Source organism: Diabrotica virgifera, chromosome 2, assembly GCF_917563875.1.
Source record: "Diabrotica virgifera virgifera chromosome 2, PGI_DIABVI_V3a".
Lineage (NCBI taxonomy): Eukaryota > Metazoa > Arthropoda > Insecta > Coleoptera > Chrysomelidae > Diabrotica > Diabrotica virgifera.
In genome coordinates this window covers 102,810,540-102,882,628 of record NC_065444.1, presented here as the reverse complement: position 1 = coordinate 102,882,628, position 72,089 = coordinate 102,810,540, and positions in this window count along the sequence as shown.

The following is a 72,089-nucleotide window of genomic DNA, read 5'->3' as shown; positions in this document are numbered from 1 at the left end:
GTCTTCGTTAAAAGTTTCTTGTTCGGTTTGTTTTTTGGAACTTGACTGAAAGCACTTGGGCACTGAACGTTGAAATTTTTCACCGGATGTGGTTTTTACTTTTTTAGCTAAATGTTTCGCGGTTCTGACATGCTGATCTATTTGAAATTTTGTTTTAAGATGAAATCTAAAAAAGAATATAAATATTCTATAGTTGCACCCATTTTTAAAATCTAAGATTGTAGAAATAAACTAAAAATGAACCGTTTTTGCATAACAATTAAAATATTTAAATTAAATCAAATAAAAATCGGTGTAGTAATCTTGAAAATGTCAAGAAATTACTGTGCAAGAAGGAAAAACCACCAAATATTTACAAGAGGCTCTTGGTCTTTTCTGTTTACATTTAAAAAAAATACTGTGGGCATAAATTAAAAGCATTTAATTAATTAAGTCCAATATATGATATTTATGTTTTTGTTTTTAGCAAAATTATAGCAAACTATGCTATTGTTAGAAAAAAAAATGTTAGCGACCTTTCAGTAGACTATTGAATGATTTGAATTTTAAATAGGTATCCTATTTTTTATCGCAAGGAGTTTAAAAAATTCTTGAAAAAAGAAAGAATACATCGATTTATTGCGAACTAGCCTTGTGTCGGTACTTTTGTTAAACATAATCTCCAATTTTAAAATCTTTGTCTGTACCACCGTGTAAATTTTTAAAATAAAATAAAAAATAATACGTATGTACTTACGGTTTTGCCACAACATGAGCAATAAACTATATCCATATCCATAGATAGCTCTTTATAAGGTTTTATCCAAGTTGAAACGTTGCTTATTTTCGGAATTTTCAAGGCACAATAATTATTCACAATTAGAAATACACGTTGTTTACGCCTCCAATTTTACAGCAAAAGTGAAACCAAGTGAAACTGACCGTCAAAATAAAAATTTTTACCTAGAGACTAAACTGACAAACACAAACTCTTAACTCCAGGACAAAACGTGACAAGACTATAACCCGCTGTGTTTTATTAGTTACTATACCAAGAATTGGAATACCAAGTGACTATAAAACAAAATTAAATACTGACATTTTCATGCTATCTGTAAGTTTGATTATAAAAATATATAGTTAACACCAAATTTTCAAATCATATGCACTTTATGCTCACTTTTATAAAAATATGCAAAAATTTACATTTTTGCATTTTTTATGCATTACATATATGCAAAATATGCAATTTGCATATTTGCCCAAGTCTAATATTACAATGGGAAAAACTACTTACTATGCTGATTATTTTTTAATGATTTTAGCTTCCAATCGTATAGTAAAATTTTTCATCACGTGACGAATTCTGTATAATCAGATTATTATATATCAGATTACATTATTATACTGGGAATAGTTTGTAGGTATCTTGTTTCTGTTTAATTACAACGAGTTTCCTAGTGTTGATTACTGACAAATTTAAAAAAATGAACCATAATAAACTTCTAGTTCTGCATCTAATGTCAAATTGTCACGAGGACTATACAAATCGGCAAATTTAAGCGCTCTAGTGTACTTCGGTAAGATTATTTCAAGGATAAATCTGTATTTATAAATAATTTTAACTAATTAAAAACAGCTTATGGTTCATTTAAGTTTAGATATGATTGACCATCCCTATACGTCCGTTTCTGTTTCTCCAGACCTCTTCAGTGGGGCTACATAAACACCTCTAAAGATTTATGTAACTAATATTTTATTTAACAATCTTAACTAATATTTTATTGATATCATTTTCTGAATATTTGCTAAACAGTTCTGTTCACTTTGACAAGTTGAAAAATGTGTGTCACATTAATTGGGATAAATGTCACTGCATGTTTTTATACAAAGACTTGAATTTGGATGTAAGTATTAAAAATAATCTGTGGAATATTACACGATAGTAAGAATAAATAAGAAATTAATGCTCCAATTTTTTTTCTCAAACTTTTTTCCATTCGGAAATAGTCACTGGAGCCCACCGGGCTCTCGTGTCTATTGCAAAGCAACAAGTTTTCGAAAAATTGTCGCATTATTGTCAATTTATTTTCACTCTCTTGTGATATTAATGTTGAGAGTAAATTATGGCTTTTTGTTTCTGTTTAATGAAAAAGGGTTTTCTAGTTTTGACAACGGTCGCATTTAAGAAAATGAACCAAAATATATGTTTAAGTTCCTCGTCGGTGGAAGAAATTAATAAAGAGATTACAGCAAATGTAAGTAACAATACTTTTATTAGCAACAATTCCATTTGGAAACAATCACGAATTTTTGTAATGTAATATAATAAAATAAAATGTTAACAAAGGCATTTTGTATGTGAGTATTAAAAAAATATTTCGAATATCACACGATAGTAAGAATACATAAGAAAATAATGCTCCAGTTTGTTCCTCAAACTTGTTGCCGTTCGACAATTGTTTATGCCAGGCAACCAGTTTTTGAAAAATTGTTGCATTATTTTCAATTTATTCACACTTTCTTGTGATTAATACTGAAAATTACATTTTTAACTAGCATTTGACATTTCGATTTACACTCCGGGACGTCCGGAAATAAACTTACGTGCATTGAAATCGGTCCACTTAAAAATTTGGTCATTTTTGATGTCTCATATATTTCCTAAACCTGTTGTTCGATTTAAGTGATTTTTTGAACATGTTATAGCCTGATCCTTTAGAAATACCGCTGTAATAATATTGTTGCTAAACAGGTAAATTTTCATTGTATACCGGGTGTACCAATCAAACTGTGTTTTTTACTCAAAGTTCGGATCACCCTGTGGAATATTCCAGCATTAATAAAATACTGAAATTAAAACCTAAATTTAGCCTCACGTTTTATTAATATTCTGTTTTTTGATTCATTCGTTTATGTTGGATAATAAAAAATTTAGGTACTTTAACAACTAGACATGCTCTTCGTTAATACACGGTGTTTCTAAATAAGTGCGACAAACTTTTAGGGATAATTCTGCATGACAAAATAATGACAGCTGGCTTTATAAATGATGTCCGCAAATGTTTTGTTTCCGAGATACGGGATGTTGAATTTTTTCTTACAAACTGATGATTTATTTGTATATATATATATATATATATATATATATATATATATATATATATATATTCGGAAAGGTTTCCGCGGTTAATACAATGAAACTTAAAGCTAAAATCAATATCAACAAAAGAATTAATATTAAAATTAAACTCACCAGGCTTCCGGGTTGAACCGCGTCGTTGGTTTCTAGGCCGAGCTTTCGACGTCCTCTCTGACGTCATCTTCAGGGCTTCCGGGGTCTCAGTCTCCTGAGGCTCCAGACACTACACTCACTACTCACTACTTCACTACTCACTGCAATACTGTTGTTGCTGACGCTGGGGCGGTCATTTATACCGTGGACTGATGTGACTGACGTGGCTGTCGATGACGTGGCGGAGTGGGAATTAGCGCGAAGACTATTTGGAGTGGCGCGAAGATTTTTGACGGCTGGAATTGTATTTGTAGATGGAGCGGAAAAGAAAACATCGTCCGCTCCATCTACAAATACAATTCCAGCCGTCAAAAATCTTCGCGCCACTCCAAATAGTCTTCGCGCTAATTCCCACTCCGCCACGTCATCGACAGCCACGTCAGTCACATCAGTCCACGGTATAAATGACCGCCCCAGCGTCAGCAACAACAGTATTGCAGTGAGTAGTGAAGTAGTGAGTAGTGAGTGTAGTGTCTGGAGCCTCAGGAGACTGAGACCCCGGAAGCCCTGAAGATGACGTCAGAGAGGACGTCGAAAGCTCGGCCTAGAAACCAACGACGCGGTTCAACCCGGAAGCCTGGTGAGTTTAATTTTAATATTAATTCTTTTGTTGATATTGATTTTAGCTTTAAGTTTCATATATATATATATATATATATATATATATATATATATATATATATATATATATATATATATAAAAAAGTACTGAGATAACAGCTGGGAAAACCCTGGTACTGAGGAAGCAATGAAAGACTGGTGCTTCAAAGTGAGTGCCTTTTATTTTGGTCAAGCTTTCGCCTATTGTTTTTAGGCTTCTTCAGGACTTGCTACAAAGAAGAACATTCTTTACAAATATGCTTAAAAATAGAACAAGCAATTCTTACCGAAATAGGTGCACTAGTGCTCAGTGAAAATAAGAATACATCTTTTACCTTGCCTTTTTTGTGTATACATAAGTAATACAGATATTTTTGTTGTTATTATTTAGCTAATAAAACCAGATATCGAAACTGAGTCAGATCCTCTCTATTCAACCTAATCCATTGTAAGAAAATTTGGATAAGTGTCGTTAGAAGTTGATTTTTTTATTTACAAAATGACACCTATCGATCCATCGATTGTCAACGTCCTCTTCCGTTTTTTTTACGTCTGACTGACTCATAGAAGATTTGTTTAGAGATTTCGAGAGAAGAGACTCGTAACATCAAACAACCATTCGACTGTCACTATTCGAACAGCTGTCTGAAATCACTTCTTCTCTTTTTCATGATGTAATTGTGGTGAGCTTCTGATTAAGAACCTCCCACCCAACCAATTGCAAAGGATGGATCAAAGGTGAAAGAATGTAATGAAAATCGTTAGAATGGCCGACAGCTCAGTTGTCACTTGTTGAACTGTCGTTCGAATCCAACGATACCACTAAACCGGAAGGTATCGTTGGATTCGAACGACAGTTCAACAAGTGACAACTGAGCTGTCGGCCATTCTAACGATTTTCATTACATTCTTTCACCTTTGATCCATCCTTTGCAATTGGTTGGGTGGGAGGTTCTTAATCAGAAGCTCACCACAATTACATCATGAAAAAGAGAAGAAGTGATTTCAGACAGCTGTTCGAATAGTGACAGTCGAATGGTTGTTTGATGTTACGAGTCTCTTCTCTCGAAATCTCTAAACAAATCTTCTATGAGTCAGTCAGACGTAAAAAAAACGGAAGAGGACGTTGACAATCGATGGATCGATAGGTGTCATTTTGTAAATAAAAAAATCAACTTCTAACGACACTTGTCCAAATTTTCTTACAATGGATTAGGTTGAATAGAGAGGATCTGACTCAGTTTCGATATCTGGTTTTATTAGCTAAATAATAACAACAAAAATATCTGTATTACTTATGTATACACAAAAAAGGCAAGGTAAAAGATGTATTCTTATTTTCACTGAGCACTAGTGCACCTATTTCGGTAAGAATTGCTTGTTCTATCTTTAAGCATATTTGTAAAGAATGTTCTTCTTTGTAGCAAGTCCTGAAGAAGCCTAAAAACAATAGGCGAAAGCTTGACCAAAATAAAAGGCACTCACTTTGAAGCACCAGTCTTTCATTGCTTCCTCAGTACCAGGGTTTTCCCAGCTGTTATCTCAGTACTTTTTTATTTACTAGTAACCCAATTACTCCTTGGACGTTTTTATATATATATATATATATATATATGATATAAAATTAAGAATTTTATATTCACCATTAGCGTGCATACGGGTAATATGATCGGTCATATTACACATATGCGCGCTAATGGTTAAAATTAAATTCTTAATTGTATGTAAAAAAAATGTGCAATACCTACGTCTTAAAACCCACCAAATTTCATTGGCATATATCACCCGGTTTTAAAGCAATAAAATAAACCGTCAGTTTGTAAGAAAAAATTGAACATCCCTTACCTCTGAAACGAAATATTTGCGGACATACGTTCATAAAGCCAACTGTCATTATTTCTTCGTGCAGAATTATCCCTTAAAGTTTGTCGCACTTATTTAGAAACACCGTGTATCGATGAAGAACATGTCTAGTTGTTAAAGTACCTAACTTTTTTATTATCCAACGTAAACGAATAAATCGAAAAACAGAATGTTAAGAAAACCTTCGGCTATAGTTGGGTTTTAATTTCAGTATTTTATAAATGCTAGAATATTCCACAGGGTGATGCGAACTTTGAGAAGACAACAAAGTTTGATTGGTACACCCGGTATACAATGAAAATTTACCTGTTTAGCAACAATATTATTACAGTGGTATTGCTATAGTATCAGGCTATAACATGTTCAAAATATTACTTTAATCGGCCAACGGGTATAGAAAATATGAAACATCAAAAATGACCAAATTTTTAAGTGGGCCGATTTCTATGCACGTAAGTTTGGTATTCAAAAAAAGATTATTTTAAAAGTTCTACGAAAATTGATAACCAATAAGGTGTTGACAAGTTATTTTTTTAAATTGATAGTCTGGGCTGATTATCGGAGAATAGGCCATTTTTGGGAAAAGTTATTTACCAGCAATTTTATTGCTGGAATCGAATTATAAGCTCCTATATATTAATAATATAGGTATGCAAAGTCCTCAGATAGTGTGCTACTTTTTTTATAAACAAAATGGCGCCCGGAAATCGTGTTTTTTTCAATTATTGCTCTAGAACTCCGAAGATTTTAACTTTACAACAAAAACACTCAAATAAAAATTCACCGTGATTAAATTATGCATAGAGACGTGTTTTTCCCCATCTGCTCCGACGAAATTTTTCCTCGGAAAATGCGGGTTTTCCCAACAAAATCTTTAATTTTCAAATAAAGTTTTAGATAAGTAATTATTTACCAATAATTAAATAATTTGGTGACTTTTTGATTTAGATTATAGTTCCAGAAGCTGGTGAAAATTAAACGAATATTTCAGTAACAATTCAATTGTTAATTAATAATTCACGGTCGCAATAATAACCAACATAATTATGATACACTGATCAAACTTTGAAATCTTATAAAGATGAGATGCCTATTTAACATTTTGTCGACAAAATAGAAATTTTTTATTTTTTTGCATAAATGTTTAAAAAAAATAGTTATAAACAAATTAACGTTTCTCAGAAAGTTTTTATTATATTATAATTTTAAAAAATAGCTAAAATGCGCATTTCAAATATCTTGAAAATGAATGCTTTAAAACTTTTTTGCAACCTTTTGCAAAAAAATTATGAAACAGCAAAGTAAACATACGATTACTACGGTGTTAATAATTTTTTTTAATTCTTTCAAAGCGTAGAAGTGAGTTTAAAGTACAAGCGAATTACTTATGAAACAATATCGATTATCAGCTTAATGGTTATATTTTAATTAAAGATTATAAATATATTTTTTTGTAATTTACACGCGAGAAAGTAGAATAATACAGTACCGTAGCTACCCGCCCACATAAACAACTCGCGCGAGTTTAAGCGTGTCAGTCGCTTCGAGTGAACATTTTATCTCCGGCTCTGTATCAAGCCTACTTTCGCGCTAAAAATTACAAAAAAAGTATTTTTAATCTTTGATTAAAATATAACCATTGCACTAATTTTTGACATTTTTTGTGAGTAATTAGATTGTACCATAGACTCACTTTTAAGCTTTGAAACAATTAAAACAAATTATAAACAATGGAGATATCGTATATTTATTTTGCTGTTTCCTAACTTTTTTGCAAATGGTTGGAAAATTTTTTTAAAGCATTTATTTTCAAGACCTATGAAATACGCATTTTAAGTATTTTTTAAAATTAGAATATAATAAACAATTTCTAAGAAATGTTAATTTGTTTATAACAATTTTTTTAAACATTTAAAGATTATGCAAAAAAATGAAAAATTTATATTTTGTCAACAAAATATTAAATAGGCATCACACCTTTAAAATCTTTCTAAGTTTGATCAATGTCTCATGATTATTTTGGTTGTTATTGCGACTGTAAATTGTTAATTAACAATTGAATTGTTGCTAAAATATTCGTTTCATTTTAACCGGCTTCTGAATTTATAATCTATACTAAGAAAGCTTTTATTTCACCAAGCTATATAATTATTGATAAATAATTACTGGCCCAAAAAATTTATTTGAAAATTCGAGATTTTGTTGGGAAAACCCACGTTTTCCGAGGAAAATTTTCGTCGGAGAACATCGGGAAAAACATCCTCTATGTAGAATTAAATTGGGGTGAATTTTTATTTGAGTATTGTTGGTGTAAAGTTAAAATCTTCGGAGTTATAGAGCAATATTTGAAAAAAATACGATTTGTCGGCGCCATTTTGTTTATAAAAAAAGTAGCACACTATCTGTGGACTTTGCATACCTTTATTAATATTATATAGGATCTTATAATTCGATTAAAGCAATAAAATTGCTGGTAAATAACCTTTCTTTGTACTTTACTAATTAGACCAACGTATTATAACTATTTTTTTTTTCAAAATTTAAAGATTATGCAAAAAAAAAGAAAAATTTAAATTTTGTCGATAAAATATTAAACAAGCATCTCATCTTTATATTCTTTATAAGTTTGATCAATGTATCATGATTATTTTGGTTATTATTGCGATCGTAAATTGTTAATTAACAATTGAATTGTTGCTAAAATATTCGTTTAATTTTCACCAGCTTCTGGAATTACAATCTATACCAAGAAATCTTTGATGTCACTAAGTTATTTAATTATTGATTAATAATTACTTACCTAAAACTTTATTTAAAAATTATTGTTTTTGTTAGGAAAACCCGCATTTTCCGAGGAAAATTTTCGTCGGAGCAAATCGTGAAAAACATATCTCTATGCAGAATTTACTTGCGGTGAATTTTTATTTGAGTGTTTTTGTTGTAAAGTTAAAATCTTCGGAGTTATATAGCAATAATTGAAAAAAATACGATTTGTCGGCGCCATTTTGTTTATAAAAAAAGTAGCACACTATCTGCGGACTTTGCATACCTATATTATTAATATATAGGATCTTATAATTCGATTCCAGCAATAAAATTGCTGGTAAATAACTTTTCCATGAATTTTGCTAATTATCCCAGAGTAAGTTGACTTACTTGGCCTCGATCTTACAGGCAATGGCCTTCTTTTGGTTGAAAAATCTGAGGGTGGTGTTTTTTAACTCGGAATATGAAATTCTGACTGTTTTGTGTGTCTGTCTATTGTAGATCAATTATTTTATGTCTCGTATTTCATAAACCTGTTTTTCGATTTTAATGATTTTTTTAGTATATTATAGCTTTATTCTTCAAAAATATCGGTGTAATAATATTATTGCTAAACAGGTGTCATTGTATACCGGGTGTAACAATAACAGTGTTTTTTTCCTCAAAGTTTGGAACACCCTGTGGAATATTATAGCGTATATAAAATATTATTGAAATTAAAACTCAGCTGTAGTTTTAGGTTTTCTTAACATTTTCCTTTTCGAGTCATTCGCTATGTGGGATAATAAAAAAGTTAGGTACTCTAACAACTAGCCATGTTATTCATCAATACAAGGTGTTTCTAAATAAGTGCGACAAACTTTAACGGGTAATTCTGCATGAAAAATAATGACCGTTTGTTTTATAAACATACGTCCACAAGTGCTTCGTTTCCGAGATACGGGATGTTGAATTTTTTCTTACAAACTGACGATTTCTTTATTGCTCTAAAACCGATTGAGATATGCAAATGAAATTTAGTAGGTATTAAGAGGTGGTTATTGCGCATTTTTGACATACAATTAAGAATTTTATGTTCAACATTAGCGTGCATACGGGAAGTATCTAAAATGTGTATCCCCGTATGCACGCTAATGATTAAATTAAAATATTAATTGTATGTATGTTAAAAAATGCACAATAACTACCTCTTAAAACTTACCAAATTTCATTCGCATATCTCAACCACTTTAACCCGGCACCTGCCACGTGGGGTGCTACCAGCACCCCACAACACATTTTTATCAAATATTTGGTACTTCAAGTTTGGTAACCGAGCTGTGCGTCATAGTAGCTTTCTATAATATTATATAGCATATATGTATTAGTGTTTGAAGTGGTAATTTAGTGTCATTCTGAACTTATAGCTCTAAAGTCGAATTGGGGTGTCATCATCTGGCACTTTAAGTTTTAAATTTTTTTTGTATTTTTGATAAACAGGTCAAATTTACATTTTTTATTGAAATACCTGATTTAAATTATTAATACAGACTCTATACTCACTAAATCTTAATTTTTTTAGATATTTTACTTGACTTCATTTATTATGGCTTGGTACTTGCTAATTTGCTTATAACACCTTTTTCATTTTATTTTTTAACTTTTATAACATATTAGTGGCTAATAAGTTAATAAAACCTGCTTATTTATATTCTTGTGTTACTCAACACATTATTTTGTTTTTTAAACAAGTAGATCACAGAAAATTTTTAAGGGGTGCTGTGAGCACCCCACGTGGCAGTTGGCGCCTTGCAAAGCCACGTGGCAGGTGCCGGGTTAAGAGCAATAAATAAATCGTCAGTTTGTAAAAAAAATCAACATCCCGTATCTCGGAAACGAAGCATTTGTGGACGTATGTTTATAAAACAAATGGTCATTATTTTTTCATGCAGAATTACCCCTTATAGTTTGTCGCACTTATTTAGAAACACCCTGTATCGATGAATAACATTGCTAGTTGTTCAACTACCTAACTTTTCGATTATCCAACATAGGCGAATGAGTCAAAAAAAAAATGTTAAGAAAGCCTAAGGCTACAATTAAGTTTTAATTTCAATATTTTATATACGCTAGAATATTATTGTTACACCCGGTGTACAATGACACTTACCTCTTCAGCAGTAATATTATTACACCGATATTCTTAAAGAATAAAGCTATAATATAGTTAAAAAATTACTAAAATCGGATATGTTTAGGAAATACGAGACATAAAAAATGTCCTATTTTTAAGGTGGTGCGTTAATTTTAATGCTTGGTGTATTTGGTTACCAGTTCATTCCCGAAGCAAAATTTAATAAAAATATCCAAATGGAGTGCTGCAGTAACAAACAAACGTAATTTTTTAGCTTCAAAGTGAAATATGATATTTATCAAATGAAACATGATCGTTATAAAAAGAAAAAAATTTAATTACAAAAAAGGAGCAATGTTTTTGTGAATTCAAATAATTTATTCAGAGGTGTTAAAATTTCCATTTCATATTTTTGTCTCATCGAAACTTCTAACTTTTGTTTCTCTTTTAGTCTCTTTATAAGTACTTTTATCCCCATTGACTCGTTTTTAAAGAAAGTAGGTACAAATTCAACATTATTAAATAAGTTTTTAAACTCGGAAAATCCCTTTGAACGACAGGAAAGTTCTCCGTTAAATAAATCTAAGACTATGAAAGAATTAGGGATTTAATATTGAATTTGAGAGGTTGTTTAAGCTAAGGTTATTTGTTTGATGAAAGCTGTGAAATTAAACTTATGGTGTGCCAATATTGACCAGATTTGTTTCGAATTAAAAGTTTATTTAACTGAGACAACATAATCAGTCGGTTATGTTAAACGATGTCAGCAGAAATTAAAATCTTTGAAAACTGAACGAGAAAACAGTAGATTTTTGAATAAATAATGTAACGATGAGTTCTAAGTTTTCAACTCAAACGAGTTTTATCCAACCAAGTGATTTACTCCAACATTTTGGTCTTCGAGTCGAATAGTGAGAAACCGATGCAAGCAAAACCCGAGTAAACTAACCTCAACCAAGATGAGTTTTTCCTCATATTTTCCAATTTAATTTAGCTTTGAGTTGAACTAGCACCTACTTAAGATGAATGCCGAAATTAACAGGTTGATAAAAGATGGAGATCATGAAGGATCAATTATCTAGGCAAAGCAATTTTACGATAGCAACTCGTCATATTTAGGTAAGAGAATTGCCAAGAAATTAGAATTGAGGTTTTACAAAGTCGAAGGTTTATACGCAGAATTTAATATAAAGCAAGAGGCAATAGAATTAACTAAAACAGCGGAATCTGGATAACAATGCCACGAGGATGAGAGGAAATGCTTTTAAAATCTATATTTTGCACTAATAAGTAATACTAAGTCAAAAATTGATAAATTTTGTAGTAACAATCATGAAAGCTCTTCAGGTTATAATTTATACGATGCACCGCTCAACAAACTCGTACTAGAGAGGTCGATTTGCCCGCGATTAAGTTGCCAAAATGTAGTGACACTTTTCAACGATGGACTGAGTTTGGAGATTCGTTTAAAGCATTAGTTGACGATAACAAAATATTGTCCACTATTGAAAATTTTTATTATTAGTGATAGTGTTTGAGTGATGAAGCATTAGGGCTTATAGAATCAATTTGTTTCCGAAAATAATTAAATAATAGCCTGGGATTTGTTAAATGAACGGTAAGATCAAACGACTTTATCAATCCATATTCATTTAAAAGAATGATTTGAATATCCTCTTATGCAAAAAGAAAGTCATGCAAGTCTGAGGTAATTCTCAGACAATTCAATTCAACATTATTAAATAAGTTTTTACACTCGGAAAATCCCTTTGTCCGACAGGAAAGTTCTACGATAAATAAATCTAAGACTATAAAAGAATTAGAGATTTAATATTGAATTTGAGAGATTGTTTAAACTAAAGATATCTGTTTAATGAAATCTGTGAAATGAAAGTTATGGTGTGCCAAGATAGACCAGATTTGTTTCGTATTAAAGTTTGTTTAAACTTAGACGACATAATCGGTTGGTTATGATAAACGATGTCAGCAGAAATCAAAATCTTTGAAAACTGAATGATTGGATTTTTGAATAAATAAATAAACAGTGGATTTTTGAATAAATATTGTAACAGCTCTTTTCTAGTTCATAGTATAAGTGGATTAACAGAATTTAGATTTTAAAAAATTAGCAATCAATTTAAATTGCAGTGCTCAATAAAATTAACGAAACACGTTTTTTAGGGCTATAAAGCATTTTGAGAAAGGTAGAGCGCAAATAAATTTAGGACACTTTAATAAATAAACTGCTCGTCAAAAGAGAGGGATATAGAAAATTATGCTTATATTTTAATAGTTGATTTTTTCGTGAACAAATCAACGGATTCCGCTATTTTTTTTATTATTTTAGATTTTTCTTTAGTATTTACACAGTTGTGCAAAGGTTTACTCAAACTTCTTTTTTGTACTTATACCGGGTGGAAGAAAAGACATGTTTTTTTATGTTAAGTTTTAGGCGCCATGTAGGGAGGACGAGGTACAAATAATGTGTGTATACATCAGAACCGTATCGTACGTTTTGTGAACATTTTGTTTTTAAAATATTTCTGATATCTTTAGTAATAGTGAAGATAGATGGTTTTACTCTTTAACATGTGTTTTAACTGAAACAAAACTAAATTAACGATAAAAAATAGCAATTAACAAAACTTTAAAAACAGAAGGCAAATAAGGTAAACAGTTCTTATTAACACCTGTAAGAGTTATTTGTCGTCCAGCTAATTGGTATGCACAGCGCAACATAAGAAAGACGATATTGTTTAATGGAGGCTCTGTAATGTTTTGGGGTGAAATATCCTTGAGAATCAGTACGGGTTTGGTGTCTACGTGGAGGCTTTTTAAATACCGAGAGATTATCATTATACAGATTTTTTTCTTTAAACACTCTGTTCTTTTCACCCTATATGTAAGAAATAGATATAGCCTCCTAACGATACCAGAGAAATTAAAAAACAAAATAATCGCGAAATATCAGACTACAACATAATAATGATGCATATCCGCCTTTGTGCCTTTTCCTCAAGGTGTCTCAAACTTTTTATTTCAGTTAAAACACATGTTAAACTACAAAACCGTATATTTTTTATGTTTCTAAAGATATCAGGGATATTCAAAAAATAAAATGTTCACAAGTCACAAGACAAAAGCCTACAATACGGTTCTGATGTATACTCACATTTGTACCGCGTCCTCCCTACAGGGCGTCTCAAATTAAATATAAGAAAAACATTTCTTTTCTTTCACCCGGTATAAGTGCAAAAAATAAGTTTAAGTAAAACTTTGCACAACTGTGTAAATCCTAAACAAAAATCTAAAATAATAAAAAATAGCGAAATCCGTTAATCTGTTCACGAAAAAATCAACTATGAAAATGAGCATAATTTTCTATATCCCTAACTTTTGACGAGCAGTTTATATATTTTAGCTAAATATATCCATAACAAAAGCTTATCCTGATATATAGCAAAATATCCTATATTTAAAAACGGAATACATATATATAGACAAGGCGAAAACGGCGGGTTCGAAGGGAAAAATATTCCCATGAGATTTTTTTGCATAATCACATTCGTGAGACATCCCAGAATAAGGTTCAAGAAGTCGCCCAAGTGAAAAGTGGGCCAATTTTTTTTTAACAATTTTTTTTTTTAATCAAATTGCAAGAATCAATATTTTTGGCCCGAGAAAGTTTTTCTTTAATTTTCTGGACCATTCTGGACAAAAAAGGTCTCTTATAATTTTTCTCTAAAGTTGATCGTTTTCGACTTATAAGCAATTTAAAATTGAAAAAAACGAAAAATGGCGATTTTCAAGGCTTAATAACTCGGTTAAAAGTTATTATTATGAAAGTCAATATATGACTAAATCAAAGTTTGAAGCCCCCCCTACAAGATCCCGAAGAAATTTTTGTCATTATTTTATTACTAAGCTGTTATTTTTAAGTAATAATAATAAGCGCCATTCACGTGTGCGGGGCTGTAAATGCTGAGTGTGAGAGAGAAGCTATTCCAGCAGTCCAATTGTGCATCTTACTCGCACTCACATTTACAGCAGCGTCAATACGATACAACCACTCATTGTTATTAATTAAAAATAACAGCTTAGTAGTAAATTAATGAAACATATTTCTTCAGGATCATGTAACGGCGACTTTAAACTTTGATTTAGTCACTTTCTGACTTTCAAAATAATAATTTTTGACCTAGTTATTAAGCCTTAAAAATGGCCATTTTCGCGTTTTTCAAATTTTAACTTGCTTCTAACTCGAAAAAATCAACTTTAGAGAAAAATTATAAGAGACCTTTTTTGTCCAGAATGGTCCAAAAAATCTAAAAAAAAAAATTAGTCCAGGCCAAAATATTGATTTTTGCAATTTGATTAAAAAAAAATTGTTAAAAAAAATTGGCCCACTTTTCTCGTGGGCGACTTCTTGAACCTTATTCTGGGATGTCTCACGAATGTGATTATGCAAAAATATCTCATGGGAATATTTTTCCCAACGAACCCGCCGTTTCCGCCTTGTCTAATATGCAGCATACCTTTTTTGCGTATCTGGCATATTTTCTGTACCTACATTTCATATTTTTATGAAAAGAAATTGCAAGAAATTGCATTATTTCCACAATTTTCTATACACGTATTTTTTATGAAAGAATATACAGGGTGTCCCGAAAAGATTGGTCATAAATTATACCACACATTCTGGAGTCAAAAATAGTTCGATTGAACCTAACTTACCTTAGTACAAATGTGCGCATAAAAAAAGTTACAGCCCTTTGGAGTTACAAAATGAAAATCGATTTTTTCAGTATGTCAGAAAACTATTACAGATTTTTATTGAAAATGTACATGTATAATTCTTATGGCAGGATCATCTTAAAACAAAATTTAGTGAGATGTCCACCTCATAACAATTTTATGGGGGTTTTGATCCCTTCAGTCCCCCCCCACCAATCTTTATTGTACGTTCCAATTAATTCATTATTGTGGTACCATTAGTTAAACACAACGTTTTTAAAACTTTTTTGCCTCTTAGTATTTTTTCGATAAGCCAGATTTAATCGAGATGCGGCTTCTTTTTTAATATATTTACATAAAAATTTTGTGAGAGTTTTGTTCCTTTAAACCCCCCGAATGTTTGTGTACGTTCCAATTAAAATATTATTGTGGTACCATTAGTTAAACACAGTGTTTTTTAAACTGTTTTGTTTCTTTTTGATAAGTCACCTTTTATCGAATTGTGGCTTCTTTTTTAAAATATACCTAAAAATGTAAATTATAAATACATTTTCAGATTATTAGCAGGTCTCTATAATCGTACTTAACCAAATACAAATATGTGGTGGATTCGAAAAATATTCAAAATATCTCGATAAACACTGGCTTATCGATAAAGTCCTAGGAGGCAAAAATGTTTTAAAAACAGTGTGTTTAACTAATGGTACCACACTAATAATTAAATTGGAACGTACACAAAAGTTTGGGGGGGTTTAATGGAACAAAACCCTCATAAAATTTTATGGGGTACATAAATTTCATTTTAGTTTTTATTTAAGATGCTGCTGGCATAAGAATGCCACATGTTCATTTAAAATGAAAAATCTCTTAAGAGTTTTCGATATATGAAAAAAAAATTTATTTTCATTTTGTAACTTCAAAAGGCTGTAACTTGTTTTGTGTGCACTATTGTATATAGGTATAAGTGAGGTTCAATCAACCTAGTTTTGACCCCAGAGTCTGTGGTATAATTTATTACCAATCTTTTCGGGACACCTTGTATAATGGAAATATTTTATGAATGTGTTGACCTTCTTATGTTTATTAATATTTTGATTATTTTTTTATTTATGATTTTTTTTGTAGCATTTTTAGTGATGACGGCAGCGGATCTGTTCGTTCATTCTCATGTACACCTCCACGACCCTGCCCCGATATTGAAGATATATTATTATCTTATTATACTATTTTGCAGTTCCTCAGCAGTTTTGATTAGTAAGTAGGTACTTTAGAAGGGGCACTTGGTTAGAAGCAGCATTTTTTATGCGGAGTATTTTCAAGGGATAAAACGTTTTATTATAGAACTAATAGATACATGAAGGTGAATTTTAAATTGTTTGTTGAGGACATAAGAAAACTTAAAAAACAAAATATAACTCTGTGAATCAGTTGATTTGTCATGTTAAGGAACTTTTTCGTATGGTTAAAGGAAACCGAATAATTCGTATCCTATCAGCAGGGTAGGAATTAAGTTGCAATCTGTTTTATAGAAACACACATTTTCTACTCAAACAACATTTTCTATTTTGGAAAAATTCGCCAAAGTTCAAGGTGATCCTATATGAGATCTTGAACTACTGCCTTCCAACATAAACAAGTTTAAAAATGCACCAATAACTTCTGTTAATATTAAAATAAGTTTTTATACTTATACAAATCTATAAACAGACAGAAAGCATAAATTTTTAATGGCAAATTTTGCCTATATAGAAATTGCCTATATAGGTAGGTACTATAAATAGGTATGTATGGTTACCGTACTTTTGTATTTCTTAGCAATTTTGTTTATAATAAAATAAATAAATATCAAAATTGCATTTCAGTTTTAATAATACGCCTTTGTAAATACTAGCAGGAAAGCATTTTTGATTTTATTATTATTGTATGTATTGGTTTTTAAATGGAATATTTATGAACAATATGATACTTAAAGTATGCATATTGGCATATATTATGCATATTATTTGAGTATTTTCGTGTAACATTGCATATTTGCACCAATTTTGCCATGCATATTTACGTGTCGTCGCTGATTTTCAAAAAGGTACCAAGTGACATTTTATTCAAAAGAGGGGTTATATGCAAAAATGATAGGTACGAAGGTTCTACTTATTCTGTAAAAAGGGTTCAAGTGTATTACTTATTGTTGTTATATATTGTTGTTTTATATTGTTGTATAGTTTCATCATTTTTTGGTGCCAAGTAATATTTTTTTAAACTGGTTGTGTGAAAAGGAGCTAAGTTCCTCTTAGCATAAATATAAAAATGTTACTTTGTCCCTTTTTGCAAATCAGCGACGATGTATATTCGCATATTTGCTCTGTTTTCTGTTGCTTGTGTTCCGCTCTCTAGTAGTAATATACAGGACGTATATTTTATTTAAAATCAGGAAGGCTTAGTCAACTCCCGTAAGTAACAAAAATCAACTAGTTTATCCATTTTTGCAAACCTTGAATTTTGAAATTTGTTTCAGACCTAGAACGGAATCGTCAAATCTAGTAATTGAAGTTCAATATTCTGGTTGATTTTCAATATTCAATAATAACGAAATAGTAAAATGTTACCAAAAAATACACAGGAATGCAATATATCATTTAAGAACACGTGGTCTAAAAAACCTTAAAAATCAGCACTATTTTTTTTAGGAATTTTTTGTATTAGATACTAAAACAACAATTTAAATAGATTTCGCAGAACAGACTTAAATTATCTGACCTAGAATGAGCCCAGTTCGAGTTTATAAAAATAGTAATCCAGATTTTAATTGATATAAAAGGAACAATCACATCAGACTAGAATACACATTATTGTTATGTGATAATTAAAATCTAAATATAAGTGATTTCACAGTCGGAATTTGGCCGTGCGTATTGACCGCAAGCCAAGAAAAAAGTAAAGTTAATAAATTAAAAGTTTTTGTCTAGGATATAAATAAACATGTACGGAGGCTCTTTTCCTAGATATCGAACCAGACTAGCGAGTGTAGCATCCGTCGAAATATAAAAGTAAATTATATCTGAAATTATTGTAGTTATAGAACAGGGCGCATCTGTAAAAATATTAGTACATTAGGATGTTGAGAGGGGACTCATATTTTTTTGCAGAAATTGCTTGAAAATAACTTACATAATAATATTTGAGTTATCCTCTCACTCACAAAGTTCCGGAACATTGTTTAAATAATCAAGTTTTCAAAAAATGAAGAAAAATTCGATTCTTCGAGAAAAGCAGCACATAGAAGTTGCGTAATTAAATTTCCCACATTATAGGAGTAGCTAAAGATTTTAAAATTGTCACCCTTGTAGCAAAATAGCAATAATTGCGAAAAAAACCACAAAAAACAAGTATTTGCATTTTACATTTTTTAACCATTTATGCTACACTTAGGACCTTCACATTTCACCCAGAAAAACTTTATGATATAATAAAACAATACTGTAAACTTATAGGCTATTGATTATGTACTATAGAAAGGAACTACAACGTTAACGGGGTTTTATTATTTGATATGGTCAATGAATCTCTATATATGAAAAAACCGTGGAGTGCTACCATTTAAAGGGGTGCGTTTTTGAGAAATGGGTGAATTCGTCCCTGGGCACAGGTTACATTAGGGTGAGTTCTATGCACTTTTGCTACAAATACGTCTACATAAAAATTGTTCCTGGTTAAATTTCCTATCTAAATATACAGTATGTCCCTGTAAGTTGTATCCATATGGAAAACTTTTTTATTATTGATTTTACGAAAAAAAATTATTCTTCATAAAAAGCTCTGCATGGTTCAAAACCTAAAATTTAACCATCAAATATCAAATTTTTTGAATATTATACGAGGTATGTCAAAAAGTTTGAATTTCACTCAAGAGTAAAGTAGCTTTATTTTTCACAATATTGAAAATTTATATTAAGAAAAGTTGTTTGGAATTAAAAACTATATTCTAGTATGCAACTACATCCCTCTTTTTGAAAATTTTTTTTTTTGAAAAATTATGGATAACTAACATTATGTTCAGTTATTTCAATTCTGATATCCCTTTTATTATTAATTTTACGAAAAAAAGTGTTTCTTAATAAAAATTTCTGGATTGTCTAAAACCTCAAATAAAACCATCTTATATTAAATTTTATAAATTTTATACGAGGTACGTCAAAAAAGATAAATTTATATCAAAAGTAAAGTACCTTTATAGTTCAGAATATTTCAATTAGAAGGACGTAATTACATACTGAAACATAGTTTTTAATTCTAAATAACTTTTCATAATAACAATTTTCGATATTGTGAAAAATAAACGTATTTTACTCTTGAGAGAAATTCATATTTTTTGACATACCTCGTATAAAATTGATAAAATTTTACATAAGACGGATGTATTTTAGGTTTTAGACCATGCAAACCTTTTTATTAAGAATCACTTTTTTTCCAAAAATTAATAATAAAAGAGTAATCTGAATTGAAGTAACTGAAAATAATGTTAGTTATCCATAATTTTTCAAAAAAAAAATCCAAAAGGAAGGATGTAATTGCATACCAGACTATAGCTTTTAATTCCAAACAGCTTTTCATAATAGAAATTTTCAATATTGTGAAAAATAAAGCTACTTGACTCTTGAGTGAAATTCAAACTTTTTGACATACCTCGTATATTATTCAAAAAATTTGATATTTGATGGTTAAATTTTAGGTTTTGGACCATGCAGAGCTTTTTATGAAGAATAACTTTTTTCGTAAAATCAATAATAAAAATGTTTTCCATATGGATACAACTTACAGGGACATACTGTATATTTTTAAAGCCAAAGATACTTTTTTTTAAATATATTCAAAAGAAAAAGCACAAAGAAACCCAAAAGAAAGAAATTTTGTTTTTTGTCCCATAACTTTTGTCCACGGAGATATAGGTATAGACATTGCCTCATAAAAAAAAACTTACATATTTTGTATTTAAAATGGTGTTTGGTAGAGGTCATTAGGATTTACAGTTTTTGAAATATGATTTTTCAAATTTCGCCACTCACAGTAATTTTGGGCAATTTTCCTTGTTATTTCGCAAATATTGTTCTGTAACTTTTTTCTACGCAACTTTAGGCATATGCAATGGTACATGTAAGAGGAATAGAAATCAATTACCTTTAAAATGTTCTACTGTATAATGTTGTACGACTTCTTTTAAAGAGGTTATCATTTTCAAGATTTTATACTTTTAAGAGTTTTTATATTTTGTACGATTATTTTTTAAATTTCCCATTATAACTTTTTTTTCTACAATTAGGTATATTAATGTTGTTCTGAAACTATTTTATTGTGGCATTTTTACAATTTTACCTATTTATAATGGGAAATAAACCACAATATTATTAAAACATGATTTTTATTAACGTTTCGACGCCCAAATCGGGTGCCGTTGTCAAAATACAAAATACAGTAGTATTTACATTGGGAAATAAGCCACAATATTATTAAAAAATGATTTTTATTTACGTTTCGACGCCCAAATCGGGTGCCGGTGTCAAAATACAAAATACAGTAGTATTTTGTATTTTGAAAACGGCACCCGATTTGGGCATCGAAATACAGTAGTATTTTGTATTTTGACAACGGCACCCGATTTGGGCGTCGAAACGTTAATAAAAATCATTTTTTAATAATATTGTGGCTTATTTCCCAATAAAAATAGTTAAAGTTAGGTATATATTATATGTATAATAAAAAAGAAAGCTTATTCTGTTTTATAAGTATTATAAAATATTTTAGGATTATTTTTGAATAAGATATGCTTTTTCAAAATGTAATAAGCACTTGCAACGATTTTTGATTTTCGGATTATTTTTTAAATTTCTCATTATAACTTTTTTATGTGATTGTGTGTTATGATTGAATCTTATTTTTTATATGTAATACTTTCGATCCACTTGACTCGGCCGGGAAAACTTCAAAATATGGATTAATTCCAATATTTACTGTCAAAGTTCCTGCACCACAAGATTTGCTTGAAAAAATAGCATGTAAATGTACCAAAGGATGTACAAAAAACTGCGGTTGTAGGAAGATAGGAATCAGTTGTTCAATATTCTGCAAAGGTTGCATGTGCATGGGTACTAATTGTGGGAAGTCTAAGATAACTGTGGTGTCAGAGGAAGATATTGAAGCTAATGCTAACGAAAAGATGGACTTTGATTTTGAAAATTTTTTAAATGTCAACGTTTAAATAATTTTAACTAAAGTGATGTTTTCTAAGCCTAATGTTTATGTAATTTTTGTAAAAGAAATAATTTTAAATAATACAGGTAAAAAAATATCAAAGAATCACTCGGTTTCCATTATTTAAATATAGATGATACACCATTTTAAAGAACAGAAAGTAAGCCCTCTTTATTGAGCAATATATAGTATATTCATGTACAAGAAAAAAAAAGTTATAATGAGAAATTTAAAAAATAATCCTAAAATCAGAAATCGTTGCAAGTACTTATTACATTTTGAAAAATAATATCTTATTCAAAAATGATCCTAGAATATTCTGTAATACACTATTTTAAAGTAAACAGAATAAGCTTTTATTATTATATAATATAATATATACCTAAATGTAGAAGAAAAAAAGTTATAATGAGAAATTTTAAAAATGTAAAAAATAATATTTTTTTTAGTTATTATCTAATATATAATATAATATTATATTATATATACTATATATAAGAAAATATTATATAATATATAATATATTATATAATAACATTATTTTATTTTTTTATTATATTATAAAAATCGTTAGAAGTATAAAACCTTGAAAAACCATATTCTCTTTAAAAAAAAAGTCGTACAACGATACACAGCAGACCATTTTAAAGGTAATTGATTTCTATTTCTATTACGTGTACCATTGCATATACCCAAAGTTACGTAGAAAAAAGTTACAGCACAATATTTGCGAAATAACAAGGAAAATTGCCCAAAATTGCTGTGAGTGGCGAACTTTGAAAAATCATATTTCGAAAACTATAAATTCTAGTTACCTCTACTAAACAAAATTTTAAAGAAGAAATATGTAGGTTTTTTTTTGTAAAGCAATATCTTTACCTATTTTCTCGTGGACAAAAGTTAGGGGACAAAAAACAAAATTTCTTTCTTTTGGGTATCTTTGTGCTTTTTCTTTTGAATATATTTTTGTAAAAAAAAGTATCATTGACTTCAAAAAGTGATATTTAGATAAGAAATTTAACCATGAATGATTTTTACGTAGGTATGTTTGTACCAAAAGTGCATGGAACTCACCCTAATGTAACCTGTGCCCAGGGACTAATTCAGCCATTTCTCAAAAACGCACCGCTTTAAATTCTAGCACTCCGCGGTTTTTTCATATATAGATAACCATTGACCATATAAAATAATAAAACCCCGTTAACGTTGTAGTTCCTTTTAGCTATCTTATTTTGAATATTATCAATAGCCTATTAATTCATATCGGTTTAATAGATTTTGCAATCCAGCTTTCGCAAAAAATTTCATTTTTTCAAAATGTTGCAGGAATGTACATAAAGCAGAAAGCAAGTTAAATTTTTTAAATATAGTAGAAGAATGATGTACCTTTAATTTGTAATTTACAAATATAATATCGGTTTACTACCACGACGCGACGTCAGGAATTTTTTTAAATAAACAAAAAATTTTGGTGCTACGCGCAGGACAACGGATTCGTTTGCTCTGATTGGGCATTCCAATGACCTTTGATAATGATTGATAAATTTTAATCTTTAGTAAATTTCGATATAAATAAATAAATTTGTTTATTGCTAAATAAAAACACATACTCTGTCCTTTGAAATAACACTTTTTTTAGCAAAAATTTTCTTTGTTTATATATTTTAACTAAGAGAATAAAAATTTGTTATTTTTAAACTTATGCAATTGTTTGAACAATATTTTACAAACAATAATCAAATTAGTTTAATTTTTGTGGAATTAAAATATTAAAATACAATAAAATATAAAGTAAGAAAATAATATATTAGATAAAGATTGGAAGAAATTTTGGTGGAATCAACTTGTGTGGTGAAAAATTAAGGTTTATTTAAAAAAATTTCTGACGCTGTGGTAGTTAACATTTAAAAATGTTTATTTCGATGAGATACAACTAAAAAATTGATTCCGAAGCCATTCGGTGAAATTGCTATTTTGTATAAGTTTTTTGTTAATAACAATTACCGGCCCACTTGGAAAAAATAAAAAGAAATACGCTTCAACTTAGAAAGATATATAGAATCGAATTAAAAACGTTTGGTGCAATGGAAATCCAAAAAAGTGTAGTTGGTTGATGCTCTGCTTATAGGGGTAAAACCGCTCGCCTGTTATGCTTAGGTACAGGATTATACTTTTAGTTTATGTTATGTATTGCTATACAATGTATAATACAAAAATCGGATCAATTAATTGATCGCTACTATCTACCCACATTTGTAAAGACAAGATCATCCTTTGAATCTAAACTGCATACTGAAATGAAACCAACGAGTCTCATTTCCATCCCACATAGAAGCATAAAAAGCAGTTCTATCGAAATTTCCAGGAACTGGACGTTACGTTTTCAACGAGATTTCTGTAATCAATTTAATTATGAGGTTTTTATCGTTAAAAGTGTAACGTAACGAATAGATGCATGTTTACAAATTACGCGATTTACGACCCAGCCAACTGTGGTTCCTTTTTAATTTTATGTGTACGATATTTCGATTGTGGCTATTAGAACTGCGATATTTCAAACGAGATCCATTACAATTTGCCATAAAAACTATAATAAAAGAACTGTTAACATTTCGAATTTATCTACAATAAAAACGTAAGATTTATTCCTTATGCTGGGGCCACAGTAACGTCTAATGCCGTTAATTAACGCGTTATTTGACATTAAAAAGAGGTGTAGCCACGACTTAGCGCGCTAATTTGTTATTGCCATTATTAATGCCGTTAAACGTTAGGCGATAGGATGGCGGTTTCTTTCGACACTTCAAAGAAGTTATTCCGCTACTTATCGCGTTGTTGTGGCTACACTTGCACTGTTTCAAGAAGTTCTAGCTTGTAGCGCAGCATAGTAATTTGTTTTGTGAAATAGGGACATAATATTCTACGAAAATGAAGTGGAGTAATGAGAAAATAATTGAATTTTTAACAGTGTTTAAAACAGAACATGGGATCCCCGACAAAAATCACATAAAATCGTGGTGTTCGTTTTCTGTGCATTTTTGTCAACCACCATCTTCTGTTGAGTCTTGGTTTTTGCTTGATGCGTTTATAAAATAATAAATTCATAAAATAATAATTAGCACTCATAAAATATAACAGCTTAGCAGCTTCAAGTTCCATCTTGAAATTATTGGATTAAAAAAAGCGTTTTCTGCTGTCTACGCTCTAAAATAAGTGTGGCCAGTCACTTTAACGCGCAGTTTATTTCATCATTTTTGGTGTGTTAATTAATACCATAATGGACGTTAGACGTTAACGTTACTTGATAATTTTTTGAGTAGCGATTTATAAGTCCTTTGTAATGTAAGAGGCAACAGTAGCGCGTCATCAATATAACTTCGGGAGATAGTATCATACCCTTTGTTTATGCCCTCTTCTTCTTCTTTATTTTTGCCTTTTTTATGACGCGGCAACGTGGTAGTTTTATACCGATATATCCACATGTCCTCATACGATAAAGTCAGTCCCCAAGCACATTCGCCAAAGAATGGTTCGTAAAGCATACGTCTTCAAACCCCACGGCCGATTCGTATGGGTGAAAAAATCCCTCTTAGCGTGCATATCTCTTCAAAGTGGTCGTGTCGTGTTTATCAAAACTTTAGACAGTTCAAAATTTAACGGACTTATCTTATATTTTACTAATCTTTTAATTTTGTGTTTTAGAGCTAATAAAGTCAATATCTTTCACACGTTGTAATCACTTAACCAGCATCTTATCAAAGCTTTTTTTATCGCACCAAATTCACCCTTTTTCGAAAGTTCTGCGAAACTTTGGCTACAATGGCAATATTTGTCATTATCTAAGATAAATAATTGTGAAAATATACTAATAGGCGCGCTAAATGGAAGTAATAGGCAACAATTTTATTATTACTAAATAAATATATTTATAGGAATAAACCAAAATAGGTTAAAATTTTATTAAAAGCGGAAGCAAAATTTTAATTTTAAACTACTGATAATATTTCTAAAATAAAATCCTCCTAAAACGTTATATACTCGCATTATAATTCAAAATATTTTTACGTAAAATATACTAACCTACAAAACTCACAATTAATAATAATCTATATTTTCAAATAATCAAACAACTTAGTTCTGTTACACATAAATAAATATAATAATTTAATTATAAATAAACAAATGAATTAAAGAAACACAGACTTACTCACAATCATTTAATTTACTTCGACGACCGGTTTCGATCTCTACAATATACAGATCATCTTCAGGTCGGCGTTACAAGTGATTAAATGCTACAATTAAAGAAAGCCACAGTTAGAACATTGTCTGGTTTTATCAAAATGCAAATAGAAAGCCACAATTTTGAAAAGTATGTAAATGTTGACATTTCAGAACAACAAACTGATACATACGTATGCACACATATGAGATACAGGTACTCATAAGCACTCATAGGCACATAGATGTATGCGGATTATGACAATTTGTTAAATTAAGTTAAATTTTAAAAATTTAAAATTTTTTATAATTTTGATCTACTTACATGCCGTTACAAGGGATGCTTTTGGTAGGGGAGCCCAAGCGGGGATTTTTGCAGTTACTCGAGCGCGTCAGATTAGCATATGGGAGAAACCTGGTACCCTGCAGATGTACCTCTATCATATATTGGCTCTTAACACAAGGGAGTTCGTTAAGGAAGGCCCGAAAAAAAATATATCCTTAAAAATACTCGAAATTGTCAGATTAAGATAAGGTAAGTTAAGTACATGCAAAAGAGTGTATATTTCAAAAATCTGACGATTTGAGCCGGGCGTAAGGAAATGGGTGAGTCCCGAAATTTCACAAGAAAAAAGCGAATATTTCGCGAAATAAATGACAGATCGAAAAACTAAAAAATACGTGCTCAATATATTTTAAAAATCTATCGAATCATACCAAACACGACTTCCCACTGAGAGGGGGGGGGGTAAATTTAATATTTTAAATACGAATCCCGCGATACTTCGCGAAATGAACATCAGATCGAAAAACTGTAAAATACACTTATTCGATACTTTTAAAAAATCTATCGAATGGCATCAAACACGACCCCCAAGGAGGTGGGTGTGGGGTTACTTTAAAATCTTAAATAGAAGCCCCCATTTTTAATTGCAGATTTGGATTCCTTACGTAAAATAAGTAACTTTTATTCGAAACATTTTTTCGAATTATGGATAGATGGCGTTATAATCGGAAAAAACGATTATTGGAAATGGAAAATTAAATTAAAAAATGGCAAGCGCCCACTAAAATGGAAAATTTTACTTAATTTTTTTTGGTTTTAGGACCTACTCTTCACAACCCAATAGGTTCCCATAACGCTCGAGTGACTGCACATTTAGCATACTTTGCTCCCCTACGTAAGTTCAACTTTGAACTTGATTAGATTTAAGTGGCGCATGCCACTTTTAATATTAATCGTATATATACTGCAAATAAAATCACTTAAACTTGTTTTTCTACAACCGTGTTAAAAATACAATTTTTAGCACTCCATACGAGCGTTAAAAATGCTACTTTAAGGCATTAGTGCTTTAAAATAATTTTAAGGCACTGCAGTTCGTATTGACCGTATATGCAATTTTGATGTAATGTCAAAAAAATATAAAATTGGAATGTCAGTCAAGTTCAAGTAAAAGTTTTTTTAGATATTGTCCTGTAATTACGTTTGTAGAAAAAATATTGTATGATATGCGTGTTAAAAAGTACATTTTTAAGGCACTCATGTGAATTGCAGAACTCGCTATCGCTCATTCTGCAAACTTTCACATGCGTGCCTTAAACGTGTACTTTTAACACTTATATCATAAATAACTATTATTTAATGCAATAATTATTTTAATTTATATCAAATATTAACTTCGAAAAATTTTTAAAGGAATTTTAAATGTAACAATGTCAGTATATTTTTTATGTTTATATTTTGTTTACTAAAAATTTTGACGTTTATCATTTTTATTTTAGTGAGAGTGACATTAGCGTATTTTGTTTTCGTTTAATTGGAATGTATAACTAATATTGTGTTTATTTTTTAAGTTGTATTTTGTTATATATATTATAACATAAATATATAGTTATATTATTCTATTATATATAGTTAAATGTAAATATTACATAAAACTTTATGAATGAAATACGTCCGCCGATAATAGCCACTCCATATTTATTAGATTTATTGACAGTAGGTAGATACCTACATATTTATGCATAATATAATTTTACGGAAACCAACAGGTTTTCATTATTTAAAGGACACATTATATGAAAAAGTATTACGAAAAAAATCAATTTCAAATCAAAATTTTAATTTTAAAAACCAAAATAATTTCCGGATACTGGGAATCGAACCCGAGCATCCTGGGTGAAAGTCAGGTATCCTACCCACTAGAAAATATTCGATGTTACGTATGAAAATAAATACTTGGCATATAAGTTCTAGTGCAACAGTATTAAAATAACTATGACTTTTTCGAATAATAAAACTCAATGCTTCCATGTAAAAGCTGTTGAATATAGCATTGTCATCGAGTTCTGAGCTTTTCTGGAAATTTCAGATCTCTAGATAGTCGCGAAATATGATTAAAATCGATTACAAAATTGTTCGGACACAGTGACAAAGAGAGACAGATAACAAGTAACAAGTTAGTTTGAATGGAATTTATTAACAACTAACATTAAAAAGGTTATGTTTAGATGTGTATAAGGGCTTCCCCTTTTAGCGGGAGTAAGTAGTAAATGGACTCCTCCGTAAAGTCGTTTTACGTTGACGTTTCAAATATCCTTACTAGATATATATTTAAGAACAATGCCTTCTTTTCCTTCCTGCTTTATTAAGAAGCTCATGACTGTTATACGTCTGTTATTAGTCTCAACTAATGTCGGACCACCTTTTCCTCGGCCGTCACATTGCCCTTCTTTATTTTATTTTATTTACCCTTCGTCTATTATATTTTTCTCTAAAGTTGATCGTTTTCGAGTTGTAAGCAATTTAAAATTTAAAAAACGCAAAAATGGCCATTTTCAAGGCTTAATCACTCAGTTAAAAGTTATTATTATGAAAGTCAGAAGGTGAGTATATCAAAGTTTAAAACCTTCCCTACAAGATCCTGAAGAAATTTTTGTCATTATTTTATTACTAAGCTGTTATTTTTAAGTAATTATAATGGGCGCCATGCACGTGTTAGGCGGCCCTAAATGTTGAGTGCGAGAGAGATGCCATTCCATCAGTCCACTTGTGCACCTTACTCGCACTCACATTTACAGAGGCGTCAATACGGTCTCACCGCTCATTGTTATTAATTAAAAATAACAGCTAAGTAATAAATTAATGACACAGATTTCTTCAGGATCATGTAGCGGGGGCTTTAAACTTTCATCTAGCCACTTTCTGACTTTCATAATAATAATTTTTAACCGAGTTATTAAGCCTTGAAAATGACCATTTTCGCGTTTTTCAAATTTTAATTGCTAATAACTTGAAAACCATCAAATTTAGAGAAAAAATATAATAGACGTCTTTTGTCTAGAATAGTCCAAAACACCTAAAAAAAAATTGTCCGGGCCAAAAATACCGATTTTTGCAATTTGATCAAAAAAAATGTTAAAAAAAATTTGGACCACTTTCCCGTGGGCGACTTCTTGAACCTTATTCTGGGGTGTCTCACGAATGTGATTATGCAAAAAATCTCATGGGAATATTTTTCCCAACGAACGCGCCGTTTTCGCCTTGTCTACATGAGGCATCCTCAAAATGTACATAGTAAAACTTAGAGACAGTGACAATCATTTTGAAATAATTCTCCTAAAGAAAATACATGTAAGATAGTTTCTAACTTGTTTTCTCAACAGTGATTCGGACATTTGTCAACTCTGATACAAGCTCTCCATAGATTTTAGCGCTTAAAACACAAAATAATAAGATCTAAAAATGTTTATTTAAAGGATGTATATAAAAATAGGTCCTTCACCTCCAAGATGTACTCATTAGTCCCTCATTCATTAGAATTATTTTATATTAATTTTTCCCATTTTATTAATGTACAAAATAATTAAAACACTCTCTTTTGTTTTAGGTAAGTGCAGTCCTAATCATATTAACTATAATATCAGACCACTGCTATGGGTAAGTTTTTTATTACTGATATATTTTTTAGTAATGCTGCAGCACTTGACTGAAGTTGTTATAAACACAAATTTGATATGATAGCCTTACTACCCCAGGCTGTGGGTGAAAAATCGTGATATAATTCAGGAATTTTTGAAACCTATCAGGTGTTGTAAAGGACGATGCCAGGAATACCTTCTACTAAAATGCGACCAAAAATATTGTGTAGTTCTTTGTTTGTTACGATTTTCATTTGTTAAATTTGCAATTTTTAAAGATTTTTAATTTTGCAGCTTAGGATATTGATTTTAGAGAAAAACTTTTTAATAGAAAGTTGTAGTAAATTAGAAAACCTACAATTTGAGCCATGGTGAGTTTAATTTTCTTTATTGGTTATTGCAAAACACCCTGCGAAAGGTCCAAAATGGCCGTTTTTTACAATTGCGGTATATATTGTACAAATATTTTTTTTTATTTTTTAAAGCTTTGCAATGAAGATCCTTCAATTCCAAATATAAAAAAAAATTGTAAGGCCGGATTAACGAACTTGTTGCTTAGATATTATAAAGTGTTTAGCCCAAGTGGTCAAATGTCGAAGGCTATAACTTTTTGAAAAAAAATCGTAGATGGTTGATGCAACATTCAATCTCCTTCTAAAGAGTTATATTTTTATATTCTGATGTAAATAAATGCGTAAAACATTTTTAAACCTTTAATTTTTGGGTTTGAAAATAAGGGGGAAAATTTCGTTATAAACATTTAGAGCTGAAGCGGCCCTGTACATCCTATGAGTTTTTAACTTACAGAATATTGTTGCTGAAGACGAAACGAAGATTTATAAAAAATAAAAAATTTCTACGGCCAACTGAAGCCGAGCTAAATGTTGGGTTTGGAAATAAGGGGGCAAATTTCGTTAAAAACATTTATAGCTGAAGCGGCCCTGTAAATCCTATGAGTTTCTAACTTACAGATTATTGTTGCTGAAGACGAAACGAAGATGTATAAAAAAATAAAAATTTTCTACAACCAACTGAAGCCGAGATAATTGTTTCTTTTTTCTTACATCGTAGTGCGTTTATTTATAACAATTAAGAAATTATTTTACAGTCATTGACTAAAGAAAGACTCATATTATCTTAAAATAAAAATTATTAGAAAACATAGTTATATTTAATTATTAAAAATTATTTTTAAAATCGGTGCTTTTGCCAGCGGCCGAATTTTGCAAATCGCCCGGCTCGCTTCAAATCCGCGCGCTCGGAAATTTTTTATGTAACTTGTATTAAATTTTGACCGAAAACAATTTAATAATATTACCATTATAATATACAGTCTATTTACCACTGTATTTGTTTTTCTTGATAAAATTGTATATGTGAAATCTCATTTCTAAAGAAATAATATTACAAAAATGATCCATATATATGAAATATATAACTATATTTTTAATTTTTTCATTGTTATATAAATATAATAATAATAATGTTACTTCTTATTATACAATATAAAACTTTTTCTTCTTGTAGTGACTCTCCGTTTTGGATGTTGGCGACTATCATGGCAATTTGGCAAACCCCATTTGGAAACTGAGAACCAGGAAGGCGAAGGATTACCTTGCTAGAAAATTTACGTACGTCGTTCAACACAACAACTACAAATCTTTTTAGAACAGCAGTACCGATTTAGTGTGCAAGTACAGATTTCCATGATGGTCGCCGACATCCAAAGCGGATAGTCACTACAAGAAGAGAAAGTTTTATATTGTATAATAAGAAGTAACATTACTATTACTATATTTATATAACAATGAAAAAATTAAAAATATAGTTATATATTTCATATATATTATGTATCATTTTTGTAATATTATTTCTTCAGAAATGAGATTTCACATATAAAAGTTTATCAAGAAAAACAAATACAGTGGTAAATAGACTGTATATAATAACGGTAATATTATTAAATTGTTTTCGGTCAAAATTTAATACAAGTTCCGTAAAAATTTTCCGAGCGCGCGGATTTGAAGCGAGCCGGACGATTTGCAAAATTCGGCCCCTCGCAAAAGCACCGATTTTAAAAATAATTTTTAATAATTAAATGTAACTATATTTTATAATAATTTTTATTTTAAGATAATATAAGTCTTTCTTTAGTCAATGACTGTAAAATAATTTATCAATTGTTATAAATAAAGGCACTACGATTTAAGAAAAAAGAAACAATTATCTCGGCTTCAGTTGGTTGTAGAAAATTTTTATTTCTTTATAAATCTTCGTTTCGTCTTCAGCAACAATAATCTGTAAGTTAGAAACTCATAGGATGTACAGGGCCGCTTCAGCTCTAAATGTTTATAACGAAATTTGCCCCCTTATTTTCAAACCCAACATTTAGCTCGGCTACAGTTGGTCGTAGACATTTTTTATTTTTTTATAAATCTTCGTTTCGTCTTCAGCAACAATAATCTGTAAGTTAAAAGCTCATGGGATGTACAAGGCCGCTTCAGCTCTAAATGTTTTAACGAAATTTGCCCCCTTATTTTCAAACTCAAAAATTACAGGTTTAAAAATGTTTTACGCATTTATTTCAGCAGAATATGAAAATATAACTCTTTAGAAGGAGATTGGATGTTTCACCAACTCTCTACGATTTTTTTTTCAAAAAGTTATAGCCTTCGACATTTGACCTCTTGAGATAAAGAATTTATAATATATAAGCAACAAATTCGTTAATCCGGCCTTACAATTTTTTTATGTTTGGAATTAAAAAAACTTCATTCTAAAGCTTTAAAAAATAAAAAAAATTATTTGTACAATAAATAACGCAATTGTAAAAAACGGCCATTTTGAACTTTTCGCAATCTGTTTTGCAATAACCAATAAACGAAATTAAACTTACCATAGCTCAGATTGTAGGTTTTTTAATTTACTACAACTTTCTATTAAAAAGTTTTTCTGTAGAATCAATATCCTAAGCTGCAAAATTAAAAATCTTTAAAAATTGCAAATTTAACAAATGAAAATCGCAATAAAAAAAAGCTCACAATATTTTTGGTCACATTTTAGTATAAGTTATTCCTGGCATCGTCCTTCACAACACCTAATAGGTTTCAAAAATTCCTGAATTATATCCTGAAATCGACCTATTTTTCACCCACAGCCTGGAGTATACAGGAAACTAGGTAATAGGCGAGCGGCAGCAACCCCTAAAATTACGTTATACTGACAACGAAAATCAACTTTAAGGTGAATGACCAATTTTGGTGATTCTTTATGTTTTCGAGGTCGCTAAATCTGAATATAAAGTTTAGTTTTATCTAGAGTTGGTGGAACATGTTCAAAAATCAAATTTTATGCAAAAATGAGAAAAATCAATTTTGATGATTTTTCAAAATTACCTCCCTGTATCTTTGGTCGCTGTATATATTTCCTTTTAAAAATTTTACTAAGTCATCCTTGAAGTATTTAGATAACAACGATCTTTTTCAATAGATTTAGTCACATTAAAAGAAGAGTTATTAATTTTTAAACATTTTGTTATCAGATTTCGTTAGGTTCATGTTCATGTTTACTTGGAAAAGTTGAGTGACAAACTTTTTATTTTATAATCTTAACCAACACAGCAATAAAATATTATTCATGAGGAAGTTTCCTGGAAAATTTTAAGTCAAAATATGCAATATGAAAAAAGTAATGTGACTTTATAGACGAGCGGCACACCCCAAAAATGCTTATTTTTTGAGGTCGTGTGTTGTATGATGACCACGGTATGGTGAATGGCTAATTTTTGTCATACTGTACGTTTTTTATGGTGCTGACTACTAAAATTAGGTTTATTTTGAATTTTACGTTGGGGAACATTGGCAAAATCGCAATTTTGTCCCAGAAATAAAAAAAAATGAAATCACATTTTTCTACGTTTAACTCACTATAGTCTAAGAGCTAGTGAACCTTTTGACTAACGGTCTTCCTGTAAGGCTAAAAATTTGTAGAGTGATAATTCATAGCACACCAAAGCTAAAAACCATGACCTGGCAGGCCTCAGCGGTGCACGTGAATCTACCAGGTGAATCGAAAAGTGCAAATTTAGGGGGTAAAATAAACTTTCTCCAGTAAGGTTTAAATTTAAGTATGTGTTTGAGTAAGTCATTTAGAAGAAATGTGTACAATGACAGGCGATTCTGAAGAGCATAAGACCTTGCCAGGCGAGGGGAAAGATTAGGGGTTTTTCCTAAAATTATTCTTTTTGCATCGAACAAATTTTTTTAGGCTTTTTGAATCATTCCAAACAGAAAATGTCCTTAGTTATTTTTCTCTTAAGTTAATAGTTTTTGTTATATAAGCGATTGAAAATTTTGAAAATTGCGAAATCGGCCATTTTTAACCCAAATCGGACATTTATCTAAAAATTTCAATATTGGCAAGGTACGCAGATATTCCTTAAACATTAATTGATGAAATCCCGAAGAGTTTTTTGCAATAAAATATCGAAAACCGCTTTGTTTTTTTAATTGCTAATCAAGCGGGCGCTACACTGTAGTATAATTGAGGACGTTTGAGTTTGCATAAATTCATTATCTCGAGATTGGGCAAATTTCAAAAGAAATCCTCAGACAGGTCGATTTTTATTTTTGAATTAGGACTTTTTGGTATATATATAATACTAGTGACGTCATCCATCTGGGCGTGATGACGTAATCGATTATTTTTTTAAATAAGAGTAGGGGTTGTGTGATAGCTCATTTGAAAGGTTATTTAATTCTCTATTCAGTAATATAAACATTAACATAATTATTTATACAGGGTGTACAAAAAAAATTTTTTCTTCTATTTGTCAAATTTAATCAAAGTTAATTTAATAAAAAAAATTTTTTTGTACACCCTGTATAAATAATTATGTTATTGTTTATATTAGTGAATAGAGAATTAAATAACCTTTCAAATGAGCTATCACACAACCCCTACTCTCATTTAAAAAAATCATCGATTACGTCATCACGCTCAGATGGATGACGTCACTAGTATTATATATATGCCAAAAAGTCCTAATTTAAAAATAAAAATCGACCTGTCTGAAGATTGCTCTTGAAATTTGCCAATTCTCGAGATAATGAATTTATGCCAACTCAAACGTCCTCACTTATACTACAGTGAAGCGTCCGCTTGATTAGCAATTAAAAAACAAAGGGGTTTCCGATACTGTATTGCAAAAAACTCTTTGGGATTTCATCAATCAATGTTTAAAGAATATCTACCTACCTTGGCAACTTTGAGATTTTTAGATAAATATCCGATTTGGGGTTAAAAATGGTCGATTTCGCAATTTTCAAAATTTTCAATCGCTTATATAACAAAAACTATTAACTTAAGAGAAAAATCACCAAAGACCTTTTCTGTTTGGAATGATTTAAAAAACTTAAAAAAAATTTGTTCGATGCAAAAAAAATAAATTTAGGAAAAACCCCTAATCTTTCCCCTCGCCTGGCAAGGTCTTATGCTCTTCAGAATCGCCTGTCATTTTACACATTTCTTTTAAATGACTTACTCAAACACATACTTAAATTTAAACCTTACAGGAGAAAGTTTATTTTACCCCTTAAATTTGCACTTTTCGATTCACTTGGTAGATACACGTGCACCGCTGAGGCCTGCCAGGTCATGGTTTTTAGCTTTGGTGTGCTATGAATTATCACTCTACAAATTTCTAGCCTTACAGGACGACCGTTAGTCAAAAGGTTCACTAGCTCTTAGACTACTACAACTCTTTTCCATTTTAATATTTTTTTCTAAAATTTTTATAGTATATATTTCTTACCTTTCTGAAGATAATGGTACCTGTTTCAATCTTTCTGTCTTATTGTAATGAATTTTCAGTTGGCCTGTAATTAGGATGGGGGATTAAAATAGTTACGAATCACCGGGACCCGACCAAGGACGTGTAGGAGGAAAGTATTTAACAGTACAAACAAATAATGATACATGCAAATTTGAGGAAGTTGAGTGGTTAGAATATCTAAGAACGATTTTAATACGAAAACCAAATATAGCAGAATTCCAAAAGAGACTATAGTCCAGAAAGCCACTGCGCCTCCGCTAGGAAAAACCTTCGGATTCGGATTTTTTGCACAATCTTACTAAAAAGGAATCCTTTTAACAAATTTGCATGTTGCCAGGACCAAAAGGTGGTCAAAAATTTTTTAAACGTTTTTTTTTTGTTTTTTTCCTAAAATTATTTTTTTTACATGGAAAAAAGTTTTTTTAGGTTTTTTTGGATCATTCCAAACAGAAAAGGTCTTCAGTGACTTTTGTCTAAAAATGATAGTTTTTGACAAATAAGCGATTAAAAATTGAAAAATTGCGAAATCGGCCATTTTAAACCCTCAAAAACTATGTGAAAAACTGAAAATTTGAATGTTGCCAAGGTAGGTAGATATTCTTTAAACATCTATTGATGAAATCCCGAAGAGTTTTTTGCAATACAGTATTCAAAACTCCTTTGTTTTTTAGTTGCTAATCAAGCGTGTGCGACACTATTTTCCACCGACAGTATGGTGCAAATGAAAGGAATAAATTCGTTATTTCGTAAACCGGCGACTTTAAGGAAAAATCCCGAAACAGGTTGATTTTTATTTTTAAGTTATGATATTGTGGCATATATGGTATACTAGTGACGTCATCCGTCGGGGTGTGATGACGTAATCGATAATTTTTTAAATGAGAATAGGGGTCGTATGGTAGCTCATTTGAAAGGTTCTTCAATTCGCTATTCAGTAATGTAAACATTTACATAATTATTTATACAGTGTGTCCTTCTACTTCTTTTTTTGTCAAATAATTTAATTTAATAAACATTTTTTGGACACCCTCTATAAATAATTTTGTAAATATTTATATTACTGAATAGATAATTGAAGAACCTTTCAAATGAGCTAGCACACTACCCCTATTCTTATTTAAAAAAATCATCGATTACGTCATCACGTCCAGATAATTGACGTCACTAGTATACCATATATGCCACAATATCATAACTTATAAATAAAATTACGTATTTTTTATGGGAAATAAGCCACAATTTTACTAAAAAATGAATTTATTAACGTTTCGAAGCCCAAATCGGGTTTCGTTGTCAAAATACAAAATACTATGATTATAATTAAAACAGCTTCAGAACAACATTAAAAATAAAAATCGACCTGTTTCGAGATTTTTACTTAAAGTCGCCGGTTTACGAAATAACGAATTTATTCCTTTCATTTGTACCATACTGTCGGTGGAAAGTAGTGTCGCTCATGCTTGATTAGCAACTAAAAAACAAAGGAGTTTTGAATATTGTATTGCAAAAAACTCTTCGGGATTTCATCAAGCGATGTTTAAAGGATATATACCTACCTTGGTAACATTCAAATTTTCAGTTTTTCACATAGTTCTTGAGGGTTAAAAATGGCCGATTTCGCAATTTTTCAATTTTTAATCGCTTATTTGCCAAAAACTATCATTTTTAGAGAAAAGTCACTAAAGACCTTTTCTGTTTGGAATGATCCAAAAAAACCTAAAAAAAACTTTTTTCCATGCAAAAAAAATAATTTTAGGAAAAAAAACAAAAAAAAAAACGTTTAAAAAATTTTTGACCACCTTTTGGTCCTGGCAACATGCAAATTTGTTAAAAGGAGTCCTTTTTGAGTAAGATTGTGCAAAAAATCCGAATTAGAATATTTTTCCTAGCGGATGCGCAGTGGCTTTCTGGACTACTAATAAAAGCAAACAAGTGTGTTTTTGCATTAAACAGGTTATTAAGAAATAAATCAATATCAAGTTGCGCCATGAGGAATATACAGAACGGTTTTTAGGCCTACTGTCTATCTTTCTAAATTATTTTATACATTATTTTGCATTATCGTAATCTAAATAACGTTCCATCTCAAGCAGGTCTGACTTTTATTTTATTTTCGCGAAAATATGTGCTAGCTCTAAATACGAGATGTTTCTCGTCGAGTGTCTATTTCCGTACATCGATTCTACATCCCAATGAGTTGAAATTGCAAATAAACTAAGATTACATATAATTGATTTACTAAACATTTCTTGGAATTGACATGACTAACAGATTACTACTCATTATAACTTATTTTTGAACAGAGATTCTGCAAGTTTCCGTCTCGTTAACCCATTAACCGCCAAGCAAAGAAATACTGCAATAATATGTAATATATTTGATTAAATAGAGTAAAATAAACTTAAACATTCGTAAAAAATTTTTTTTACACTTTGATAATGGCAGGTGTCACAACAACAAAATGGTTCGTTTTCGAACCTTTGGCGGAAATGAGATATAAAAATTGAAATACACAATTTTATTTGTTGTGAAAAGTCTCAAAACATTTAGAGTGTAAATGGACCTGGAAGTTTTCATAAACAAAAATAATATGGTTAGAACATTGCCTACACCTTCTTCAGCTTCTTTGTCAAAAACGAAGTCGAACGGTCCTCTATCCTTTTTAGAAATTATTTTAGATATTTCAAGTTTACACTTTCCAATCCTGTATCTTGCACTGTGCCAGTTGCATAAATTCCACAAATCGACATATTGTCTACTGTCTACAACACTACACAAACTCCCTTATGGAGCCGCCCCCTCCCCCACCCTAGATTATAACAAAACTGAATACCAGAATACCCGTCTTTCTAAAGGTACGTATCCAGTATGTTCGTAATATTGGACCACCGAGGCACTGCCGCACGGTCGTTGGCGCACTGTTGCACGGCACGGGAGCGCCAACCATCCACTATGTTCACGAACCTCTTGCACTCCGCGCTCCCTGCAACTGCTCCAATCGATACGGTATGCGTTCCTCTACATATAAACCGACACCAATTGGAACGCCGAGGCGGAGCGCGCACTGTTGCACGGTCCGGGAGTGCCTACCATTCACTATGTTTACAAACCTCTTGCGCTCCGCGCTCCCTGCAACTGCTCCCATCTACATGCATGCGCTCCTCTACATATAAATCGCCACCTATTGGACCGTTGAGGCGGAGCGCACACTGTTGCATGGTCCGAGAGCGCCAACCATCCACTATGTTCACGAACTTCTTGCGCTACGCGCTCCCTGCAACTGCTCCAATCGATACGGTATGCGCTCCCTTACATATTAACCGCCCCAGATTGGAGCGCCGAGGCAGAGTGCGCACAATTGCACAGCCCGGGAGCGCCAAACGTGTCCACTATGTGGAGCAGTTGCAGGAGCTCGGAGTGCAAGCATAGTGGATACGTGTTTTTACACATAATAAAGAAATATCCCAACAAATTACTGCCTGTGCATCACCTTGAACTTATTCCTGATCAGACAGGATTATATGTCGACTTCCGCCAATGGTTCGTTATCGAACCATTATTTTCAAACACGAGATTTGATGACTCAGAAATTATTTTTTTTGTATTTTTATAGCAATTGGTGTACAAATAGGTTAAAAAAATATTGTTTTAATTTATTTGACCACAAAAGTGTTATGCCGATAAAATTACTACAGTAAAAATAAAGTTGCGTCGAAGGATTGAAAATGTCGGATATTTAGAAAATATTTTTATGATGAAAGCATGAGTTTGGAAATTAAACAAAATTAAATTTAGTTACACTTATATCTTCTGGTTGCTTAAAAAATACAAAGATTTAAAAAAAATTAACGAATTGCCTAAAAAAAATTCTACAAAAAAATGGTGCGTTTTCGCACCTTTGGCGCTAAATGGGTTAAACAAATAATTAATTGGGAGCAAAGTTACAGGAGAAATTATGTATGAATAAAGTAGATTGAGTAGGTAGTTCGGTAAATACGAACGTAGTGAGGAACTTGCATTACAGTTGGTATTTATTCAAACATTTATTTAGATAATTGAAAAAGACTGATATGTTTTTGTGCACCAAAGTAATGAATGGTAAAATAAAAGTATTTTTGAAATATGTAAAAAATTATTTATGCCTGGTTGCATCAACAAATCTTTTCAGCAAAATAAGTTCTCAATCTAGTAGTACAGAAACCGACAATAAATATCGTTCTCATACCACTAGATTGACAACAGATGGAAATCTCTCTGGTTACTACTTCCGCGGCTTTCAAAAGATATAAGCCATACGGGTGCCGAGACGAACATTAAGATAAGGGAATTTTAAATAATTCACGTCCCATCTGCTCAGCGTGGTAAAGTTTTAACGAGTAGGTTTCCTAATAGTCTAGGGCGCATCTGTTTTGAGATGGACAGGCGACTCAAATTTTTTTGCAGAAATTGATTGAAAATAACTCAAATAGTAATATTCAAGTTATTCTCCCACTTAAAATGGTCCGGAACATTGTTTAAATAATCAAAATATCAAAAAATGAAGGAAAAATTCGATTTTTTTCGTCGTTTTTTGATTATAAGTTTAGAAGTATTCATTTCCGAGAAAAGTTGTACTAACATAAAAGTTGCGTAATTAAATTTCCTATAATATAGAATGGTTCAAAAATTAAAAAAATAGTCACCCTTGTTGAAAAATAGCAATAATTGCGAAAAAATTTATACAAAAACAACCATTGGCATTTTACGTTTTTCAACCATTTATGCTACACTTAGGACCTTCATATTTTACTGAAAAAAACTTTATGATATAGGAAAACAACACTGTAAATTTCATTAAAAAACCTACAACTTGAGCTATGGGAAGTTTAATTTCATTAATACGTTATTGCAAAACAGCCTGCGAAAAGTCCAAAATGGCCGTTTTTTGCAATTGCCTTATTTATTGAAAAAATAACTTTTATGTATTTTTTAAGCCTTTAGAATGAAGATCTTTCAATACTAAACATAAAAAAAAATTGTAGTGCCCGATTGGTGAATTTGTTGTTTAGATATTATAATTTGTTTATCCCAAGAGGTCAAATGTCCAAGGCTATAACTTTTTGAAAAAAAAAATCGTACAGAGTTAATCCAAGATCCACTCTCCTTCTAAAGACCTATATTTTCATATTCTGATGTAAATAAATGCGTGTAACATTTTTCAACCTATTATTTCGGGTTTGAAAATAAGGGGGCAAATTTCGTTATAAACATTTAGAACTGAAGCCGCCCCTGTACATCCTATGAGTTTTTAACTTGCAGTTTATTGTTGCTGAAGACAAAATAAGGATTCAAAACTAAATAAAAATTTTCTACGAAGCAACTGAAGCCGAGATAATTGTTTTTGTTTTCTTAAATCGTAGTGACTTTGTTTATAACTATTAAGAAATTATTTCACAGTCATTTACTAGAGAAAGACTTATATTATCTTAAAATAAAAAAATTTTTAATCGAAAATTACATTTAATTATTAAAAATGATTTTTAAAGTGTAATGGAGATTTATTTTTCGTTACGATTATGATTTATTGTGTCGGTTGCCCTTAGCAACGCCTAGCAACTTATAATACATTGTATCACAGTTTTTGCTTTAAATTTTAAAGCACCGCTTGGATTGACATGAAATTTGGCAAACACATAGATAACATGTTAAAGAATAAAAATGATATTGGGCCTCTGTGTGCTTTTGTCCTGGGGGTGAGTTTCACCCCTTATGAGGGGGAAAATATATGTTCAAAATAAGTTCGGAAATGGATAAAACGTCTAATTCTAAGCACTTTTCGTTCTATAGCATTTTTTCACCAAGTTAATACCTTTCGAGTTATTTTCGAGTAAATACTTTAATTTTTCAACAACAAAAAAAAACACGTTTTTAGGCGGTTTTTGACAAATAACTCAAAAAATAAGTGTTTTAATGAAAAAATGAGTTTTAACAAAAATATAGCAAATTAAAAATTGAAAAAAAAAATGATGTATGCATGAAATCTCTAGACCCAATATAAACAAGTTTCTAGCTAATGAAAAATAAGTTCATATCCGTCAAATTTCAAAGTGAATTATTTTAACGTGAAATAATCAAAAAATCATGCACTTTTTGGAGAAAAATCATTTTTAAAGTATTTAAAAAATATGTATATCTGTTTTTAAAAAATGTTTATAGCATCAAAAGTAAGCAAGTTACTCTGAAAATAAAGTTAATATCTTTTTTTTTGGTCAAAAAACTCGAAAGTCAACCCCCAATTAGCATCTTAAGTCAAATTAATCATTACCGCTTCACAAGTTACTTTGCTCATGTATTATTTATATGATCTGTAAGTATCATCGGTTCAAAGGGCTTATTAAAAAAATGGTTTTAAAGTAAATCTGTTTTAATTTTTAATTAAAAAAAAATGTTTTTTTCTAACTAACTTAAATTTATTAATGTAACCAAAAATCACAGAGTAAAAAAATTTAGTTTTTGCTGTTATGAGTATTTTGGATTTTCTGCTTTTTTTTGGAAGGTAAAAATTTGTTAAGATATGGCTGTTCTAAATTTGCATATACTCGTGATTATTGACTAGTTCAAGTCCTTTTAACTACTGCCCCTTCAAAAATAAGCACTTTGAACCGATGAAACTTACATACATAAACGAGACATACACGAGTAAAACAACATTGAAGTAAAATTGATTAATTTAAATTTTGACGCTAATTAGGGGGTGACTTTCCTGAGTTTTCTGACCAAAAAAAAGTGATCAACTTTATTTTCAGCGTAACTTGCTTACTTTTGATGCTATAAGCTTTTTTTTTAAAACAGATATACATATTTTTTTAAACACTTTAGTTGTAATGATTTTTCTCCAAAAAGTGCATGATTTTTAGGTTATTTCACGTTGAAATAATTCACTTTGAAATTTGACGGACATGAACCTCTTTTTCATTAGCTAGAACTTTGTTTCTACTGGGTCTAGAGATTTCACGCGTACACCATTTTTTTCAATTGTTAATTTGCTATATTTTTGTTAAAACTCTTTCTTTCAATAAAATACTTACTTTTTGAGTTATTTGTCAAAAACCGCCTAAAAACGTGTTTTTTTTTTGTTGTTGAAAAATGAAGGTATTTACTCGAAAATAACTCGAAAGGTATTAACTTGGTGAAAAAATGCTATAGAACAAAAGGTGCTTAGAATTAGATGTTTTATCCATTTCCGAACTTATTTTGAACATATATTTTTTTACCCCTTATAAGGGGTGAAACTCACCCCTAGGACAAAAGCACACAGAGGCCCAATATCATTTTTATTCTTTAACATATTATCTATGTGTTTGCCAAATTTCATGTCAATCCAAGCGGTGCTTTAAAATTTAAAGCGAAAACCGTGATTCAATGTATTATAAGTTGCTAGCCGTTGCTATGGGCAACCGACACAATAAATCACAATCGAAACGAAAAATAAATCTCCACTACATTTTAAAAATCATTTTTAATAATTAAATGTAACTTTCGGTCAAAATAATTTTTATTTTAAGATAATATAAGTCTTTTTTTAGTCAATGACTGCCCGGACAATTTGCCCCCTTATTTTCGAACCCGAAATAAGAGGTTGAACAATGTTATACGCATTTATTTACATCAGAATATGAAAATATATGTCTTTAGAAGGAGAGTGGATCTTGGATTAACACTGTACGAAAAAGTTATAGCCTTGGACATTTGGCCTCTTGGGATAAACAAATTATAATATCTAAGCAACAAGTTCACAAATCGGGCACTACAAATTTTTTTTTATTTAGTATTGAAAGATCTTCATTTTAAAGCCTTAAAAAAATACATAAAAGTTATTTTTACAATAAATAACGCAATTGCAAAAAACGGACATTTTGGACCTTTCGCAGGCTGTTTTGCAATAACGTATTAACGAAATTAAACTTGAAATAGCTCAAATTGTAGGTTTTTTAATTTACTACAATTTTCTATTTAAAACTTTTTCTCTAAAGTGAATATCCTAAGCTGCAAAATTAAAAATCTTTAAAAATTGCAAATTTAACAAATGAAAATCGTCATAGGTAGTGATGTGAGTTGTAAAATTACATAACTTACGTTACATAAATTACACGTAACTTACGGTAATATTACATGATACCCGTAACTTAATGTAATTTATGTAATTTTTGGAATTTACGTAATTTATGAAATTTAACGTAACTTATGATAAATTTACATAAATTACCGTAATTTATGTAATTACTGTAAAATTACATATATTATGGCAACTTATGCGCGCGCAATTGTCGTAAGTGCGGTGCGCCGGTGCCGGCGCGCGCGAACCAGTGGGTGCTATTACGCTCGTCGCTCGTTAGTCGTTCCTTAGTCTGAGTCAGGCAGGTTATGTTTACATTTCTGTTATTGTATGTGTAATGTGTATGTATAAGTTAGTTTTCGACTGTTCTTTCTCTATTCATTCACGCAGCGTTGGTTACTTTACATTTATTTATAAGGAAGCACAGAAACTATAAGGTAAGAAATATATTATTTCTACAAACAGCAAAACACGTGCCGGTGATGTCCATAGCAACCTTAGATTGGGAAACACAGGGGCGGGCCTATCGCATATCGACTGTACGTTAAATCTAACGCGCGTCATTTTATATGTGGCTACAGTACTTAATTCTGAATTCGGTTTACCAAGTTTTATTCGATTTTTTAGATTAGTTTACTGTACAATAACTATAAGAATGATAGGAGCAACGGGGTACTTGTGCATGTAGCATGTGTAATTGAATTACACTGACATAACTTACTAAATAAAAAATTTTGATAACGTTGAGGGCAAAATAATGTAGTTGTCCGATCCAGTATTCTGCTTATTCGAATTTCATTAAATTGTTACACAGATTCAATTTTAATCTTTCTTCTATTTAAGGATGCCTAACAATTTTTTATGCCCTCGTGCCCATCAAATACTTTGAAAAATAATGTTTTTTCCCTTCTTAATGTTTAAGTCTACCTGAATATTTTTTTTAGGTCATAAAACATGGTGAAACGTAAGACAGATATCTGGCTTTATTTTGAAGTGTTACCTGCGGGTTCTTCTAATCAAAAGACCATAAATGTGAGGTGTAAATTTTGCAAGAGTGTACATGCAAAAAATGCTACAAGAATGAAATCTCATCTTCAACAATGCACTTATGTGCCGCATATGATAAAACTTAAATTCAATATTTTAACTCCAAAGTCAAAGGGGAATCACTCTAAATTTCCATTTGAAACATCCATGAAAAAGATCACATCGGCAAAATTGGATAACGATAACACTGATGCTGCTTGTACATCATCAACGGTTTCCACAGCATCAACATCTGCTTCTGATAACATTCATGTGGAAACACCTGTTTGCACAAAAATCAACAGAATACAATCATTTTGTGATCGAATGACACACGAACAAAATAACGAATTGAATATTTTGCTTGCTAGAGCTATTTACACCAGTTCAGCACCACATTCAATTACCGAGAATGAAGATTGGAAATTGTTTTTTAAAAAAATTAGACCTTCATACACCTTACCATCGAGATATATGTTATCAAATCGTCTCCTGACCGAAGAGTACGAGCGAGTTGAAGTTCAAGTTAATGATAAAATTAAGCAAGCTGACAATTTATCATTGCAATGCGATGGTTGGTCCAACTTGCGAAATGAAAGTGTAATTAATTTCATTGTTACAACACCCGAACCGTTATTTGTCAAATCAGTACTAACAAAAGCAGAGAAGCATACCGCAGAATATATAACAAAATTAATGGTTGAAGTTCTGGAGGAGTATGGACCTAAAAAATTTTTCGCTATTGTGACTGATAACGCAAAGAATATGAGGAAGGCTGTGAGACAATGTGAAGAGATGTATCCCCATCTTGTATCATACGGCTGTTTAGCGCACACATTACATTTATTGTGCAGCGATATTTTGAAATTATCTTCAATAGAGACACATTTGTCACATATTATACATATCGTTAAAACTATTAACCAGTGTCAAGTACTGAGAGCTCAATTCACAGAAATAAGAAATGAGATGAAGTGTGGAGTGTCTCTTAGCCTACCTGTAAAAACAAGATGGGGTTCACATGTAAAATGTCTTCAAGATCTGACTAAATGCAAGTCCGTCCTACAACGTCTAGCAATATCTCCAGATAAAACAATTCAAGATAGAATACGCAGCGCAAAAGCAAATTTACTTGATGAAGGATTCTGGATAAATTCTAGCGCTCTTGTTGAATTGCTTAAGCCAATTACTGAAGCAATAACACGTCTTGAAGGAGATTCTTCGTCAATTCATTTGGTTTGTGAAACTTTCGCGAAAATCGGTAGTAACATATCTACTCATTTAGAATGCGTGAAACTAACGGATTGCGAAAAAACAGAAGCGATGGATAAATTTATATCAAGGAAGGAATACGCCCTTCAACCGATCCATTTTGCCGCAGACTTACTAAACCCTCGGTCTGTTGGTGCAAATTTATCATCAGCCGAAAGGATTGAAGCGATGAAATACATTACTACTATGTCAACCACGACCACGATAGAGATTGGTGATGAAGGAGTGTCAAAGATTACTGAGGATTTAGGAAACTATTTAGCTAAAACAGACTTTTTTGGCGAAACATTTTTATGGAACATACTCGATAATGTCTCTTTGGTTACATGGTGGAAAGGATTTTGTGGACATTCATGCCTCTCCAAAGTTGCAGTCAGGATATTGACAATGCCGTGCACTTCTGCGGCAACAGAGAGAAGCTTTAGCTCCCAGAGCAGCATTCATACGAAGAGAAGAAATCGCCTAACAACTCAAAGGGCAGCAAATTTAAATTATATACAATATAATTCAAAATTGCTGAAACGTTCACGACAACATCACATACAAAGTCAATATCCTATAGAAGAGACTGTACAGAACAACGTTTCGATAGAAGGTAGAAACTTACAGAAGGAGATAGAAGTAATTGAAAACCATATTTCCGAAGAGGAAGAATTAGACGAGGTAATTTTAAATTTAGGCATTTTTTAGATATGTGATATGTGCATGTGATATATGCAGTTTGCTTCTTTTCCGATTTTCCAATGCATTCCACCGTTTTCGAATAAAAAATTATAAATCTTATGTTTTCAGACAATATCATCATGGCATTCAAATACAACAGGAAATGGAAATTCCGACGATGATTTTAATTTTGCTGACTTTGCAATGACCGATGATGAAATTGATCAAAGAATGGAAACTAGGGAACAGAGACCAGCACGCATTTTGAGACAAAGCAAAGTGAACATTTTAGAAAACGTCTTAATGAAATCGGTAAATTAGTGTAAACACATACATATTTATTGTTTATATTCCAAAATTATCAATTTCAGGGTAAAGGCACAGAACAACCCCAAAAAAAAACGGAAGTCGAGAAGGATACTTCAGATGCCGAAAACAAGGTAGTTAGATCTGTATATATTATATTATAAACCCATTATTTTTACTCTCTATGTTTACACTTTCCTATTTAATTTCAGGATGCAGTTCTGGATTTGCCGGAGATAAAAAAAATTACACAAGGCTCATTGGAAGAGCAAACAATTGAAACTTCGACGTTTTATAACAAGAAGGTCTCCAGTTGTCTGCGAAAAAGGAAGTTGTGATTTATAAAAGCCGCTTAAAACAAAACTAAAGAACCTATGTTTTCATTTCTTTATTATTTGTATGTATTTCTTATCCACTTTTCTTTATTTCATAAGTATGTAGTTACTTTGTGTTTATTATATTCAATATGAATGCAAACAATTGATTTTTTAATACAATGAACATAAATTACATAAGTTACATAAATTACATCTGGTTTGTAATTTTTGGGTAATTTTACACGTGTAACTTACAATTTCTGAAATTACACGTAATTTCACATCGCTAGTCATAGGTAAATAAAAAACCGCACAAAATTTTTGGTTACATTTTAGTATAAGTTATTCCTGGCATCGTCCTTTACAACACCTGATAGGTTTCAAAATTTCCTGAATTATATCCTGAAATCGACCTAATTTTCACCCACAGCTTGGACTATTAAGCAGGCCGCGTACTGAATCGGCATAGAGCGATCGGCTCGGCTAAGAGCAATCGGCAGATTTTGCTATACATGGAAATAAATGAGCCACCGCGCACCGCCTAAGAACGTTCAACTGTCGCACGTTCTTCAGCGGTGCGCGGTGGCACATTTATTTCCACGTATAACAAAATCTGCCGATTGCTCTTAGCCGAGCCGATCGCTATATGCCAATTCAGAGCGTGGCCTGCTTAAAACACAGGAATACTTGCTTGTTGCCTGGAGCACATGCAGCAGTGAAAAAAATATCACCAATCTTTTCACAACTGTTTATTCTCTCGATCTTCCAAATTACACTAAATAATATTTTGGTTCAATCACAAAAACTCGAGAAAAAGTCGGCATAAAACTTTTATCCAACTCACTCGTTCAATGCCAATAGGCCAGTCCCATCCGCCATATCTGAAATGTAGTTCGTGAGTAGTGAGTATATAATATAAATAATTGGTGTTTTCTTATTAATATTTCCACAACTTTTTCTGCACTTGTTTCGCACAAGCTAAATACACCACTCAAAAGAAAAAAACTATTTCCTTTAGTTCCTATATAGTTGAGAATTGGTACACAAAATAAAATCTTGACGAAAACATGCCTATCCTATGAATAATAATTCCATGTGACGTATTTATCAACATCGTACATTCCAGGAAATCCAATGATAAGTTAAGCTTTCTGTAGTTGGTACTTCTATTTTAAATTATGAGAAAAGCCAGGAAAATGAATATTTTTACACAGTAGGTATAATTATTTTTGTCTTAACGTCGATAATAAATAAATTATTAGAAGAATTTTTTAATAAGCAACAAAATTTTTGTATAATTCATTAATATTTTTTGTATTTCGACAACGGCATCCGATTTGGACGTCGAAACGTTAATAAAATCATTTTTTTTAGTAAAATTGTGGCTTATTTCCCAATAAAAATAGTTAATTTTAAATTCTACTTTATTTCATCTTTCACACATTCAATTGCACTTCAAAATGTATAAGTCAGATACGTCAAAATAATTGTCAAAGTTAATTTAAATTTGGAAATCTCTCCGAAAAATATTAATTTTTGGCGGATTATTTGATTTATACCGTTCTAATTTAGTTTGTTTAGTTTTGTTAAATTTTCCTTATTTAGTTTACATTTTGAAAGTGTTCATAAGTTAAACGTTACTTGAAAACTCCTCTATGGAGTCATCTAGTGGAGGCGAACCGCCTGATATTGAGAATTCGATGGATAGTAGCTGTGATTTACAAGATTTAAATGGATTTCTACCCAACCAGCCTCAAAATAAGATAAGTAGTAGTATTAATCTTAACAATATTAATGAAAAACAAAATACTTTAGTAAACTCAGATCAACCAGAAAAAAACAGGCCTGTTTATTTATACGAAAAAATTGATTTAGGACCTTTTTACATTTTCATTGAAAACTCCAGTTTAAATTTTACAGGAAAATTAAACGCTGTTAAAATAGGCGAGATCCTATTTACGTTACATCCAGAAATTGACAATTATATAAAAAAAATTGACTCAATCGGACGCAACCGAGTTAGGGTCTCATTTAAAAATTATAGTAGCGCAAATGCTTTAGTTACTTCCAAATTCCTTATTCAAAAAAATCTGACCGCATACATTCCAAAATTTCAATTGTTTAAACTAGGTGTAGTAAGGGATATAGATTCAGATATATCGGAAGAATATCTTAAAAATAGAATAAAGGAATTTGATCACCATTGCAAATTCTCGGTTGAGTATGTGAAACGAATAACAAGAAAAATAGTAGCAGATGACAAAGTAATATTTAATCCAACAAAATCAGTTATTGTGTCTTTTAAATGCCAGAATATACCAAAGTATGTAGTAATTAATCATGTCTTACACACTGTTGAAAAATACCAGCAAAAGGTAATTATCTGTTACCACTGCTATAGGTATGGGCACATGAGTAAGCAGTGTAAAAGTAATCCTCGCTGTTTTAAGTGTCATGAATCTCACGTTTCCGATTCTTGTCCTTTATCATCGTTTAACAAAAAATGTCTATCCTGTGAAGGTGAACACTTCACTAATGAATGGGAGATATGCCCAGAATTTGATCGCCAAAAGAAAATAAAACATTATATGTCTGAAAACAGCTTATCTTTTAAGGAAACAATTAAACTCTTTCCTAAGATAACTTATGCATCTATAGCAGCCAATAATTCCTCAATAAATTCTCATCAAACTCCAAATATGAATGCACCATCCTCTTCATATTCCTTTACTCAATTGTCCACGTCTCAAACATCTTCCAATCAGTTCGCTCTACCTTCAGTTTCAAATAGATATACAATAATAAAACCACCAAAATACAAACGACCTATCTCTTCCTCACCAGACCAAGTAACAATGGAACATCAAAAAATAATAAAGTTAAACCCCATGTCCAACAGACCTGGTGGTATTATCACCTCTTCTTCGTATCAATCTACATTTAATCCAGAACAAGGATATAAAATACATGAACCATCAAAAGAATTAACAGAATTAATATCAAATATAGTTACAAGTATTATCTCTAATATAAATCACAAAAATTTTGAAATTCCAGAAAAATCAGTTCTAGTAAATTCAATTCAATCAGTTTTAAGTTCTCTCTTATATAATAATGAATAGATTGGTAATTTGTCAATGGAATTGTAGATCGGCTAACTCTAATAGAGAAAACCTTATCCACCTATTAGAAGACCAGAAAGTTGATATCGCATTATTGTCAGAAACTAGATTTAAACCAGAAAAGTATTATAACTTTCACGGGTACAATATTGTCAGAGACGACCGCTTTTCAGTAACTGTTGGCGGTGGCTCAGCAATTTTAATAAATTCAAACCTATATTACGAGGAAGTCACCATGAAAGTAGATTTAATAAACGTCAATAAAGTAGCAATAAAAATAAAGTTTAAGTCATATACTGTCACATTTATATCTATGTATGTTCCCCCAGGAACCAAGTTATTGTTACAACAATGGAACAATTTCATAACATCTATAGAAAGACCATTTATAATAGGAGGTGACCTTAATGCTCACCACATTGCCTGGGGCCTAGACAACCAAACAGATATGAAAGGTAAAATCTTGATGGACTGTATAGACGATAATAATTTAATATTCAAAAATGATGGCTCTCCTACTTTCTTTAGGAACTTCTCGAAATCGGCAATAGACCTGACCATTTGTACTCCTGACTTAAACCACCTGATCACTTGGAAAACACTTCAAGACCTATTTGGTTCAGACCATACACCTATAAGAGTAGAGTTAGAGGATCAACCAACTCATACATATAATCCATATTCACAAAAGTGGAATTTAAAGAATGCCGACTGGAAATTATATGAACAGTATTCGGAAGATGTATTCTCTCAATTTAAAGATATAAATTCTTATGAACAAATTTTGCACAATATAAATACAACTGCATCCTACTGCATCCCCAAATTTAAAATAAAAAAACCGACTTCCAGAGGAAAATACTGGTGGAATTTAGAATGTGAAGAAGCAGTCAGAAGAAGACAGGAAAGTTTTTGTATATTCAGAGAAAATCCAAACCATGAAAACCTACTTAAGTATAAAAAAGATGATGCACATGTCAAGAAGATCACTAAACAAACTAAAAGAAATAGCTGGAGAGATTATGTCGGATCCCTAAATAGGTCAGTCCCTATTAAAGATGTATGGTCAAAAGTTAACCGAATAAAAAATAGAAAAACAAAGAACAAAGTCCCTGTTATTCTGTCGGAAGCTTCGTGGATAGAAGAGTTCCATCAAAATATCACACCGCCGTCTGCAGAATTAGTAATTCCTGATTTACAACTAAATGCTCTGTACGACTATCCAGAACCAATCCGTTTCCTAGTCAAACCATTTTCTGCCACTGAACTAAACTTTGCGTTGAAGAAAAACTCAAATTCAGCACCAGGTGCCGATAATATCCATTACTCGATGCTATCAAATCTTTCAAGAATTGGTAAGGCTGCACTACTAAATATATATAATGAAATTTGGATGCGCCGCATAAAGATTCCTGACGATTGGCACGTTTACACTATTATCCCGGTTTTAAAACCAGGAAAATCATCAAAGAATTGGGATTCTTACCGTCCAATCGGTCTGGCTTCCTGTATACTAAAAACATATGAGAGACTTATTAAAAACCGTCTGTAATTTTGGCTAGAAAAGAACGACCTATTACCAAGAAGTCAGTTTGGTTTTAGAAAAGGTAAATCCACACAAGATAGCCTCTGCCACTTTTTAATAGACATTTATAGTTCCTTTACTTATAAGAAAGCAGTTAGTGCTTTGTTCTTAGATATAAAAGGGGCTTACGACAACGTTAATCTTCACATACTATACGCGAAAATGTTGGAAATAGGAATACCCGAGATAGTAACATGGAACATCATTAACTTATACATTAATCGAGCAGTTCACGTTAGATTAAATGGAGATCAATCTAACTCCCGATACACATCTTTGGGACTACCTCAGGGTAGCATCCTAAGTCCTATATTATATATACTGTATACTGCTGACTTAGAAACTAAACTTCCTCAACACATAAAAATCCTACAGTACGCTGATGATGTTGCGATATATGCAGAAAATAAGTCAATAGATAGATGTAATAACTACCTTAAATCGACATTGAATATTATAAAAAAATGGGCTACCGATAATAACTTAACAATATCAGAGAGTAAATCAACCATTGTTACCTTTACTAAAAAACGATATGTTCCTCAAAGCCATCTACAATTTGATAATACTAGTATTCCTTATAAAACTTCAATAAAATTTCTTGGCGTATTTTTAGACTCCAAATTAAATTGGAAAGAACACACAAATTACATATTACGAAGAATGGAAAATGCAATGAATATCATGAAGACTGTAAGTGTCAGTAACTGGGGAGCTGATCCAAACATATCAATATTACTATACAGAAATTTGATAAGATCAATCTTAGACTATGGATCTATTTTTTATGGCTCAGCATCAGACTCTGTACTCCAAAAAATCGAGAGGATCAAAAATAAGGCACTTAGGTTATGCACTGGTTATCTTCGTAGCACACCTATATTGGTCATGGAATGTGAGCTTAATGAACCTCCACTTTCATTACGCAGGGAATACCTAAGTGAGAAATTTATAGTTAAAACAGCGGTAAACGATAAACTGCTATTAAATAAAATTGTTCATTTAACCACCTCATACCTAACTCATTATTACTGGGAAAAAAAGAAACTGCTTTTAGTTGTGGAAAGCTTCCTCAACGTTTCTAATTCCATTGACGACATACACCAAATTGAACAAAGCTCGTCTCGAAAGCTAAATTATGAAGATTATTTATCTCCAGTTAACTGTCATTTAAGTAATATTCGTGCGACAGACTTCCTTACTAAAATAGACCACCTTCAGTGTGTACAAAAAAACTGGGGGAGTTATCAGAAATTATATACGGATGGTTCAAAAATGGAAGGAAAAGTTGGATATGCTATATATTACCCACAAAAAAGTATAAAAATAAACAACAGATTACCTGATAAAATGACAATTTTCACAGCTGAACTCATTGCAATCAAAGAAGCATACAAAATATGTATTAATCAAAAAGAACTCAATTATGTTATATTTACAGACTGCCAAAGCATTGTAAAGACATTGAAATATAATGTACATAATTTTGCAGAAAATTATATCATCAGTGACATCATAGCAATGAACAGTGAAGCTTTGAAATCGGGCAAAAATATAATATTGTGTTGGATAAAAGCACACATTGGTATAAAAAACAACGAAATAGTAGATGATCTGGCTAAAAAAGCAACAACGAAGGAATCAACTCTGCATACTTATCAACTTCCTATGGGAGACATAATTTCTATTATGAGATCTATCAAACGGACGAAATGGCAGGAACAATACAATAATTCAGACAAAGGAAATTATTACAAAAAAATCCAGCCTACACTTCCCATCAAGACATGGTTTAATCAAGTTTCCAACAAAGGCTTTATCAAAACTATTTGTCGAATAAGAAGTAATCACTGTCTGACTCCAGTCTACAAAAGAGAAATAGGACTTGTAGATAATGATGAATGTTTATGTGGAGAGCTAGCTGATCTACAACATATGCTATTAGAATGTCCTTTACATTTTATTGAAATATCAAACTTTTTTGCCAATCTAGTTCAAGTTAATGTACAATTTCCTTTTAATCTTATATACCTTTTACAATCAAACAATCTAGATGTTTATAAAATTTTGTACAACCATGTTAATTGTTTAAAATTAAAGCTCTGAGAAAAAAGAAAAAAAAAATAAAAAAAAAAAAAAAAAAATAATTAAATAAAATAAAAAGATACTAAGATCTAAACCTCCGCGAGGTTGAATCGGGTTTAGGTCTTAGCGCGATAAAAAATATACAAAAAAAAAAAAAAAAAAAAAAAAAAAAAAAAAAAAATGTAATAAAAAAAATGTTAAAAAATATAATAAAAAAAATAATAAAAAAAACAGAGTAAAAAAAAAAGTAGTACTAATAGTTTTAAAATTTAGATACTAAGCATATATTTTGTAAAAGAGAGAATTCAAAACACATTGACTGGCCAGTTGGTTGCTTAAACCAGTGCCAATAAAACATAAACACACACACACACACACACACATTTCATCTTTCATAATAATATTATTTCCAACAAGAAATAAAATTTTATTTATTGAAAGCTGATAGGTATATTAAAAGAAAACTATTTCTGGGCAACGAAGAGGAAACGTTGTTTTCAAATACACTAGGAATTTTTATTTAACATTTTGCCCCATATCGGCTTATCTTTCTGTCTTTAATGTCAGATTGGGGTAAGATGCCAAATTTATTTGCTTTACGCCAATTCTGTGACCCCTGAAACTGTAACTAACAAGGGTTTTGACACGATCCGATCGATCCAAAGTAGTGGATTTTCATGAGATGCTTAATAGTTCCTCCCTTTTTTGCTTTAATAACTCGCGTACATATTAAGAAAAATAAATATAAAGAAAAATATACAGTAGAAACTCGATAAGTCGGATTAATCGGGACCGCGGCCGATTCGGGTTATCGAGAATCCGGGTTAGCCGGATAATATGATAAAAATTAATAAAATATGGTATACTTACAGATAAAATCCATTATAATTGCAAAAACATGAAATACATATGCACAGTACATTTAATTTACGTACAGTTGTATTGTTCGTCCGCTATAACTTTTTCGATGCGTCACGATCCATTTTGAAACAAATTAAGTCAAAACATAAAGTGAAACGTACGCTGATGTGTGTAGTATATAGTATACAATATACACAATGTATATACACATCGACGTTCGTTTCACTTTATGTTTTGACTTAATTTGTTTGAAAATGAATCGTGACGCATGGGAAAAGTTATTGCGGACGAACAATATCCAGTTTTATTTATTTCTTGGTAAAAAACTCAGTCAAAGTGAAAAAATATTTGTTTTGTCTGATGAAAATTGGTCCGGGTTAGCCGGACTTCCGGGTTATCGGAGGCGGACTTATCGGGATTCCACTGTATTTAGAAATTTAATTAATGATGTCATGCTATTATATGTACAATGTAATGGCATCATTAATTCAATTTCTAAATATATTCTTCCATATATTCATTTTTCTTAATATGTATACGAGTTGGTGTATTATGAATAGGGTCGTATCCAACTTGGTGTCTATGCATTTTGGATATTATGCAGCCAGGAAATTCTTCTTCTACCTATGAATCTTTTCCCCTTAATTTTGCCGTGCATTATGAGCCTTAATATCTCATATTTCGCACCTCTGGTAATGTGGCCCAAATATTCAAGCTTTCTTGTTTCAATATTCTTTATCACCTCACAATCCTTTTGTAGTCTTCTTAACACTTCTGCATTCGTAACTCGTTGGATCCATGGTATTTTCAAAATCCTTCTATAGTACCACATCTCAAATGCTTCCAACTTCTTTATGTTGTCTACTTCTAGTGTCCAGCTTTCTATTCCATACAACAAAGTCGAGAACACGTAGCATCTTAAGGCTCTTATCTTTGGCTCTTATCCTCAGCTGGTTATACTTACAGGTGTTTAACATGATTGAGCCACCAAAATTAGTGTTGCCAAAATCGATCTTTGTCTTGCAGTCTTGATCTTGTTCTGGCGTTTTCGCAAGACCAAAACCAAGACCAAGACCGCCTAATTTTGGCAAGACCAAGACCAAGACTTACCGTACAAGACTCGAGCAAGAACAAGACTAATCCTGCGAGACTCTTGCGACTTGCAGTTAGAACTGAGGGTCGTTTTAGGGAGTATATAAGTTCGGCTATATTCTTAACATAAACATACATAGCGAATCAAAATATCCATTAAAATACACGACACATTTGACAAGTACTCAGAGATCATTATTATAATGTAAAAATAAATTATTTTGTACATTCTTTCCCAGCAGCCGAATTCTTCGCCCTGAAATTAATTGTCCAGATTTTGAGAATAGTCGTCTTCTAATCATAACATAACATTCCTGCGTTGCGACGCCTACAGTAACATCGAATATCGTATACAAACTTTTTAAAAATGTGTCACCTTAACTAATAGAAAATGGTCTTAATTAGTATATACATAATAAGTAATTAAGTTTTTTCATTATTAGGTTTTCTAGAAATCCAAACACCAGAAATCTTATCGGTATACATAATATTATAGTAAGACTATTATGTATTGTTTATACTGACTGTGCTATGAGGTCACCCGGCTAAACAAAAGTTGCTGAAACAGCGCGGCTATTATTTAAAAGTATCATAAGATAATTATACGAGACCAAAATACAGGATAATGCCGGATATCCTGTAAACAAAATACCGAAATATTATTTTAACGGTATACACGCCTCCAGGAAATTAACCGTAAAAACGGGTCACTTTTTAAGTCTCAAATTTCTTAAACCTGTTGTCCGATTTAAGTGATTTTTTTTAGTATGTTGTTTTACTATTTATAAATATTGCTGTAATAATATTGTTGCTAGACAGGTCAATTATTGTCATTGTATACCGGGTGTACCAATCAAACTGTGTTTTCTCTCACTCTCTGGAATATTCTAGCATTATGCTAACTTATTATTCAAGCATGCAATAGCATACTGAAATTAAAACCCAACTATAGCCACATATTTTATTAGCATTATGTTTTTTTATTCATTCACTTATATTGGATAATAAAAAAGTTGGGTACTTTTTTAACCAGCCATGGTTATCATCAATACAGGATGTTTTTAAATAAGTATGGCAAACTTTAATAGATAATTCTGCACGAAAAAGTAATGACAGTTTGCTCCATAAACGTTTACTTTACAAATGCTTTGTTTCCAAAATAGGGGGTGTTGAAATTTTTCTTATAAACCGGTTGGGATATGCAAATGACATTTTGTGGGTTTTGAGAGGTAGTTTTAATTTTACTTAGTTAGAACATAAGCAGGTATCACTTAGATCGTGGGTTCAAACCCCACCCGGTGTCAGTTGTTTAGGTATTTATTAATTTGGCTAGTCTTTACTATGGCTATGATATTCAAGCTTAAAATGTACCTCTCTGATACGTTGTTCTAAGATATGCAATAGGCTAATGGGTAACTGCGAGACTTGCAAGACTCTTGCTGCAAGACCAAGACCAAGACCAAGACCAGGTGTACTGGCGCAAGACCAAGACCAAGACCGTCTAAGTCTCGTCTTGGTCTTGCATTTGGGCAACACTAACTAAAATGTATGGGTCAAAACTCTTTAAATGTTGTAACATTATAGAACGTTTACATATTTATGCTCAATTGAATGTAACATTTAAAATCATCCTAGATTTAACATCAAACAACACATGACTACCCACACAATACGTGGGTTACTTGTTCGGAGGCTAGATCCTCGCATTACGGACTCTAAGTAGCAACTGATTTGAAAGGATGTCATAACTAAACCGTTAATGCAACCGCTTTGGTTCTGACATCCTTTCCATGTTTTCACGTTTTCTTTACATGTTTATGTTAAATTTAATTTTGCGTTTAAGTAATCCTAGATTTAACATCAGGTAATACAGAACTCCCCACACAACACGTGGGTAACTTGTTCAGATGATAGATCCTCACATTACGGACTAGAAGTAGCAACTGATTTTAATGGCAGTTTGAAAAGATATCAAAATTAACCCGTAAATGCTACGGGTAACATAATAATGTAAACTTTTTATTATTGTATAAAATTTAAAAGATTTTCTCTTACATCTCTTTTTGGCTTAGTATGTTGTTAACCTTTAAGTATAACACCTTATAATTTTTTCACCCTTAGTTAAAATGTTACGTTTTTTCTCATTAAGACATTTCAGGAAAAAAGCAGTGATCATGATCTTTTAGACTGAAAACGTTCTGTAATGTAGCCCTTTAATAAATTTTAAATAAAATATACCTTTTATGAAGGACTTTAGTAATTTTTTGTGATTAATGATATACAGCCAACTACAGGATTTTGCTTTCCTTGTGTATTTCCTAATTATAAAGTAATTTATATAAAGTTTAGTCCAAACTTTGTCAAGAATTTTATTATTTATGTAATTAGAGAAGCTTATTTTTCCCTTAATTGTAAAAGTTCATTATGTGCCTTATCTGGCATCTTATCAAACCCTTAGTTTTCTATTCATGAAACGGAGAAGCTATGGCCGGATCATCTTGCGGACATTAAGTATTGAAATGGCTCCTAATAACTTGACAAGGATGTTTCCCGGATTAGAGTAAGTTAAGACAACAAGACTCGAGGCAGAGTCTGAGGAGTTGCCATTTTAACTTGAACATCAGCTTTCGGATGGCTTATACATATTGAAGATAGTGATATATAAGGCTCAATTTGCGCTTCGCTCACAGGCAGATTAATTTTATTAGGATTTATAAGGGGTATATATGTTTCTGAGATGGCCTGGTAACACATTGGCGTGTAATTAGATTCCATGAGACAGTGTAGTAGAGTTACGAAATCATATGTTTTTCTTAAAGGTTTTCATAATACCAAGTAGAACCTACAATAAACAGTGAGTATTTTTTCTGTCATGAAAAAGTCTGCGGTCGGTCAAGCGAAACGTCTGAAAATCAGTACACATTCTAAATTAAATATAAATAAAAGTTATTATAGTCAGTCAGCTGTATGACGGGACAGAGCCGGTCGGTCGGCCCCAGTGAATGTACAGGAGGGTTCACTCTATTTTGACCCTCTTGTAAACTGCTTTATTTACAGAATTAGAAAAAAATGTAAAATACAAAAGTTATTCGATTTTTAAATTATGATTTTTTGACATATATATCATACTAGTGACGTCATCCATTTGGGCGTGATGACATAATCGACTATTTTTTTAAACGGGAATAGGGGTCTAGTGCTAGTTCATTTGAAAGGTTGTTCAATTCCCTATTCAGTAATATAAACATTAACATGATTAATTGTACAGGGTGGCCAAAAATTTTTTTTAAATTAAATTAAGTGTTTAATAATTAAAAATTAATAACTCAAAAAATTCTTTGGACACCCTGTATAAATAATGATCTTAATGTTTATAGTACTGTATAGAGAATTGAATAACCTTTCAAATGAGCCAGCACACGATCCCTATTCTCATTTAAAAAAAATAGTAGATTACTTTATCACGCCCAGATGAATGACGTAACTAGTACGATATATATGTTAGAAAATCATAATTGAAAAATCGAATAACTTGTGTATTTTACATTTTTTTCTAATTCTGTAAATAAAGCAGTTTACAAGGGGGTCAAAATATAGTGAATAACTCTGTAGGTACATTCATTGGGGTCGACCGACCGGCTCTGTCCCGTCATAGAGCTGACCGACTATAACAACTTTTGTTTGTATTTAAGTTAAAATGTGTGTACTGATTTTCAGCCTTAGTAAATGGATTCAATTACCTTCGTAGGAAAACAAGTTTGATACCCCCTCAGTAATCATTGTTCTACTTTTCGCTTGACGGACCGCAGTATATTTCTCTACACAATCACAGTAATCAATTGTGAAAAATTTAGCTTTAGTAAATTCAAAAGATTTTTCAGCGCTGCCTCTCCGTCTATTAGTTTTAGACATTTTAAGCCTTCAGTGATACTCAACCTGCGGCCCACGGGCCGCATGCGGCCCTCTAGCGTTTTTTATGCGGCCCGAAGGCTAACTAATGGGCCCTATAAACGATCTAATTATTTGTTAAATTTCATGTGTTTTCAAATTATTTGATAGTGTGCCGATGTGTTTGAGGCATGTTTGTGCGTAAGGCATTCAATGACTTTAATTTTGAAATTATATTGAAATTTGTAAGAACTCTGATTAAAAAGCAGGCATTATTAACTTTTAATAATAAATTATTAAAGTTAGTGAACAAATACTTATTTTAAAAATAATCAATACTTATTTACTACGGTGCAACGACCCATTTAGTAATCAAAAGAACAATTCAGGTCCGGATTAACAAAAAAAAAATTAAAATAATTGTGACTTTGAAACAACAACCTGTATATTGAAATTTTCAAAATTCGTTAACACATTTGAAAAGAGCACTAAGTTTAATTGCTCGCTTAATTTTTTTTGCACATACAATTTAGTGACATTAATTTTGAAATTTATCAAAATGTTTGTTTTGAAAGTTCGAGTTCTTAAAAACTCTTGACATAATTTCAAAATTAAAGTCATTAAATTTGCTGCACAAAAAATAGAAGCGAACCATTACAATTAACTTTTTGTGCTCTTTTCAAATATGCAAACCAATTTTTGAAAATTTCAATACACAGGATGTTGTTTCAAGGTCACAATGAATTTATGTTTAATCCGGGCCTGGATTTTTCTTGTGATTAGTAGTTGGGTGGTTTGGATTAGTAGTTGGGTTCTAAATGTGACATATGTGTACCAAATCTCAAAAAAAAATATACAAGGCTGTTCTAAAGTTGAAAAAATGAGCGGAATCGGTAAAACACCCTTTAACTCGGTGGGACAATAAATTCAGTATGTCTAGAGTCTAGAACCGCCTCATTTACCTCTATTCACCATTTAAGTATTTCCGTTTCCCAATGAAACACACTGTATACTACTTCACCTTGATTGCGGCCCGCAAGCTGTTGCAATGGCTACTACGTGGCCCAGAAAAGAAAAAGGTTGAGTATCGCTGCTTTAAGTGGTTTTCAATGACTAACGGTCTATTACGGTGTTGTTTTCATTTGTTTTGTCACATTTTGAGTTTTTTTCTTATATTTTTTAATTTAGTTCTATGTATTTTTGAGTATGGCATTTGTTTTCAGCTAGTAGTTGTCTTATTTCCTTCATTAGTTGTTTATTTTCGTTGCTTATTGTGTTTTCTCTAGTTATTGAGTTCATTGGAACCTGTAGTCCGGCTTCAAGAATATTTTTATTTTTATATTCTTGTTAATGTGGTCCCTTTGGTCCTGATTATGTGAAGGATCTGATTCGATCTTACTCGCTACCGCCTTTCAGAATTCTTCTCAATCTGTTTTACTTTGATTGCGCATAGAAAAGATTGTGTGTGTGTGTGTGTGTGTGTGTGTGTGTGTGTGTGTGTGTGTGTGTGTGTGTGTGTGTGTGTGTGTGTGTGTGTGTGTGTGTGTGTGTGTGTGTGTGTGTGTGTGTGTGTGTGTGTGTGTGTGTGTGTGTGTGTGTGTGTGTGTGTGTGTGTGTGTGTGTGTGTGTGTGTGTGTGTGTGTGTGTGTGTGTGTGTGTGTGTGTGTGTGTGTGTGTGTGTGTGTGTGTGTGTGTGTGTGTGTGTGTGTGTGTGTGTGTGTGTGTGTGTGTGTGTGTGTGTGTGTGTGTGTGTGTGTGTGTGTGTGTGTGTGTGTGTGTGTGTGTGTGTGTGTGTGTGTGTGTGTGTGTGTGTGTGTGTGTGTGTGTGTGTGTGTGTGTGTGTGTGTGTGTGTGTGTGTGTGTGTGTGTGTGTGTGTGTGTGTGTGTGTGTGTGTGTGTGTGTGTGTGTGTGTGTGTGTGTGTGTGTGTGTGTGTGTGTGTGTGTGTGTGTGTGTGTGTGTGTGTGTGTGTGTGTGTGTGTGTGTGTGTGTGTGTGTGTGTGTGTGTGTGTGTGTGTGTGTGTGTGTGTGTGTGTGTGTGTGTGTGTGTGTGTGTGTGTGTGTGTGTGTGTGTGTGTGTGTGTGTGTGTGTGTGTGTGTGTGTGTGTGTGTGTGTGTGTGTGTGTGTGTGTGTGTGTGTGTGTGTGTGTGTGTGTGTGTGTGTGTGTGTGTGTGTGTGTGTGTGTGTGTGTGTGTGTGTGTGTGTGTGTGTGTGTGTGTGTGTGTGTGTGTGTGTGTGTGTGTGTGTGTGTGTGTGTGTGTGTGTGTGTGTGTGTGTGTGTGTGTGTGTGTGTGTGTGTGTGTGTGTGTGTGTGTGTGTGTGTGTGTGTGTGTGTGTGTGTGTGTGTGTGTGTGTGTGTGTGTGTGTGTGTGTGTGTGTGTGTGTGTGTGTGTGTGTGTGTGTGTGTGTGTGTGTGTGTGTGTGTGTGTGTGTGTGTGTGTGTGTGTGTGTGTGTGTGTGTGTGTGTGTGTGTGTGTGTGTGTGTGTGTGTGTGTGTGTGTGTGTGTGTGTGTGTGTGTGTGTGTGTGTGTGTGTGTGTGTGTGTGTGTGTGTGTGTGTGTGTGTGTGTGTGTGTGTGTGTGTGTGTGTGTGTGTGTGTGTGTGTGTGTGTGTGTGTGTGTGTGTGTGTGTGTGTGTGTGTGTGTGTGTGTGTGTGTGTGTGTGTGTGTGTGTGTGTGTGTGTGTGTGTGTGTGTGTGTGTGTGTGTGTGTGTGTGTGTGTGTGTGTGTGTGTGTGTGTGTGTGTGTGTGTGTGTGTGTGTGTGTGTGTGTGTGTGTGTGTGTGTGTGTGTGTGTGTGTGTGTGTGTGTGTGTGTGTGTGTGTGTGTGTGTGTGTGTGTGTGTGTGTGTGTGTGTGTGTGTGTGTGTGTGTGTGTGTGTGTGTGTGTGTGTGTGTGTGTGTGTGTGTGTGTGTGTGTGTGTGTGTGTGTGTGTGTGTGTGTGTGTGTGTGTGTGTGTGTGTGTGTGTGTGTGTGTGTGTGTGTGTGTGTGTGTGTGTGTGTGTGTGTGTGTGTGTGTGTGTGTGTGTGTGTGTGTGTGTGTGTGTGTGTGTGTGTGTGTGTGTGTGTGTGTGTGTGTGTGTGTGTGTGTGTGTGTGTGTGTGTGTGTGTGTGTGTGTGTGTGTGTGTGTGTGTGTGTGTGTGTGTGTGTGTGTGTGTGTGTGTGTGTGTGTGTGTGTGTGTGTGTGTGTGTGTGTGTGTGTGTGTGTGTGTGTGTGTGTGTGTGTGTGTGTGTGTGTGTGTGTGTGTGTGTGTGTGTGTGTGTGTGTGTGTGTGTGTGTGTGTGTGTGTGTGTGTGTGTGTGTGTGTGTGTGTGTGTGTGTGTGTGTGTGTGTGTGTGTGTGTGTGTGTGTGTGTGTGTGTGTGTGTGTGTGTGTGTGTGTGTGTGTGTGTGTGTGTGTGTGTGTGTGTGTGTGTGTGTGTGTGTGTGTGTGTGTGTGTGTGTGTGTGTGTGTGTGTGTGTGTGTGTGTGTGTGTGTGTGTGTGTGTGTGTGTGTGTGTGTGTGTGTGTGTGTGTGTGTGTGTGTGTGTGTGTGTGTGTGTGTGTGTGTGTGTGTGTGTGTGTGTGTGTGTGTGTGTGTGTGTGTGTGTGTGTGTGTGTGTGTGTGTGTGTGTGTGTGTGTGTGTGTGTGTGTGTGTGTGTGTGTGTGTGTGTGTGTGTGTGTGTGTGTGTGTGTGTGTGTGTGTGTGTGTGTGTGTGTGTGTGTGTGTGTGTGTGTGTGTGTGTGTGTGTGTGTGTGTGTGTGTGTGTGTGTGTGTGTGTGTGTGTGTGTGTGTGTGTGTGTGTGTGTGTGTGTGTGTGTGTGTGTGTGTGTGTGAGAGAGATCCTGGCATCAGACAAATATAGAAAAGATATTTATGCGCATTGTTTTTTAATAGAGTAGAGATAAAAAAATAAAATAAAAAGAACACGATATAGGATATAGTATATTAGAAAATGAAGCGATGGTTGGAGCTTCAGCTGTGAGATGCGGCAAATAAATTGGTACATCTATGATTTTGCATGTTATTTTCAAAATAATCTATTTGAAATCTGCGAAGCGATATGTCAGCTTAATCCTCATAAATTCATTAGCATAATCTCCTGTCCCAAAATTCAGTAAACAGTGAAGGCCACCCAAAATATATTTAGAAAATAACTACTGTTCCAGATTCAGAGATCGTAGAAGACTTAATTACAGCAATCAGTAAGAATCCCGAAATTTCAAAGGAACCCAAGGAATAATCTGCCTCAAGACGGAAAATAACCCTCTGCGTCTATCATCGTTCGTTAAACCCAAATTATTCATAGAGGGTGAAAGTTCCTCTATTCATTACCCTTTGTACGTCCATGTTTGCTTGCAGTGTGTTTGCGTGAATGACGGAATTAGAAACGGTTATGAGGTGGCTGGAATGATCCCATATTTATGGTCCAATGTGGTGGCGTGCATAATTTAGTCGAGTGTAAAATATGGGTTTAACCCCAGATTAGAGTATTGTCTTGTGGTTAGATTGTTACATTAAACACGACGCAGCGATGGAGATGTTTCTTTGGGGTCGCGAATAATGCAAACCTATTTAAAAGTTGGCGCTGAATTAGTCAAAGAACAAAAGATTCCGTTTCGGACTGAAAATGTTTTATATGAGAAGTAATTAACTTTCTTAATGAGTTTTAACTTTGACATATTCAAACAACCACGTTTATTAATAAAAATAGCTGTAGCTTAATATTATGGATAATAATAATTTTAATTGACCAAGCTGAAAATGTAAAAATAAATTGCCAGTAATAGTTGACTAATAGCAAGCTGAAAATTTGTTAATAGCTTAAGGGTGTCTAGTCGGCCCATCTTTGATATATGGGAAAACTGGAATAGGGGAAGTTTTAATAATTGTGGAACAGGTTAAAAATTTGGAACGTCATACTACGAAAACCACAGATGTATTTTTTTGGACAGAACTTCCAATTGATTTGTTACCCTTTCATTAAACTTTCATGCACAAATCAGACTGCAATTACTAACCAACATGATTCCTGTCATTTGACATGTTTTTCGTGTTCCACTCATTAAAATGCCAGTTGGTGATAAACACCAGTCTGATTTTTGCATGAGCGTTTAATGAAAGGGCAACAAATCAATTGGAAGTTCTTCTGACAAAATACATCTGACGGTTTCTTAGTCTGACGTTCCAAATTTTTAACCTGTTCCACCATTAAATCTGCCCCTGTTCCAATGATTCCGTACATCAAAGTTTGTCCGACTAAACATCGTTAAGCTATTAACAAATTTTCAGCTTGCTCTTAATCAACTTTTGTTTCTTATGCGGGATCCAGACCCATAAGATTGTGCTTTAACTCGGGATCTCAGAAACTCGATGATAGTAGGGGAGGAAATTATGTTAAATTTGCAGTTACTCGAGCGTTACGGGAACCATTGGGCTGTGAAGAGTAGGTCCTAAAACCAAAAAAGTTTAGTTTTCCATAAAGTGGGGGACTTTCCATTTTTTAATTTAATTTTCCATTTCCAACAATCTTTTTTTTTATTATAGTGCCATCTATCCATAATTCGAAAAAATGTCTCGAATAAAAGTTGCTTATTTTTACGTAAAGAATCCAACACTGCAATAAAAATGGGGGGCTCCTATTTAAGATTTTAAAGTAGACCTCCACCCCACCTCCGTGGGGGTAGTGTTTGGTGCCATCCCATAGCTTTTTTAAAAATATTGAATACATGTATTTTGCAGTTTTTCGATCTGATGTTTATTGCGTGAAATATCGCGGAGTTCGTATTTAAAATTTTAAATTTACCCCCACCCTTCTTCGTGGGGGTCGTGTTTGGTATAATTCGATAGATTTTTGAAAAATATTGAACACGTATTTTTTAGTTTTTCGATCTGACGTTCATTTCGTGAAATATTCGCTTTTTTGTGAAACTTTGTGACACTCATTTCCTTGTGCCCAGCTCAAATCGTCAGATTTTTGAAATATACACTCTTTTGCATGTACTTAACCTTATCTTAATCTGACGATTTCGAGTTTTTCTAAGGATAGATTTTTCGACCCCCCTTGACGAAGTCCCCTGTATTAAGAGCCAATATGAAGAGTACAGGGGAAAAACAAGGAATGTCACATTTTATACATATTGAGATAAACACCAATAAAAGTTTAATTCTTATGATATCTAAAAACTACTTAGGAGATTCTTAGCATAATTCTAGCAATTCTTATTCCATAATCTTAATATAATATTAATCTTATTAATATATGTATTAGTTTAATAATGCACCATAAAACTGCTAACATTCCTTATTTTTGTTCAGTGGCGTGCGGACAATCCTGGTTCTTCGCCTGGATACAAATTCTTAGAAAATTTTTATAGACTGATTTATCTGGTTATTGTTCTGAATTGATAGTGTAGTCGATAGTACTCAGTTTTTGCTACCACATGGCAAGAAAAGCCGAAATTCGTGAAAAAGTGACATTCCTTGTTTTTCCCTGTACTCTTCATATATGGTAGTGGCAAATTTACAGGGTACAAGGTTTCTCCCCATAGGATAATCTGACATGCTCGAGTAACTGCAAAAATCCCCGCTTGGGCTCCCCTGCCATGAAAAACTACCCAATAAGCAGAGAAAAAGTGTTGTGTTGTAAAAAAAAGTCATCAGTTGGGCTTCGGATTGCTTTCTCATCCAGCTAATAATTCTCTTGATTTGGCCCCCTCCGATTAATATCTTTTTCTAAATATGAAGAGATGGCTGATAAATAAAAAATTTAGCTGAAATGAAGAGATAATTAACTACACAAACATAGTATTGGCATAACTTCCAGAATCGTATTACTCGGACGCCGGACGGTATAAAGAAGTTGGAAAATCGCTGAAATCATTTTAACAGTAGACTATGTTATTACGTAGCTTGTGTAATAACATAGCCTACTTTTATAACTACATAAAACCGATTTGTTCAATACCAACAATATTTAAATACTTTTAACAATCTGACAACTGTAAAACTTCAAATACAACTTTTCCATAAAATGTCAAATTCCTCTGTCCACACTTCACTAGACATTAAGTAGGATTAATCCTACGGAACTGTCGTAACACTGCTCCCTTCCTTCATAACGTTGATTGAAATATTATAGGGGTTGATTAATATATCCAATATATCAATCAGCGTTCATAGTTATTCGCCTCGAATTACTGGACCAGTTGAAGTCAACAGGATGGACCAGTTCTATGGTATGCGGTTAATCTGTAGATATGAACTAGCTTGGGTTTACATCTAGCTGAAAACTGGATGCGGTAGGGCCTTCCCAGTTTTGTTCAAATTTCTGACAAATTCCTTTCTTTTATGGGGGAAAGCCAGTTTTTGTTTCTATTTGATTCAGAGTTGGACCACCATCTCCAGATAGCTATTTCTGCATCTCATGCTTCATCGGTGAAGCTATGCAGTCACAACTCTGAATCAAAAATCAACAATGCTGCCTTTTAAGGAAAGTCACCGCGATGCAGTAATTCCATCTTTGAGACGCAAAACTTCCAATAGGAAGACGATCAGTGGGAAGACCACGAAAAAGATGGAACGACAACTTACTAGAGGCACATTGAAAAAACAGACAGAGTTATGTCTATACAAATAGAAGAAGAAGAAGAAGAAGAAGACGCAAAACAGAGACATCTCTAGTAAAACGAGGAAGACAAAAAGACCCAGATAAAACTGTAATAAAACAATTAAAAATAATTAAAATAAAACAATAAACAATATTTAAATCTAAAACTTTTCGTCAAAAGAAACCGCTTTATGGTTACATCCTGAATCTCCGGCTTTAACAATTTATAAGCACGGAGACGACGAATATAGAAGAAAGCAGATAGGACAACGGATACGTATTTACTCTCTTTTCGTCTAGCTAAAATGCCGAAAGACACTTTCGAGTACTCAAAATTCTGAATAAAGAAGATCAAGACGAAAAGGCAGTTTTTGTTTCTATTTGATTCAGAGTTGGACCACCATCTCCAGATAGCTATTTCTGCATCTCATGCTTCATCGGTGGAGCTATGCAGTCACAACTCTGAATCAAAAATCAACAAGCCTGCCTTTTATGGGAAATCACCGCGATGCAGTAATTCCACCTTTGAGACGCAAAACAGCGACATCTCTAGTAAAACTAGGAAGACTAAAAGACCCAGATACAAAGTTTACTGTAATAACACAATAGATGGTGGTGGTCCAACTCTGAATCAAATAGAAACAAAAACTTTCCCCCTTGTTCTTCTTTACTCAGATTTTTGAGTACTCGAAACTGTCTTTCGGCATTTTTCCTAGACGAAAAGAGAATAGATACGTGACCGTTGTCCTTTCTACTTTCTTCTATATTCGTCGTCTCCGTGCTTATAAATTGTTAAAGCCGGAGATTCAGGATGTAACCAGAAAGCAGATTCTTTCGACGATAAGTCTTAGATTTAAAATATTGTTTATTGTTTTATTTCAATTATTTATAATTGTTTTATTACAGTAAACTTTGTATATGGGTCTTCCTCGTTTTTCTTTCTTTTATGTGGGATTATATTACCATGCTGAATCACCTCTTTCAAAATTTGTCCCGATAGCATGCATGTCAAGTCAAACCTTGGCTTTATCACTTTGGAGCCTCAAATTTTTACAAACAAATTTGTAACCTTTTTCCAATTTTTCTCCTAAATTTTGAATGTAAGTCGGCGGAGGAAGGTTCTTCTTCTCAGGGAGGCAATCTTCCGAAAATAAGATCTTGAGGAAGCTTCATTTCACTTCCGGTGATCATCATCGATGGAGAATCACAGGTTGCTTCATGTTCGGTATCAGTAACAAATATTGAAAAGTATGTATTGACACATACTTCTATTATTTTTTTCGACCATTCCGTTTGATTGTGGACGAAGAGGCGTACTAGTAGTGTAAAATATGGGTTTAACCATAGATTAGAGTATTGTCTTGTGGTTAGATTGTTACATTAAACACGACGCAGCGATATAGATCTTTCTTTGGTGTCGCGAATAATGCAAACCTATTTAAAAGTTGGCGCTTAAAAAAAATATTTTTATTAAATAAAGTTGGCCTTTGTACTTACCAGAACGAAATTTCAAGTTTCATGAAAAGCTCTATTTTTTAAGTTAAATTATTTTTAAAAGTATACAAATTTTGTATTATATATTTTCATTAACTTTTAATTATAAAAGACGGCATATACTCTATGAGCTCGTAGATATAGGGGATAATTAAAAATTCGCGAGCGCCAGTAGTGACAAGTCTGCAAGCTTTTACTGGAAATTTGACATAAATGTCAAAGTGATTAATTTAAAACATTGAAATTAAAAACATTAATATCAAATAATAGTAGGGGAGCAAAGTATGCTAAATGTGCAGTCACTCGAGCGCTTTGGAGACCTATTGTGTTATGAAGAGTTGGTCCTAAAACCAAAAAAAGTTAAGTAACATTTTCCATTTTAGTGGGCGCTTGCCATTTTTTAATTTAATTTTCCATTTCCAACAATCGTTTTTTCCGATTATAACGCCATCTATGCATAACTCGAAAAAATGTTTCGAATAAAAATTACTTATTTTTCGTAAGGAATCCAAATCTGTAATAAAAAATGGGGACACCTATTTAAAATTTTTAAGTCCCCCCACCCCACCTCCGTGGGGATTCGTGTTTGGTGCCATTCGATAGATTTTTTAAAAATATTAAATAAGTGTATTTTACAGTTTTTCGATCTGATGTTCATTTCGCGAAATATCGCGGGATTCGTATTTAAAATACTAAATTTACTCCCCACCCCTCTCCGTGGGAAGTCGTGTCTGGTATCATTCGATAGATTTTTAAAAAATATTGAGAACATATTTTTTAGTTTTTCGATCTGTCATTCATTTCGCGAAATATTCGCTTTTTTCTTGTGAAATTTTGGGACTCACCCATTTCTTTACGCCCGGCTCAAATCGTCAAATTTTTGAAATATACACTCTTTTGCATGTACTTAACTTACCTTATTTTAATCTGACAATTTCGAGTTATTTTAAGGATATATTTTTTTTCGGGCCCCCCTTAACGAACTCCCCTATGTTAAGAGCCAATATGGTAGAGGTACATCTGCAGGGTACCAGGTTTCTCCCCATATGATAATCTGACGCGCTTGAGTTACTGCAAAAATTCCCGCTTGGGCTCCCCTACCATAATATTAGTTGCTCAAAGCTGTGGTGTATATAGGGTGAGGAAGATAAAGATCGTATTAGAAATATCTCGAGAACTAAAGGTAACTGAATTATGAAAATTGGAATAATGGGGTTTTGAAGACTGATATATTTAATGAAAATATTTTCATCTACTTGGTACTTCCGGTTATACTGGAAGTTGCTTATAACTTCGTTTTTTTAAATAAGATACCCTGTATATTTTGACATTTTTGGACTCTCCTCGATTTCTTCTTTCTTAAAATATAATGTTTTGTAACATTATACAGGGTAGGTTAAAAGACAATTACGTTTTCTTATTAATTTCGTAGCAATATTCACACCCTGTAGGATTGTAGTAGTTTGACATAATAAACTCTATTTATATTCAAATGATTTTCAATATAGTCTACGATTGTTAGCAATTATTACTATAGCTAAATTTTTAATTTTAGTATACAGGGTGGGTCTAAACTCGGAATGAGTATTTTCTGAGTTTTCTTAAATGGAACACCCTATATTTTAGTACTGTAATGAAATGATATTTCATGGTACTTTTTTATTTCTTAAGGATTCCCTATACCTAACTGCTTTAATTTGTGCTTAATTGTTAATCGCACCAACAATCTTAACTTCGATGGTATTTTGACAGTTCAAACATTATTGGCAATTTTAAATATCAGTCTAGATTAATATGTATTTATTTCCAAACCTACAGGGTGTGGATGTTGCTACGAAATTAATAAGAAAACGTAATTATCTTTTAACCTACCCTGTATAATATTACAAAACCTTATATTTAAAGAAAGAAAAAATCGAGGAGAATCCAAAAATGTAAAAATATATAGGGTGCCCATTAAAAAAAACGAAGTTACAATCAACTTCCGGTATAACCGGAAGTAGCAAATAGACCAAAATATTTTCATTAAATAGTTCACACCTCAAAACCCCTGTATAACAATTTTCATGATTTTCTTACCTTTAGTTCTCGAGATATTTCTAATAGGCCCTTTATCTGCCTCACCCTATATTGTTACCTTAAATATATTTACGTTTTAAATACCTACTGAATTTAAGTTTTTTTAATATTTCTTAATATGTAATTATTTTTAATAATTATTATTAATAATCTAAGCGACATCTACACGATAATTTTGAAAGTATCCGAAGTAGGAAATTAATATTTCATTAATAGAACGTTAAAATGATTAGCAAAATCTTTAAAAAAATCGATTATTTAATTACTTTTTTGCGTTGTAAATATTAAGCGATAACAATTAAATAATAAATTTAAAAATTACCGGTGAAAGTTGCATTAGTAATCTGCTAGGAGCGACACCAGCGAAGCTCAGAACGTATATAGTCGGAAAAATGAAAGAATACCCATGAACGGTCACATCAATCACTTATTTTGTATTTGCTGTCTTTTTCTATAAATAACAAACGTTTGTTATAGAAAAAGGTAGCAAATACAAAATAACTAATTGATGTGATCGTTCATGGCTATTCTTTTATTTTTCCGGCTGTAGAAAACCCATAAGTACAAAAAACAATACAAATAAAACATTAAAACATGAACAGTTTTGGTGTTTCTCTTGTATAAAGAAGGACTGTCTCGTAGGAGCCCACAAACATTATATTCCCAATATATTCTCCCAATATATAAAGCCCATTATATTCTCCTTAATACCGTTGATCGAAGTTTATGACATCTTGGTAAAGGCATTTCCCATACTTTTCTGAATATGCACATGCACTTAAGTTATCTTTAAACTGATTTAAGTGAGCATGTATATGTAATTTTAGAGATATCCTGCAACTCATGAATTTGAAGCTGTCAGTCAAGCATATTAGAAATAAACTTTTTGTAATTGTCAACCTCTGATAGTTTCTGAAAAAATTTCTTTACAAACTGCTTCATGAGACTAAGTTTTATATGCAATGGGGGCATTAAAGCATAATGGCGCTCCACATTTTTGAAACTGGCTCCGATGAGACCATGAGTGCTGCTGGTAGTGAAGTA